Genomic DNA, 72,089 nt, shown 5'->3' on the forward strand with positions numbered 1-72,089 from the left:
GTCCTGGTGGTGGTAGCTCGTCTTCCCTTCCCTTCACTATTTTCTTTCACCCAACTTTTTCCGTGTCACCCTTTTCCCCTCACTCCTATCCATCCAAACAACAGGCAGCCGACGACACTACCCTGTACGAAGAGCTTCACTCTCTAACACAAGGCAAAGAAGCAATAATAACTGGTGACTTTAATTGCCCTAACATTGACTGGGGATAATTGACTGGAGATCAAGAGGGTAACAGGCTTATATAAATGGTGGAGGATTCGTTCCTCACTCAAGTTGTAACTCAACCGACAATAGAAAGCAATCTGCTGGATCTGGTACTAGCAAGTAACCCCGACCTCATTCGCGACTGTGAAGTTGGTGAGAAAATTACTGGTTGCGATCACCACTTAATCCGTTTTAATATCAACATAAGTCACAAACTCGTAGACAATCCCTCAGTGATACCAGACTACAAAATAGCAAATTTCAACCTACCCCGTGAGCTGCTTCCCCCTGCGACCTGGGACCAACTTTACCTCACCGACAATACAATCGACAACGTGTGGAACGACTTCAAAGATAAGCTTTTGGGGGTAGAGAAGGCTACAGTGCCTACGAAATTCAGGCGAGTAAATGGTGCCATAGACCCACCATGGATGACCAGATAAATGAAAAGGGCAATAAACTTAAAAAAAGGGAATTATAACCTAATGAAAGAGAATGGCACCGAAGCCCGTACGCAGTACCACACCAGCCTCAGAGCTAGTCGCACCCTTATTCGCAGTAGTAAACGCAACTATGAAAACAAATAGCGCGCGACATCAAGATCAACTCCAAAATATTATTCACATACATCAGATCCCCTGACAGACGAGACTGCATCTGTAACTCAGGACAGTAAACATATGGCCAGAATCCTCAACAGTAACTTCGCATCCGTATTCACAGTCGAGGACATCGAAACCATTCCAGAGGGTCCTGACCCGCCGAGGGGGATCACGCCCCTGGATATTGACTCAATATGCGACCAAAAAGTGAAAAAGTATTTGGACAAACTCGACACGAACAAGTCAACGGGACCTGACAGAGTGTTCCAGCGGTTATTAAAAGAGCTTAAACAACAAATAATTCAGCCACTCACTAACATATTCAACCGCTAAGTTCAACTGAACAAGGTCCCAGAAGACTGGAAGATGTCGAACGTAACACCGCTTTTCAAAATAGGAGACAAAACCGTGGCATTAAACTACAGGCCCATAAGTTTGACATCAGTGGCAGGAAAAATACTCGAAAAGATGATTAGAAACAAACTTGTTAAGTTTCTAGAAGACAATACAGTAATCTCCGACACCCTTTAATGTTGACAATGCAAAGTCATGCACATTGCGTCCCGAAATAATAACCACACATACATCATGAATGGGAAACCTCTGCAGGCGATGCAGGAGGAAAAGAATCTTGGAGTCACTATCAGCAGTGACCTGAAACACGCGAATCACTGTAAAAAAAAAGCTCGGGTTCATAGCGAGGAATTTCGAGTGATGCTATCCTTGTACAACTCCATGGTAAGACCGCACTTCGAGTATCCAGTACAGTTCTGGTCTCCTAATTACAAAAAGGACATTGGTTTACTGGAAAAGATTCAACGACGCGCCACAAAGATGATTTCAACCTTAAGGGTTCAACCGTACGAAGAACGACTCAAGCGACTCAATCTCTTTACATTGGAGAAAAGACGCCTACGAGGGGATATGATTCATATATTCAAGTACCTGAAAAAAATCAACGACGTCGATTACTCTAAATTCTTTGAACTGCAAACTGACTCAAGAACTAGAAATAACGGTTTACCCATTCAGTCGAGTCGATGTAACATAGATATTGGAAGGAGCTTCTTTTCAAACCGAGGCATCCGCCTCTGGAACAATCTTCCCTCAGAAGTAGTAAATGCAAATACCATCAAATCCTTCAAACACAGAATCGGCCATCGTTTCGCTGCGTCTTGAGTAAACTGAATATCGAGGTGCTTTCATCATCTTTCATCATTCATTAGAAGAACTAGCTGGTAACGGGGTACATAGGAATGAAGCTGGTCGAATGAGAGTCGAAGCAAAATTGAAAAAGGCTATCAAAGGACTCATTGGAGAAGGCGACTCTGATGAATGAGGTGTGGGAACAGTAAGGTTCACAGGATACTGGAAGCGTACACCCGTACCGAAGGTAAACGAGGATCAAGCCTCTACCTGTAACCCCTGAAACTACATCTCACCCCATCGTGAGGAGTCCAATTAAAAGGATTTTTACCCGTTTAGAATCTAGTAACTAGACTTACGAAGCCGATGTAAAGAAACTAGCTATTAGAATACTAGCTTCATAAAAAAAAATTATAAGAATTTCAACAATAGATTCGTCGATCACTGGAATAGACTCCCACCGTCAGTAGTTAGCGCACAGAGTATTAATAGCTTCAAGTCTTTATGCAATAGACCGCCAGGTCTTCTGGTGTCTGTTCTTCCTATGTATTCCTATGTATCTGCTCCTCAATATCGAGGTGCTTTCATCTTCTAATCACGCCCCAAGTGACTGTCGAGCAGATTAAATCACCAAAGCGGACGACCTCGTAATGAGCCAATAGGCTTTCTGTTGCCTGCACTTCCATGTTTCCATGTTTCATCTCTAGCTCTCTCCGTACTTCTCCCCTACCCCGTTCCTTCCACAGCCCTTCCCCTTTTCTCTCTCTCTCTCTCTCAACAACTCCGTCAACACAAACAGCTGCTCCCCGTTGTCCTGACCTAATTAGCCTTCTTCTCTTTACCTTCATCCTCCATGTTGTTCGGCTACGCATTTTTTTTTTTTTTTTTTACTTGGAGAGGGCAACATTTGGGCTACAAATTATTTACTTCTCCCCCCCCCCCTCTCTCTCTCTCTCTCTCTCTCTCTCTCTCTCTCTCCCCCCCCCCCCTGCCTCTCCCCTCTGAGGAGACATATTCCCCTGACCACAGCTGGGCGTTATCGCGATAAGTTATCGCGATACTTTATCGCTGATAACAAAATCGGGTTATCGGCCTTCCGCTACTTATTTAAATATACATCGGTATCTTCATTACTTTTGTAACCAAACCAGCGATAATCGCTACTTTTTCCGCCTCTCAGAAAAAAAAAAAACGTTGTCTCCTCCCTACTGCGCATGCGTGGCCAAGGACCACGAAGTTTTTTCAAACAACACCGGGCGCCCGGCCCGGTGTTGTTTGAAAAAACTTCGTGGTATGAAATATCTTCGATGAAGAGATTTCATAATTAGATCATCAGCATTAACACACTAGTAGGTTTATTTTTTATGTTAAAAATCATTTAACTTTGCCCAAAATATGATTATTCACTGCTTCGAATTTGATATTCCATATTCGTTTGTGAGCATGTCATGGTGTTGAAGGCACCCGGTGTTGTGTTATTTGGTGTCCCATCTTCAACAGCTGGCGCTTTTGTTTACAAACACTGGTCTTTCGCGAACTGCGCATGTTCAGACCAGTAAGAGTAGCCCTGTACAGTCTCACAAAGCTTTTTAACACATTAAAAGTTGCTGGAAGGCTTAATCAGACATACAGTACCACCATCCTCGCTGTTTCTAGAACGACACTCTGTACATATAAATACAACTCGTATAGAGTATCGTTCTAGCAATAGCGGGGATGGTGGTAGTGGTACTGTATGTCTGATTCAGCCTTCCAGCAGCTCTTAATTACGGTTAAAAAGCTTTGTGAGACTGTACAGGTCTACGCTTGCTGGTCTGAGCATGCACGAGAGACCAGTGTTTGTAAACAAATCGCCAGCTTTTGACGGTGGGGACGCCAAATAACACCACGCCGGTTCAGGCGTTTCTAGTATCACCTTCCATAGGTACGTGTCAAGGTGTGGTTTTCAGGTTTTATAAGTTTTTTTTTAAATACAGATAATGAAGATTTGAATTCATCTATGTTTTTTATTTGAAATATCAATATAGTATCGTTTTCGCCAATCGGAGTTATCGCTAGCTAGTATGGGAATTGTGGATTTATATCGGGTATCGGTTATCGGTTATCGCCTATATTTGTGTCTCCAGTTAACGAATATCGGTTTTCACCGATAAGGTTTTCCATTACCAGTTATCGGTTATTGGGAATAAGGTTTCCTGTTATCGTACCCAGCTATGCCCCTGACCTGAGGAAGAGGACGTAGGGGAGGATGGAAAGGATAAGTAAGGCAGTGGCCGTAAAAAGTGACGTGATGGAGAGAGAGAGAGAGAGAGAGAGAGAGAGAGAGAGAGAGAGAGAGTACCAGTATCAGCGTTTACACACCTCAAAAGAGATCACAAGTAATTGACATTATATCTATAAAACACAATAAGGTTAAGGGCGTGTACCTGGCGTGTAGGTCGGGGGATGAGGTGAGGAGGTGTACCTGGCGTGTTGGTCGGGGAATGAATGAGGTGAGGGGTGTGCCTGTTGTGTATAGGCCTGGGGATAGGGTGAGGGGTGTACCTGTTGTGTAGGTCAGGGATGGGTTGAGGGGGTGTACCTGTTGTGTAGGTCGGGGGAGGGGGTGAGGGGTGTACCTGTTGTGTAGGTCGGGGGATGGGGTGAGGGGTGTACCTGGGGTGTAGCTCAGGTGAGGGGTGAGGTTTTAGCTCAGGGAGGGGTGAGGAGGTGTACCTGTTGTGTAGGTCAGGGGATGGGTTGAGGGTGTACCTGTTGTGTCGGTCAGGAGATGGGTGTACCGTTGTGTCAGTCAGGGGAGGGTGAGGAGGTGTACCTGTTGTGTAGGTCGGGAGATGGGTTGAGGGGGTGTACCTGTTGTGTCGGTCGGGGGATGGGTTGAGGGGGTGTACCTGTTGTGTAGGTCGGGGGAGGGGGTGAGGAGGTGTACCTGTTGTGTAGGTCGGGGGATGGGTTGAGGGGGTGTACCTGTTGTGTCGGTCGGGAGATGGGTTGAGGGGGTGTACCTGTTGTGTAGGTCGGGGGAGGGGGTGAGGGGGTGTACCTGTTGTGTAGGTCGGGGGAGGGGGTGAGGGGGTGTATCTCAGGGGCCGATACGTCGAACTATCTAGATTAGTTAAGAAAAACACCAGGATAGCAAAAAAGAACTATGAGATCAAAGTAGCAAATGAGGCGAAAAGTAATCCTAAGGGCTTCTTTCAGATGTATAGAACAAAAACACGGGAGAAAAGTGGACCGCTGAAATCAAACACAGGGGAGCTAGTAGAAAATTACGAAAATATGAGCACATTGTTGAACGACTACTTCCTTTCAGTATTCACACAGGAGGATCGAACGACTATACCGGAAAGAGTTCAGGTGTACGAGGGCGGGGATGGCGATAAATTGAGGGATATAATCATTACCAGGCAAGTAGTTCAGGATGAGATAGATAAGCTTAAGAAGAACAAGTCGCCAGGTCCTGACGGGATATTTCCGAGGGTATTAAAGGAGCTAGGTGATATAATCAGTGACCCACTAACCGACATCTTTAAGATGTCGGTAAATACTGGCTATGTGCCGAGCCTATGGAAAGTAGCTAATGTGACGCCGATTTTTAAAAGGGGGGACAGGTCAGTTGCTTCAAACTATCGCCCAATTAGCTTAACATCGGTTATAGGGAAGATGCTGGAGTCCATAATAGCCAGGAACATTCGGAGCATTTAGAAACAGCTTAATTCACGACTCGCAGCATGGGTTCATAAAAGGTAGGTCATGCCTCACCAATCTCTTGTCCTTCTACAATAAAGTATTTGAGGCGGTTGACAGAGATGAAAATTATGATGTAATCTATCTTGATTTTAGTAAAGCGTTTGACAAAGTTCCTCACCAACGACTGTTGCTTAAATTACAGGCTCACGGAGTAGAGGGTAAAGTTTTGAACTGGGTCAAGGCGTGGCTTAGCAATAGGAAGCAAAGAGTGCAAATCAATGGTAAAAGATCTGACTGGGGATGTGTTACGAGTGGGGTCCCACAAGGTTCGGTATTAGGTCCACTTTTGTTTATTATTTATATCAATGACTTAGACACAGGAATTAGTAGTGATGTTAGTAAATTTGCAGATGATACCAAGATCGGTAGAGTAATTGAGTCGGATCAGGACGCTAGTATTCTCAAGGTGAACTCAACAGATTATATGACTGGGCGGATAAATGGCAGATGGAGTTCAATGGGAAGTGCAGTATTCTGAGTGTAGTGAACAACCTCACATAACTATTGCTTAAATGACACTCTCATAAGTAGGTCTGGGTGCGAGAGGATTTAGGGTCTTAGTGAGCTCTGATCTCCGTCCAAGGGCACAATGCATTCAAGCTAGAAATCGAGCTAATAGGGTACTGGGATTTATTTCAAGGAGCGTAAGCAACAGAAGCCTCGAAGTCTTCCTCAAACTATCTTTAGCATTAGTTAGACCTCATCTTGACTATGCGGTTCAGTTCTGGTCACCCTACTATAGAATGGATATCAAAATGTTAGAATCGGTGCAGAGGAGGATGACTAAGATGATTCAGGGGTTGAGAAACTTGCCATACGAGGAAAGACTCAAACAGTTAAACTTGCATTCTCTAGAAAGGCGAAGGGTGCGTGGAGACATGATCGAGGTTTATAAATGGATGAAGGGCTTTAATAAGGGAGACATTCATAAGGTTTTGTTGGTAAGAGAACCGGGTAGGACACGAAGTAACGGGTTTAAACTGGATAAATTCAGATTCAACAGGGACATAGGCAAAAATAGGTTTACTAATAGGGTGGTGGATGAGTGGAATAGGCTTAGCAGTCATGTGGTGAGTGCCAATACAATTGTCACATTAAAAAATAGACTAGATAAATTCATGGACAGCGATATTAGGTGGGGTTAGATACACGGGAGCTTAGGGTCAAAGGAGCTGCCTCGTACAGGCCTACCGGCCTCTTGCAGACTCCTGCGTTCTTATGTTCTTATGTTCTTATCTGTTGTGTAGGTCGGGGGATAGGGTGAGGGGGTGTACCTGTTGTGTAGCTCGGGTGAGGGGGTGAGGGGGTGTACCTGTTGTGTAGCTCAGGGGGATGGGTTGAGGGGTGTACCTGTTGTGTAGGTCGGGTGAGGGGTGAGGGGTGTACCTGTTGTGTAGCTCGGGGAGGGGGAGGGGTGTACCTGGGGTGTAGCTCAGGGGGAGGTTGGAGGGTGTACCTGGGGTGTAGGTCAGGGGATGGGGTGAGGGTGTACCTCGCGTGTTGGTCAGGGGGGGGTGAGGGGTGTACCTGGCGTGTAGGTCGGGGAGGGGGTGAGGGTGTACCTCGCGTGTTGGTCGGGGAGGGGTGAGGGATGTACTTGGCGTGTAGGTCAGGGGGAGGGGTGTACCTCGCGTGTTGGTCGGTGAATCGGGTGAGGGGGTGTACCTGGGGTGTAGCTCGGGGGAGGGGGTGAGGTGGTGTACCTGGCGTGTAGGTCAGGGGATGGGGTGAGGGGGTGTACCTGGGGTGTAGCTCGGGTGAGGGGTGTACCTGGGGTAGCTCAGGTGAGGGTGAGGGGTGTACCTGGGGTGTAGGTCAGGTGAGGGGGTGAGGGCGTGTACTTGGGGTGTAGGTCGGGGGAGGGGCCGAGGGCGTGTACCTGGGGAGTAGGTCGGGGAATGGGGTGAGGGGGTGTACCTGGGGTGTAGGTCGGGGGAGGGGAGAGAAGGTGTACCTGGGGAGTAGCTCGGGGGAGGGGGGGAGGGGGTGTTCCTGGAGTGAAGGTCGGGGGAGGGGTGAACACAAAGAACACAAATAAAGAACAAACAACAGCAGACCTGTTGGTCCTTACGAGGCTGTTTGTGACAAGTTACACTAACTATCTAATCAGCAAAGGCGAAGGCACCTACCCACCCCCCCATCCCTCCACCCAAAGCTGGCAGGAAAGGAAAAAGAACCATGCAGCATGGAAAAACTGCATGGAAATTATGTAGGAAAGAGGAAAGAACCACCATTACTGCTACCACTAACCGGGCGATAAAAGCGGCCAAGGACACCCGTATTCGAAAGAACTTAAGTTATTACGACGATGAGTAACATTTTAGTTGCAGGTTGGATTTAAAATACTTGTCTAATCTATTCTTGAAGGCCGTAACTGTTGTACTATCAACGACATCACAGGGTAGAGAGTTCCAAACATTAACAACTCGATTGAAGAAGTGTTTAGCTTCGTGCAGGTGAGAGGTGTACCTGGGGAGTAGCTCTGGGGAGGGTGTACCTGGGGTGTAGGTTGGGGGAGAGGGTAAGGATGTATACCTGGGGACTGTGGGGAGTAGCTCGGAGGAGGGGGGGAGGGGGTGTAGGTAGGGGGAGGGGGTGAGGGGGTGTACCTGGAGTGTATGTCGGGGGAGGGGTGGAGGGGGTGTACCTAGGGACTGTGGGGAGTAGGTCGGGTGAGGTGGTGAGGGGTGCACCTGGGGTGTAGGTCAGGGGAGGGGGAGGTGGTGTACCTGGGGTGTAGGTCAGGGGAGGGTGTACCTGGGGTGTAGGTCAGGGAGAGGGTGATGGGGTGTACCTGGGGTGTAGGTCAGGGAGGGGAGAGGGGTACCAGGGGTGTAGGTCAGGGGAGGGGGAGGGTGTACCTGGGGTGAAGGTCAGGGGAGGGGGTAAGGGTGTACCTGGGGACTGTGGGGAGTAGGATGGGGAGGGGTGAGGGGGTACCTGGAGTGTAGGTCGGGGGAGGGGAGGGGTATACCTGTGGTGTAGGTCGGGGAGGGGTAAGTGTGTACCTGAGGAATGTGGGGAGTAGGTTGGGGAGGGGTGAGGGGTGTACCTGGGGTGTAGGTCAGGGGATGGGGTGAGGGGTGTACCTGGGGTGTAGATCGAGGGAGTGGTGAGGAGGTGTACCTAGGGAGTAGCTGGGGGAGGGGGGGGGTGTACCTGGGGTGACGGTCGGGGGAGGGGTGAGCAGGTGTACCTGGGGAGTAGCTCGGGGAGGGGGGGTGGGGGTGTACCTGGGGTGTAGGTTGGGGAGGCAAGGATGTATACCTGGGGACTGTGGGGAGTAGCCTGGGGAGAGGGGGAGGTACCTGGGTGTAGGTCGGGGACGGGGAGGGGTACCTGGGGTGTAGGTCGGGGAGGGGGGAGGGGTGTACCTGGGATGTAGGTCGGGGGAGCGGGTGAGGGGGGAGGGGTGTACCTGAGGTGTAGGTCGGGGAGGGGGAGGGGTATACCTGGAGTGTAGGTCGGGGAGGGTAAGGTGTACCTGGGGACTGTGGGGAGTAGATCGGCAGGGGTGAGGGGGTGTACCTGGGGTGTAAGAACATAAGAACATAAGAACATAGGAGTCTGCAAGAGGCCCGTAGGCCTGTACGAGGCAGCTCCTCTGAACCTAAGCTCCCATGTAGCTCCCGTGTATCTAACCCCACCTAATATCACTGTCCATGAATTTATCTAATCTATTTTTGAATGTGACAACTGTATTGGCACTCACCACATGACTACTAAGCCTATTCCACTCATCCACCACCCTGTTTGTAAACCAATTTTTGCCTATGTCCCTGTTGAATCTCAATTAATCCAGTTTAAACCCATTACTGCGTGTCCTACCCGGTTCTCTTACCAACAAAACCTTATGAATGTCTCCCTTATTAAAGCCCTTCATCCATTTATAAACCCCGATCATGTCTCCACGATCATGTTTTAACTGTTTGAGTCTTTCCTCGTATGGCAAGTTTCTCAACCCCTGAATCATCTTAGTCATCCTCCTCTGCACTGATTCTAACATTTTGATATCCATACTATGTATAGTAAGGTGACCAGAACTGAACCGCATAGTCAAAATGAGGTCTAACTAATGCTAAATATAGGTTGAGGAAGACTTCGGCGCTTCTGTTGCTTACGCTCCTTGAAATAAATCCCAGTACCCTATTTGCTCGATTTCTAGCTTGAATGCATTGTGCCCTTGGACGGAGATCAGAGCTCACAAAGACCCCTAAATCCCTCTCGCACCCAGACCTGCTTATGAGAGTGTCATTTAAGCAATAGTTATGAGAGGGGTTGCTCCTTCCTACGCTCAGAATACTGCACCTCCGTACATTGAACTCCATCTGCCATTTATCCGCCCAGTCATAGAATCTGTTTAGTTCACCCTGGAGAATACTAGCGTCCTGATCCGACTCAATTACTCAACCGATCTTGGTATCATCTGCAAACTTACTAACATCACTACTAATTCCTGTATCTAAGTCATTGATATAAATAATAAACAAAAGTGAACCTAATACCGAACCTTGTGGGACCCCACTCGTAATACATCCCCAGTCAGACCTTTCACCATTGATTTGCACTCTTTGCTTCCTATTGCTAAGCCACGCCTTGACCCAGTTCAAAACTTTACCCTCTACTCCGTGAGCCTGTAATTTAAGCAACAGTCGTTGGTGAGGAACTTTGTCAAACGCTTTACTAAAATTAAGATAGATTACATCATAATTTTCATCTCTGTCTATCGCCTCAAATACTTTATTGAAGAAGGACAAGAGATTGGTGAGGCATGACCTACATTTCGTGAACCCATGCTGCGAGTCGTGAATTAAGCTATGTTTCTCTAGATGCTCCCGAATGTTCCTGGCTATTTTTGGACTCCAGCATCTTGCCTATAACCGATGTTAAGCTAATTGGGCGATAGTTTGAAGCAAATGACCTATCCCCCTTTTTGAAAATCGGCGTCACATTAGCTACCTTCCATAGGCTTGGCACATAGCCAGTATTTACCGACATCTTAAAGATGTCGGTTAGTAGGTCACTGAGTACATCACCTAATTCCTTTAATAGATAGTATAGATAGTAATAGATAGTATAGATAATAGTAGATCGGGGGAGGGGTGTACATGGGGTGTAGGTCAGGGGAGGGGTAAGGCTGTGTACCTGGGGACTGTGGGGAGTAGGTCGAGGAGGGGTGTACCTGGGGTGTAGGTCGGGGAGGGGGAGGTGTACCTGGGGTGTAGGTCAGGGGAGGGGTAAGGTGTGTACCTGGGGACTGTGGGGAGTAGGTCGGGGAGGGGGGAGGTGTATTCCTGGGGACTGTGGGGAGTACCTCAGGGGAGGCAGGAGGGTGTACATGGGGTGTAGGTCGGGGAGGGGTAACGGTGTGTACCTGGGGACTGTGGGGATTAGGTCAGGGGGGGGTAAGGGAGTGTTCCTGGGGACTGTGGGGAGTACCTCGAGGGAGGCGGGAGGGGTGTACCTGGGGTGTAGGTCGGGGAGGGGTAAGGGTGTGTGCTTGGGGAGTGTGGGGAGTAGGTCGGGGGAGGGGGTAAGGGTGTGTGTTCCTGGTGACTGTAGGGAGTACCTCGGGGGAGGGGGGGAGGGGATGTACCTGGGGTGTAGGTCGGGGGAGGGGATAAGGGTGTGTACCTGGGGACTGTGGGGAGTAGGTCGGGGGAGGGGGTAAGGGTGTGTTCCTGGGGACTGTGCGGAATTCCTCGGGGGAGGGAGGGAGGGGATGTACCTGGGGTGTAGGTCGAGGAAAGGGGTTAGGGTGTGTTCCTGGGGTGAAGGTCGGGTGAGGGGTGAGGGGGTGTACCTGGGGAGTAGCTCGGGGGAGGGGGGAAGGGGTTGTACCTGGGGTGTAGCTCGGGGTAGGAGGTAACTGATCGAGACTCGTAATTACTATTATTATGGATGCTCCTTTAATAATACTGCTGAGGCGAAAGTTTTAAACACCCCAGGGGGTTTTGAGTGGTTTTTTTTTTTTTTTTTGACAGTAAATCATCGTTTTATACTGAAGCGCCAGCGAACCATTACATCATAATTATTGACACCGAACGTTTTATATTTACACTTTAAAGGGGAACCTTTGAATGAGCGTTTTATCGGTAAAGTTTATCTTTGCAGAAGTATCTCTGAAAACCTTTACTTGAGTTTTATTGGCTGTAAATAAAGTGCAGGAAAATTTTTTTTTTAAAAACAAGCGTATCAACCCACACTCCCTCTTATGTAGAAAAAGGAAACAAATAAGTAACGAAGAAATTAACACGAGTAAAAGTAATATCAATATGAATGTCGAGACAGGAGCAAAACTAAGATTTGAAAGGAAGAGCACAAGGAGGAAAAAAATGTAACAAAAAGCGTAGCATGGAGAAGTAACAATTGTGGCGCAGATAACGAAGGAAAGGAGGCGCCTGGAAAATATAAACTTATTGACGACGAGAAAGTAACTACGAAGTGTGTTCAAGGAATGAGAAAAGTGAGACTGAGCAAGTAGCAACAAAGGAGCGTGTAGAAAGTAAAACTGATGAGTCGAGGGGAGGATATGAGGCAAAGACGTGGACGAGAGAAAGGAGAAGTAGAGGAAAAGGTAGAAAATACGAGGGGAATCGGAGGACGAGGAGTAAGAGAAGCGGAAGGGAGTAGGAAGCTATGTAAAGGAGAAGGAGAGGCTTGAAGGAAGTGAGGAGGAATAAGTATAAGAAGGAAAACGGGAGAAGCATGGAGAGGGAAGAAAGAGATAAAGAGGGATCGTGGATGGAAGAAGAAATAAGAGGGGCAAGGAAAGGTATAGGAGGTAGGAGGTAGAAAAGAAGGGGAGAACAGTGAAAAAAGGATGATGAAGGGAGTAGATGGAAAGAGAAGGACGCAAAGGAAAACAAACAAACGTGGAAGGCGAGGAGGAACACGAAAGGCACCGTGGCAATATTTCAACTCCATGCATCATTTCATCTCCATGTTCCTTTCTCCTCTTTCGTCCTCTTCTTCCTCTTCTTGCTTTTCTTCTTGCTTTGTTTTTTTTTCACCTCTCCGTCCGCCACTTCCTCTCCCTTTTTCCTTTGATCTGCCTCAAGTCACAGTGAGTTTCAAAGGTTTTAACATAAAACAAAACACAAGATTATGCTCTAACGAAAGCTTTGAAGAAAATGCAAACTTTCAAGATTTCCCATTCTCATTCAGATTTTATCCCTCCTTCCCTGCCTTCCTTTCATCTTGCAACCACAAATAAGAACCACTATAAAGACACAAAAGTGATGGTGATTCGTGAAAACCCTCAAGCTGATCATCCACCTGATATTCATGTTTCCTTCTACTTCTTCCTTCCTTCCCTCCGTCCCTCCAACTATGACTGTACTCGTTCATTTATTTCATATCTTCATCCTTAACATCTTTCCCTTCTTCCATTACACTTCAAAAATGTAACTTCAAAAGTGTTCCATCAAAGCGATTAATCTACAATTTGAGTGGAACAATAGCGTACTATTTCATCTTTCTCCTTTAATCAATCTGGCTATCTGTCTAAGTATATATCCATCCATCTATATTTTCAGTGATCTATATATGTATAAGCTCTCCGTGGAGCGGTGGTCAGCGTGCCTGGCAACGACTCTCCCGCCCCGTGTTCAAATCCCGGCCCGGGATATCGGCGGGCAACTCACCTAGTTGTTCATCCTCCCTTTCGGGTTAGTCGATTAATTGGTACCTAGGGAAACCTAGGGAAGATAGACTGTGGCAATCCCGGACTTATTGGCTCGTATCTCGGAGTAATGAGTTGTTTTCGATTCACCACAGGCTTTAAGGGCCAACAGTTCGGAGATGATTACCGCAGCCACGCACAACCGTAGCGTACGCATCCGACTTTACCTTCATATATTCATCATTCTCAATATTTTTGCCGGTGGCTGAGTAGTTAGCGTGCGGACCCCGCATTCACCGCGTGATGGACGATGCGGGTTCGAATCCGCCGCTACCACCTGGAATTTTTCAGTCACCGCCGAGTGGCTTAAGATTTCCCACATGTTGTCCTGAAGATCACCCATCAACCCGGACTCTAGAGGAAACCGTCCAAGTGAATCAAGGACGAGCTCCGGGGGGCAGCATGAGCCAAGAAAAGATGGCGCCACAATAAAAAAACACTTGCCTGCTGGGGCCGACTACCATCCAGACCCCTCAAGAAAGCCAACCGGCGCTATAGGCTGGCACGTAAAAAAAAAGAATAAAGATGGTGGTAGTTTGGGGATTAAAGAAAAGAATACCTTTCTGCCTTTCTGCCTTGTGAAGAAGGTAAAAGGGAAAGGTAATAAAATTACCTGACTAATGAAGCTCAGGTGTTCCGCGGTGTTGCTCAGGTATGGCGTGGCCAGGAAGATGACGGCAAGCAGGGAGAGGAAAGGCGTGTGTGAGAGGGAAGAAGATAAATGGAGAACAGGAATGAAAAGGTAAGGAAAAGGGGAGAGAAGTGAAAGAGATTGGTGGTGAGAGAAGAGGAGGGAAAAGTAAATGAAAAGGAAAAAAAAATAAGCGTAAATAGAATTTTATGATAAAATAAGATAAATGGTGTGGATTAATAGTGAGCGAATAAAGGGGGAAAGAAGAAAAGAGAACGAAAGCAGAGAAGAGAGAAGAACAGATAAGATAAGGTTAGGAAAGAGAATATAAAAAAAAAAAGAGGAAAGTAGAGGAAGTGATATATCAGTGAGCAATGAGGAGGAAAGAGGAATTGGTGAGACGAGAAGGGGTAGAAAAAGAGTAAAGATGAAAGAGAGGAGAGGAGAAAGAAACCGAGACAGAATGAAGTAAAAAGAGAGAACGTGATAAAGTCGCAGTAAGATGTAAAGGGGAAAAGAGTGGAAAACGTGAGAAGTTAGAGAAAATAAACATTCTTAAATCTTTTATCTATTAAATATTTAGTCTTTTATCTACTAAAATATTCTGGAATCTCTTCTCAAATTCTGGTGCCGAGTAGCGATATGTGGCGCCAGTTAGGAGGAGGAGGAAACACGGAAACATGGAAACATGGAAATGCAGGCAACATAAAGCCTATTGGCTCATTACGAGGTTGCCCGCTTTGGTGATTTAATCTGCTCGACAGCCACTTGGGGCCTGGGGAGCAGATGAAAGCACCTTGATCATCATTTTATTCCTGACGCAACGAAATGACGGTCGATTTGATTTTTGAACGAGTTGATGGTATTCGCATTTACTACTTCTGAGGGAGGATTGTTGCAGTGGCGGATGACTCGGTTTGAAAAGAAACTCCTTCCGATGTCTGTGTTGCATCAACTCGACTGAATGGGTAAACCGTTGTTTCTAGTTCTTGAGCTGGTTTGTAGTTGAAAGAATTTTGGAGTAGTTGACGCTAATGAACTTTTTGAGGTACTTGAAGACTTGAATCATGTCCCTCGTAGGCGTCTTTTCTCCAATGTAAAGAGATTGAGTCGTTTGAGTCGTTCCTCGTACGGTTGGGCACTTAAGGTCGGAATCATTTTCGTGGCGCGTCGTTGAATCCTTTCCAGTAAATCAATGTCCTTTCTGTAGTTAAGAACGAAGAACATAACATAAGCACGTAAGGAGTCTGGAAGAGGCCGGTTGGCCTATACAAGGCAGCTCCTGTACACTCAACCCTACCTTACCTCACCATCCATGGCTTTATCTAACCTCTTCTTGAATGTATCTATGATATTGGCACCCACAACATGGCTCCCAAGCCTGTTCCATTCGTCCACCACTCTATTGATGAACCAATTCTTGCCTGTGTCTTTGTTGAATCTGAATTTGTCTAACTTAAAACCATTGCCATGCGTCCTACCTGGCTCTTTTACTATCAAAATCTTATTGACATCCCTTTATTAAAGCCCTTCATCCATTTATAGACTTCGTTCAAGTCTCCTCGCAACCTTCGCCTTTCTAGAGAGTGTATATTTAAATGCTACAGCCTCTCTTCATAAGGCAAGTTTCTCACCCCCTGAATCATCTTTGTCATCCTCCTTTGTACAGATTCTAACATCCTGATATCCATTCTATAGTAGGGAACCAGAACTGAACTTCATAATCGAGATGAGGTCTAACTAGTGGTAAGTAAAGTTTAAGGATGACTTCAGCGCTCCTATTGCTTACGCTCCTTGATATTTTTAGCCTGAATGCATTGAGGCCTAGGACGGATGTTAGCACTCACTAGGACTCCTAAGTTTCTCTCACGCCCAGACCTGCTTAGATGAGTGTCATTTAAGGAGTATTTGTGTGAGGGATTATTCCTACCTACACTCAAAATGCTACACTTCTAGACATTGAATTCCATCTGCCACTTCCCCGCCCAATCATATAGTCTGTCAAGCTCATCATGGAAAACGGTAGCGTCCCTGTCTGATCTTGGTATCATCTGCAAACTTACTGACATCACTACTAATTCCTGTGTCCAAGTCATTGATGTAAATAATAAAAAGCAGAGGACCCAGCACTGACCCTTGAGGGACTCCATTCGTAACACTGCCCCATTCAGATATTTTACCATTGATTTGCACTCTCTGCTTCCTGCCACTAAGCCAAGCCCTGATCCAGTTCAAAACTTTCCCTTCTACGCCGTGAGCCTGTAATTTTAGTATTAGCCGGTGATGAGAGACTTTGTCGAACGCTTTACTGTAATCTAGATATAATATGTCATAGTTTTCATCTCGGTCAACCGCCTCGATTACTTTAGTGTAGAAGGACAGCAGGTTAGTAAGGCAAGACCTACCCTTTGTGAACCCATGCTGTGAATCATGAATTAAATTATGTTTTTCTAGATGGTCCCGAATGCTCCCGGCTATAATTGACTCCAACATCTTTCCTACAACTAATGTTAAGCTAATTGGCGCCATAATTTGAGGTGGCTGACTTGTCTCCTTTTTTGAAAATCGGCGTCACATTAGCTACTTTCCTTTGATTGGGCACATACTCAGAATTTACCGACATCTTGAAGATATCGGTAAGAGGTCCACTAAGGACCTCCTTGCACTCTTTCAGAACCCTTGGGAATACTTCGTCTGGGCCCGGCGATTTGTTTTTCTTCAACCTACTAATCTCATCCTGGACTACTTGCCTAGTGATGATCACATCCCTTAACTTGTCGTTCTCTTCTCCCTCATATACCTGAACTCTCTCCGGAATGGTTGTTAGATTTTCCTGCGTGAAAACTGAGAGGAAATAGTCATTCATCATTTGACTCATATCTTCTCCATTCTCAACGAGTTCACCCGTGTTTATTTTCAGAGGTCCAATTCTGTTCCTTGTTTTCGTTCGTATAATTTGAAGAAGCCCTTGGGATCGCTCTTGGCCTCGTTGGCTACCCTAGTCTCATAATTTATTTTTGCTAGGCGGGTGTTCTTCTTCACCGACCTGGCTAGCTCAACATACCTACCCCTGAGGTGGGTTTCTTCGTTCTGTATTTTCCTATAAATTCCTCTCTTCAAGCCAATCTCATGCTTGAGTCTGCGGGTCATCCGTTTGGGGTCGTTATTTTTCTTCCTACGTGTTTGGTAAGGGATATGCTGTCTCTGACCCTCTGCTATTACTCTAACTAAATTATTGTAGGTCATTTCTACATGGTTCCCCTGTCTTTCCGGTTCCAGCCCTGAGCTCTGGCATTCATCCAGCCCTAAAGTTCCCCAATTTACCTCCTCAAGGTGTCTTCTGAGCCCCTCATAATCAGTTCTTCTAAAGTCAGGCACCAACACACGGTTGAGTTCATAGGTCACCGCCCAGTCTAATTTAAATCTAATTTCCTTGTGATCACTACCACCTAATTATCCCCCAACATCTAGCTCGCTGATTATATTCTCGGTGTTAGTTAAGACCAAGTCTAGAATGTTGTTACCCCTGGTGGGCTCAGTTACTGTCTGCTTGAGAAAATTATCTTGTATTACTTTCAGAAAATCCTCAGATTCTAGATCACCCACCACGCCTTCCCACTCTATATTTCTATAGTTAAAATCCCCCATTATGCAGACATTTTTGCCCCTGCTAGCCCTGCCTACCTCTTGGAGCAATATATCAGTGTCCTGCCTGCTAAGGTTGGGTGGCCTGTAAAGAAACCCTAGAATTAGTTTATATTTCCCTTTGTGGACGTCCACCCAAACTGATTTTGAGTCGTCATTTGTTTGAACAGAGTTGTTAGCGGAACATGTAAGTGTGTCTTTAACATAAAGTGCCACCCCCCTCCCCTTCTTCCCTTTTCTATCTTTGTGAAACATCTGATAACCATCTATTTCATACTCCGACATGAAGTTTTTGTTTGCAGTATCCACCCATGTTTCCGTGATAGCTATAATGTCGAATTTCTCGACACATGCTTTCCCCCTGAGACTCCTACTGTTGGTGTAATAAGCCGTTAGCCCATCCTTTCTTATATCCTTTCGATCACTTCTGCGCCCCCTAGTCCCAGGCTGCGATGCATAGCCACTGATGACAGGCCTTCCCCCCTCGCCTACTCGAAAAATCCTGTAGGGTGCTAAGTGATCACTGAGGAGTCTGCGAGAACCTCCACCCCCTGGAGTGACAGGTGCACACCATCCTTGGCATACAAGGTGCCTTTATCGTAGAAAAGGTCGCAATTATCAAGGAAAAGCCAACCATTTCCCTTATAGTGGGCCGCCAGCCTGTTCTTTACTGCTAAGGCTCTGGAAAGCCATCCCGCACCTCCCCCCCCCCCCCGCCACGGTAACACCACCCAAACGGCGGGCACCCCACCCACGTCGCTCACTTTAGCGAACGCGTCCCTGAAGCGCCGAAATATCTCTTCGCTACACACTCTACCGATGTCATTACCACCGAAATTGCAAAAGACGATAGGTTGTGTCCCCTCCTCTGCTAAAAGTTCCTCAATCCTGTCAGATACGTGCTGTATGCCTGCCCCGGGAAAGCACACTCGAAGCCTATTTTCCTTATCCCTTGAACAAAAGTACCTGTCAATGAACCTGACTTGACTGTCACCAACCACCAGTACTTTCCTCTTTGAAACTGCATCAGTTGACGGAAGGGAAGCCGCTACAGGAGGAGAGGGAGGGGAGGCAACAGGGGAGGAGGAGGAGGAGGAGGAGGAGGAGGAGGAGGAGGAGTGGGTGAAGGAGAAAAAGGAGGGTGATGACGTCGAAGGGGAAGGGGGAGAGGAGGAGGTGACTGAGGTGGTGGCGGAGATGGCGGAGGAGGTGGTGGGGGAGGCGAGGGAGAAGGGGAAAGAGGGGGGGGAAGAGGAGGGGACAGGGAGGGAGGCGGGGGAGGAGGAGGAGGAGGAGGAGGAGGAGGAGAAGGAGTAGGAGGAGGCGGGAGCGGTAGCGGTAGTAAAGGAGGGGGGAGGTGATGTGGTGGAGGACAAGGAGAGAGAATGCGAGGAAGAGCAGGAAGAGACGGAAGGGGGGGAAGAGGTGGAGGAAAGGGGAAAGGGGGATGATGAATGAGAGTGAGCGGCGGCAGAAGGAAAGGGAAGTATGGCGGGTGAGTAGAGGGGAGAAGCGGCGGAAGGAGTGGAGGGGAAGGGGGAGATAAAGGGGGAGGGAGAAGTGAAGGGAGAAGGCACTCGCGAGGAGGGGCAGACAGGCGGGAGAAGGGAGGCGTTTTCTGCTGCTGTATGGGGAGAAGCAGGGGTGGAAGGAAAGGGGGGGGGTGAGGTCCCCCCGCGAGTAGATGAGCAAGAACACCTGCGACACGCTGTGACTCTCTCCGCCAGATATGTAATGTCCAGTGTTAACGAGTGGATCGTAGATTCCAGGTGCTTGATTTTTCTTTCATCATGCCCTGCCTTGACGCAGAAACGGCAAGTCTCGCTTGTCCCGGTACTTGTCCTAAAGTATTGCGGAGCTTGGCGTAGGCCACAATTAAAACAACGTTTCAAATTTGAGGGCATAGTGGCTGATCCTTCCGCGGAGCGTATAGTGAAACAAAGGGTCCCAGGTGAAACAACGGCTCCCAGGGGAATACGGCCGGCGAGGGGGAGGTGACTGGTGGCCTGGAAATTTCCGTTTATCAAGGAAAATTACAGCCTGAAACAGTCTTTAATATAAACACTCTCTGGAAATTAAATAGGAAAAAATACGTGTAGAACGTTTAGAAGGAGCTTGCGTGCACCACAGTGAAGTTGTGAGAGGTATGGGGTTAGTACAGCGAGGGAAAGCAAGTGTGTTATGGTGAGGGTGATGGAATGTAATGTATCAGAAATAACACTTAGCAGAGCAGAGTGTTGGGTAGTAGTAGTTGTTGTTCAGTCACAGCAGCAGCACTACAGGAACAAAACAGCCTCAGGAACCGCTGGATAGTAGATAAGGAGATTCAAAGTGCCGAAGCACTGAGAGCAAGCTGACACGTGTACCCCCGAGGCTGGAGCAGGGTCAACTGAGACCAGAACTGCACTGCATACTCGAGGTGCGGTCTTGCCATGGAATTATACAAGGATATCATCACGTCTGGCGTTTTACACTCGAAGTTCCTCGCTATGAACCCGAACATAGTGTGTGGCTTTGTTATATGCTTTTTTACAGTGATTCGAGTGTTTCAGGTCACTGCTGATAGTGACCCCAAGATCCTTTTCTTCCTGCATCGCTTGCAGAGGTTTCCCATTCATGATGTATGTCTGGCTTCTATTTCTGGACCCAATGTGCATGACTTTGCATTTGTCAACACTAAAGGACATTTGCCATTTTTCCGACCATTCGATAATGTGATCGAGGTCTTTCTGGATGATTTCGCAGTCGGTCTTTGTGAGGGCCTTGCCACCCACCTTGGTGTCATCAGCAAAGGAGGAGAAGGAGGAGGAGGAGGAGGAGGAGGAGGAGGAGGAGGCTAAGACGAGTAAGAGGAGAATGGAAATAAACATGCGTGCGAGCATATGTGAGTGCGTATGCGTTAGTGCGTATGCTTGTATGTGATTGGGATGGAGGGGCACAAATTAGACAGGAACAGATCAGTGAGTTCCTATTACTCTTTTTCGTAACCATCCGCCTCAGCACCGTCCAATTAACTGATTGGCCGGATATAACTAGCCACGAGCACCTAAGCGGCAGGTGAACATCCGGAGGTGGACTGATAACACGGTCACGAGGGAGGCAGGGGAAAGCGGTGAAGGGAACTCCTCGTGAATATTCTGGCTGTGCAAGGAGGAAAAAAAAAAAAAAAACGTGTGACGATTTTTAGTGACCATTGTCTTCATAACAGCCAGATGGCTATGGGGAGAGACAAGAAGTAAACAGTATGTGCGATAGTGAATATCTTATGGCTATTGTAAGAGTGAGCAAAATATATTGTGATACCTAACTTTTCATTACGTCAATAGTAAACATTTTTTTTCCGGGGACACAAATGGGCGGTAAAGAATTCGTGGCTGTTAAATACCGAATATGTGTAATGTGAAGATTCAAGTTTTGCCAAAGGACTGAGTAGAGAAACGAAGAGCTTTGAGTGACTGACCTTGTACTGAGTGGCAATTAGTGAACTGCTCCATTTCAGCTTCACGCATGCGCAGGACTAATTGATGTTGGACAGATAAAAGTCTTGTATATAGATACACAAGTGCGTAACTAATTGCTAATGCTGAGCAAGAAAAACAGGTAACTGATCACGTGCGTAAGACTGATTTACAGCCGAATAGGTGACAAGCATGAACTCAATGCGACGGTAATCATAACCAGGACGAAATATGTCAATAACGCTCCAAAGTGGAAGACTTGCCCGGTTCGCCACGGCTTCACATCCAGAGCGTCTATTTTTTTCTCTCTTTCCGTGTGCAGTCCTCCTGTGTCCGAGGTCTTTCCTAAGGGTACTTGTGATCTGCCGCATTACCTGATGGCGCGGACGGATCCTACAGTCATGACGTTTATCATTCTGCAGGAAGACAACATGAAGGATCAATACCAAGGAATGCAGAAGCTTATACACATTAGACGACTCTGCAGGTAATAACACAATGTAATAATTGGCCCATGTCGCCCCTGTTGTTGGTGTCCGCTGGTCTTCCCGTCGTAGGCAGGTGGAAGGAGTGTAATTAGCTTAGCCTCTGTGCACCGCCAGGTATAAGCTACATCTGCCCCGTGTAATGAGACGAATCAACCTAATAAAAAGTTAAATGAATTAGCCCACTTCTCAAGTATGAGAGGTGGAACACGTGGCTGTAGAGGGGTAGGGGAATGGGAGGTGGAGAGGAGGAGAGGGTGGGAGGGGGAAGTGAGGGGAGGTGTGGAGTAAGGGGAAAGGAATGAGTGAGGGCAGGGTGTAATGTGAGGGAAGAGTGTGGCGTAAAGGGAGGGTGGGGAGGATGGAGGGGTGTGGGAGGGGAGAGGGAGGAGGGGAGAGTGTGGAGGGGAGGGTGGAGAGATGGGAGGGTGTGGAGGAGGGGAGGTGTGGGAGGGGTGGGTGTGGAGTGAGGGGAAGATGTGGAGTGAGGGTTGGGTGTGGAGTGGGGAGAGAGCGTGGAGTGAAGGGGAGGTGTGTGTGAGGGAGAGCAGAGGAGGGGAAAGTGTGGGAGGAGGAGGGTGTGGGAGAGAGGGAGGATGTGGCGTGAGGGAGGGTGTCGGAGGAGGGGAGGTGTCGAGTGGGGAGGCGTGGAGTGAGGGGAGGGTGTGGAATGAGGAGAAGGTGGGGAGTGAAGGGAGGGTGTGGAATGAAGGGAGGGTGTGGAATGAGGAGAAGGTGGGGAGTGAAGGGAGGGTGTGGAATGAAGGGAAGGTGTCGAGGAGGGAGAGTGGAGGAGGGGAGGTGGAGGAGGGGAGGGTGGAGGATGGCAGGGTGTGGAGTGAAGGGAGGGTGTTGAGAGTGGGGAAGGTGGGGAGTGAAGGGAGGGTGTGGAGTGTGGGGAAGGTGGGGAGTGAAGGGAGGGTGTGGAGTGTGGGGAGGGTGTGGAGTGAAGGGAGGGTGTGGAGTGAAGGGAGGGTGTGGAGTGAGGGGACGGTGGGGAGTGAGGGGAGGGTGTGGAGTGAGGGGAGGGTGTGGAGTGATGGGAGAGCGTGGAGTGAGGGGAGAGCGTGGAGTGAGGGGAGGGTGTGGAGTGAGGGGAGGGTGTGGAGTGAGGGGAGGGTATGGAGTGATGGGAGGGTGTCGAGTGAGGGGATAGCGTGGACTGAGGGGAAGGTGTGGAGTGAGGGGGGGTGTTGAGTGAGGGGAGGGTGAAATTAAAGTAAATGGAAGGATTAATTTTTCACCTGGCTTATATCGCCGGTAGGCTTTCGTTATGGGGCCCGTTGATCGGCTCCATCCCGTTAGTGACACAGGCAAGTTTTTTTTGTTTTAAGGGGCGCCATCTTGCTTAGCTCATGCTGTCCCCTGGAACTCCGCTTGATCCTCTTCAAAGAGTTTCACTAGAGTCCGGATTGATAAATGATCTTCAGGAGAGCATGTGGGTAGTCTTAGGCCACTCAGCGATGGCTGAAACTTGTCAACTTGTGAAGCGGCGGACGGGACTTAACCCGTGTCCTCCAGGACGCATTTGCACGCTGCCCGCGAATGGTTTATTACGGAGGAGGGTGTATGGAGGAAAACTCTCTCTCTTCTCTCTCTCTCCGACCGAAAATTCCCGGATAATTACAGGTCAATCAGCTTAACTTAAATTATAGGTAAATTATTTGAGACAATTATTCGAGATGAAGTAGTTAACTATCTAGTGTGTAATTCGCTAATCCTGGACTCGCAACATGGTTTCCGTAACAACATATCTTATTTGTCGAATCTATTAACGTTCTATGACGAGCTTTTTCCAGTCTATGATGTTTCTAAATCACTTGATATTATTTATTTGGACTTCCAGAAGGCGTTTGATAAAGTCCTACACTACAAGTTGCTTAATAAAATCAAGGAAATAGGTATCGGGTGTAAGCTTCACGAATGGATCAAGCACTGGCTAAACAATAGAAAGCAAAGAGTTGTAATAAATGGAGTCCTGGGACCCGTTCTCTTCGTCATTTACATCAACGACATTGACCTTGGTTTCAATAATTTCATTAGTAAATTTGCGGACGACACGAAAATCGGCAATGTGGTACTTACGGAATGTGACAAGCGGAGCCTACAAGAAGATTTGCGTAAAATATCAGATTGGTCAGTAAAATGGGAAATGCCTTTTAATATACACAAGTTCTGCAGGTTGGATCTAGAAATATAAAGAAGGAATATGAAATATGAGGCGTTAAAGTTAAAGGCGTTCACTCGGTCAAAGATCTTGGCGTCACAGTCGCGTCTAACCTCAAGTTCTCCCAGCAGTGCAACGAGTCCGTTAAAAAAGCAAACAGGATGATCGGTTTGATTATGATAAATTTTTCATTCAAAAATAAAGATGTTATACTACCTTTATATAATAGTTTCGTTAGACCTCATTTGGAGTATGCCGTGCAGTTTTGGTATCCCCACCATGCGAAAGACATTGATAAATTAGAAGGTGTTCAGCGTAGAGCAACCAGGATGATTCCTTCATTACGAAACAAACCCTACGAGGAAAGGTTGTCCCATCTAAACTTGTTTTCTCTTGAAAAACGCCGCCTCAGAGGAAAACTAATCAAGTGGTTTAAAATACTTAACGGTTTTACCAACGTGGATCCGACCAAATTGTTTGTGATGGATGATTCGACGCGAACGAGAAAATTTAATAATGGCGCTAAACTCAAATGTAGACAAGTTCATTCAGATTGCACAAAATTCTTCTTCACTAATGCTGTCGTTCGAGATTGGAACAGATTATCACCATCAGTGGTGCAGTGTAACTCGATTGCATCGTTTAAGAATAATCTTGACCGCTATCTCCTCCATCTAAATGTTCACTAGGTCAGTTTCAACGCCATGGTGGCCGCATAACAACTGTCACATATGTTTAGGACAGACCACCTAGTTTGGGCCTTAGGGCCTGTGTGGTCTGGTTATCTGTAATTCTATGTAATTTATCTCTCTCTCTCTCTCTCTCTCTCTCTCTCTCTCTCTCTATCTATCTATCTATCTATATATCTATATCTATCTATCTATCTATCTATCTATCTATCTATATATATATATATATATATATATATATATATATATATATATATATATATATATATATATATATATATATATAGATATATATTTCTCTCTCAGCAATTCCCTAGAGCAATTTTCCATGTCAATTGCTTTTCATTCTTTCAATTTATTTTCGGTTTCCTGCTCGATATTTTTTCCACATGTTTCCCTTCATTCCTTCTATCTCTACACTTTCATTCCTTTCCCTTTTTGCGTCCTTCTTTTCCTCTTTCCTTCCTCCCCTTCCCTTCCTCTCTTCTCTCCCTACGTTCACTCTTTCCTTTCGTTCGTTCCTTCCTATCATCCTTCCTTCCCATAATTCCTTTTTTCCCTTATTTCATGTTCTCACCGCAGGAATGACACAGCAACAAGACGGATTTTAACAAGCACCGAATGTCCTTCCTAAGAAAGAGTAAAAGAGATAAAAAAAAAGTATCTGCAAGAATGAAATAAAGATTAAAGCTTCGGACGACTAGGGATGATGTGGAACTGTTTACTTCATAAGACATAAAAATAAAAATAAGATAAAAACGGTCGCTGAGTGGTCGGCGTGCAGGCGCGGGGTTTAGATGACGCAGGGTCACCCCCCGCAGCTACCAACAATCTGTCAATTTTGTAGTCATCGCCGAGTGGTCCAAGACTTTCCATTTGCTGTCCTGAAGATCATCTATGAAGCTGAACTCTAGATTCTCTCTAAAAGACGATCAAAGATGAGCTCCGCAGGGCATCATGAGCTAAGCAACATGGCGCCACTGTAAACACTATCTTGCGCCTTAACGGGGTGGGGTCGACCACCAGGCCCAAGCAAGAAAGCCTACCGGCGCCATAGGCGAAACGTAAAAAACAATAAAAAAGTAGGTAGAAAATGAATAACAATTCTGACATACAGGTAAAACACAATCGTTAAAAGCAGGCGTAATGAAACTGTTATGTTCGTCTTGTTCCCCGTTGAACAAATGGACGTAAAGTAAATGAAGCAATTAATGAGAAATATATTCTGCCGGACATTTTAAAGCTAAGTCCTGAAGACACGCCGTCGAACTATCTGCGTTTTATAGGCTTGGCCTGAGAAAAATACGTAAAAGGCGAGAGAGCAGAGAAACAAAACGTAATGTCTTGCACAGCAGAATAAATTTGAGCGACAGAAATGTGTCAGGTGAAAAACACTTATTACTGAGAAATGCGAAAAAGTAACAAAAGATATCTTTAAAGAAACACTTTGAACTGGTACATATGTTCTTGATCAAACCTATAATATGCAACATACGTTTGAATACTGACCCAGTCATTTGCTTAGTAGCCCAGACATATATCATTGCATTCAAACAAATGTGCGTGGGGGCTACACAAGTGTTGTGCGTCGTTTTGTACGCACCAATAACATATACACGAACCCTCAGTTTAATCCAAAACATGATAGAAACACTTTCCTTCCATATCTTGACTTCAACAGTCTTTATCCCACTGTAATGCAAGAGAAGTTACCATGTGGATATATGAGAAAACTAGATTAGACAGAAATGCACTTGTTTTTGAGCGGGAGGGGGGCTAGGTCAATCAAAAGATTTTGGATATCTCATTATGTGCGATACTGAGGCTGTCTCACGTGAAGTCATTGAGAAAACGGATGACCTCCCACTGACCATCAGAAGACACAATATCATCAATAGAGATATATCGTCAGCCGCACACGAATGGTATGAAGAAGAAAACCGTCCAGTACCGTGTAAGAACATAAAACATACTGGAACACATGTTGCTCAGGAGAAAATGCTGTTTGCTCTGTCCCTCCTTAAACTGCTTATTCAACTAGGCCGGGTTGTTAAAAAGTGCATGCTATTAAATGTTTAAGCAAAAGCACTTTCTTGCGGACTTCATTCAGGATAACATAGAAGCCCGCAAAAGTACTACTTGCCCTATCAAGAAAACTGCAATCAAGTGTATTTCAAACAGCATTTTTGGTCGATTCCTGATGAACGCGGCCAAATATAGTGAAGACATAGATATTGTCACCAACCGCGAAAAGTTTTTGAAGCTGGTCCGAAGTCCTTACTTTAAACGTGTTGTACCCCTCAATGACCCACGCACATTTGTTTGAATGCAATGACAAAGTCTTCATCGGCATCACAGTCAGACTTATCATGGTTGGGTGGTTCACGGATTTCCTGCAGGGGGATATCTTGAAGAAGATATCCCCCTGCAGGAAATCCGTCTTGAAGAAGATATCCCCCTGCAGGAAATCCGTGAACCACCCAACCATGATGAGTCTGACTGTGATGCCGATGAAGACTTTGTCGACGCCATAGCCACTTCTGCTGTCTCGCATGATTTTGTTCCAAAATGGAGATAGAAGATGTATGACATAAACTTCCCAGTATTCAGTGAAAAGGTTGGACCATCTAGCATATTCCCTGAAAATGAGCTTAGCCCAGTAAGTCATATATACACTGAAAAAGATCAAAATTAGTGTGATTCATGGGCTAGCAGGCGCAGCTAGCATGAAGTCCGAAGCTTGCAATAGAACATCAGGTGAATCTTCCATAGTGGTTAGCCTACCCTCTAAAAATATCAAAACAAAAATACCACAAGAAATAAGACTCTCCTCCTCGTCCTGTGATCCAATAGGAAAATCAGTGGCAACGTCTGCATCGAGTATATCCCTGATTTCATCGTCTGTCAGTCTCGTTCTTGAGTTTGGTTTCTGAAACAAAATAAAAATACATGAGATAGGTTTTGAAAATGGTTTATTTTCTGATTGCTCGAATAGTCTTACTGTAAGCATCAAACGTCTTTTCTTTCCATCTTCGAAACACGATAATAATTTGAAAAAAAATGTTATATATATATATATATATATATATATATATATATATATATATAGATATATATAGATATATATATATATATATATATATATATATATATATATATATATATACTTATTTATTGACATAAACAATATTTGAAAACCCTAATTAGAACTTGTACATACAACATCGTATGATATAGTAGGCTAAACTTCTTTCAGTTTGTTTCGTAAATATTGACTATTTATTTTTATAAAAATATGTATCCCCATATACCCAGTGAGGAATGGCGGTAGTGATTCTATATAAATATATTTATATTTATTTATTTATTTATTTATTTATTATATATTGACAAACAAAAATTGTATAGTCTATTTAGACCTTGTAAAATACGATGCAGTGGCTACATTTAGTTAGTTCTTCATTGTAATGGTTGTTTATTCTGAGCCAAAGAAGTATTACTCCCTCTGGCGCATGGTGGTAGTGGTCATTATATTAACCACCATACTAGGCTATATAAATACTACGACATGAGGTTTATGTCATAATACACATTTTTATCACAAAGAACAGGTATAATTTCAATAATAGAAACATCTAAAACATTCATGATATAATTACACATCAAAACAAAAAAATACAAAGGAAAACACTTACCGGAAGCGCCATCTTCACCTCTCCACATCAAGGTGTAGGCTGATAATGCATGCTCTGGGGCAGCACAGCGCGGGAACGTGAAGAGACGGTCACTGAGCACTCACGAGGGTGGTCAGTTTTGAAGCGCACTGCTACAGTAGTCTAGGGGATTCGTTAGAACAAGTGGTTAATATTCTAACCACTCCAGCCGAAAGGGTTAAGTACAGAGTTTTTTGACTTGGATGATACATTTAAAGATTTGGAAAAGATACATGAAAGCTATGTTGAGGCATTATTAGTGAAGCTGAGTGAAGAGCAATATGATTGCAAAGTGCAGGAGGAAAGTGCTTATTTAACTGAAATTGAGGAACTGAGATTGGAGGTCCATGAATCTATTTAAAAAATTAAAGACAGGGAAAGGAATTCAACTGAATTCCAACCTGAAGCAGAAAGGTTTAAGGTCAAAGTGAAACCAGTTGATGGACCCAAATTTTCGGGTAACATACGTCACTATGCTACATTCTGTAATGACTATAAGAGGATTATGATGCCAGTGGCTGGTCGGGAAGCGTTTCATCTCAGAGCAAGTTTAGAAGGTGACGCTGTTAAGGTAGTCGTAGGAGTGGAAGACGATTTCGATGAAATGATGAAGCGTATAGATTATGTCTATGGGGACCCTGCAAAGCTAACTGATCATATAATAGGGGAGATTAAGAGTTTGAAACCTATGCCAGAAGGGGACTATGATAAATTCATAACACAGTAAACAGAGTAGAGGCTTGTTGGTTGGATATAAAGAGGGCAAAGTTTGAAAGAGAAATGTCCAACATTTATGTGCTCAGTATCATTGAAACGCTACTACCTAGAGAACAGAAAAAGGATTGGATGAAAATTTATCATGAAGTAGCGGATAAATATAATGCCTTTAAAGATCTAATGAAATATTTGCTTACTGAGAAACAATTTTTTGAGCGTATGAACACTGCCCTAAGCAGAAAGACATACAGTGAGAGGGTCGTTGTTAACGTCAGCACTGCAGAAGTTAACCCCAGAGACGATGTCTTGAATGTATTACAAAGTATCAAAGAAAAGCAGGAGAAACAACAAGCGAACCTAGACAGTTTACTGAATCAGATGAGTACGGTGATGACTACTAGTCAGAATTTCAATAGCAGTAGGAATTATCAAAATGGTCCCTACAATTACTGTTGGTTGCACAACACCAACAGCCATGATATACTACGCTGTATTACTTTCATGAACATGGATAAGACTAAGAAATTGGACGCTATCAAGAAATATGGTGTATGCTTCAAGTGTTTGCAGTCAGGACACACAACCCGGGTATGCAGAGGCAGAAGAACTTGTGACGAAACAGTAAGCAATGGGCAGTTATGTGGCAAATTACATCACCCTAAACTGCATGACATCTTTATCCAGCCCGAGTCTTTAGATGTTTCAGTGCATTTTAGTGAGAAGAATTGTAAAAGAAATGGCGTCCTGTTATTGATAAGCCAAATAATAGGAAGGGATCAACCAATAACTGTATTGTATGATGGTGGAAGTAATATGAATCTCATACTAAGGCCAGGCAACTTGGCCTGAAGGGTGTGGATAAGGATACCACTATTACAAAGGTTGGGGCACTGTTGAACACCTGCCAACTAAACAGTATGCAGTTCCTCTAACACAGTGCTGTCCAAACTTTTTCGCCTATTGTACCCTTTATTACATTCTCCCACTGTTACGAACCCCCTATGGCTGACTAAAGTCAATTATATATATCATATTTGCATTACATTACATTATATTTACGTACACGTACAAAACGCGTCCTTCCTAGGTAACCAACCGTCCCTCCCTCTCTCTTTTCCTTCATAGAACATGGGAAGTTTCTGCTGTGTGTGTGTGTGTGTGTGTGTGTGTGTGTGTTCATCGTCTTTTCACGTACCCCTTTGATCTATGCTGCGTACCCCGAGGGGTACGCGGACCCCAGTTTGGACAACACTGCTCTAACAGATGAGCTGGGTCATGAATGGATTGTTTATGCATATGGCATGGAAGAAATTACGACAGAGGCAAACAAGGTGAACATTTGTGATTTGGGAAGAATCTTTGGGTTATCACCGGAAGTTCCTCTGCTTCGTCCTCACGGTAAAGTCGACATGCTCATTGGTGCAGACTGTTGCTGTATATTGCCACAGGTTGTAATAACATTGGATAACTTACAATTAATGAAAAATCAATTTGGATTCTGCGTACGTGGGTACCACCCCAGCTTAAGAGTTGAATGCGCTGATTCATATACTGTTCAGGTCCATAATCTATCATTATTAACTGATATCAATGATGTCAAATTTGAGCACATGAAAGGCGTTAAAGAGGAACTGGATAATTACTTCGTGATTGATCATTTGGGCACGGACTGCAAACCTAATTGTTATAATCGTAAAATGTGCAGGGAATGCAATAAAGAAAAAAACAATGAATATGAAGGAGGAAAGAGAGATTAACATGATTCTATCGGGATTAGTTCACGATACAGAAAATAAATGCTGGACAATCAATTATCCATGGACTGATAACCCTAACAAACTTCCCAACAACTATGGAATATCAGTGATGCGACTGAAGGGAACTGAAAGACGTTTGATGAAACTAGGTGATGAGTATTCAGAACTGTACAGTAACCAAATACATGATATGATTGAAAGACAGGTTGCCAGAAAATTAAGCAAGGATGAAGTTGAAGAGTACAGTGGGCCAATTCATTATATATCACATCATGAGGTACATAAACCAGGATCCACATCTACACCCATTCGTATTGTGTTCAACTCCTCTGCGCCCTACAATGGGCATATACTGAATGATTACTGGGCGAAAGGACCAGACACGTTAAATGATTTGTTTAGAGTATTGATCAGATTGTGTATGGGACGCATTGCATTTGTTGGTGATATCCCAAAGATGTTCAACTCTGTGAGGTTATCTGAAGTTGATCAACATGTTCATAGATTCCTCTGGCGTAACATGCGTTGTGATAAACCTGTAGAACATTATGCCTTGACCGCAGTTCCCTTTGGAGATAGACCCAGTGGAGCTATAGACAGACGACAGAAATGATGCGTGAAAAAAGTCTTGAGGCTGCTGATGTTATACTAAATAACAGCTATGTGGATGACATTTGCCATAGTGTAAATGACACTGGTAGAGTATCCCCGCTAATGAAGAAAATTGAAAGTTGTTTAAAGGAAGGTGGTTACAAAATAAAGAACTGAATTATGTATGGTAGTTCAGGAGGGGATAAGGACATGAAGATCCTGTGTTCGGATTATGAAAAGGTTTTAGGCCTAGTATGGAAACCTAAGGAAGATGAACTTAAATTCAAAGTTAAAATATTTTTTTCTCCGAAAGTGAGAAAACTTAGATCTGGACCTGACTTAAAGGAGGAGGAAATGCGTGAGAAACTAACAAAGCGAGAAGCCTTAAGTCAAATATCATGTATTTATGACCCTTTAGGATTAATTACTCCAGCATTAATGAAAGGGAAATTACTGATGCGTGAACTGATCTCGTATGAGAATCCAGTTCAAGGAAAATTAAGTTGGGATGATCCCATGCCAAGCGATTTGAGAGATAAATGGTACAGATTTTTCCAGCACTGCAAGATCTATCATTCACGAGAAACCTAAGGCCAGTTTCTGAACACAGTGCATTTGTTAATCCATCGTTAGTAATATTCTCGGATGGTTCCATGCAAGCTTTTGGTGCTGTTGCATATATTCGCTGGCAAATAGGAGAGGACAGGTATGAATCCAGGTTGATGACAGCGAAGAGTCGCTTAGCTCCCATCAGAGCACAGACTATACCCAGGCTTGAATTATGTGGTGCACTCTTAGCAGCTAGGCTACGCGCAACCATTGTGAAGGAATCGAAGGTAGCATTTGAAAAAAAAATTACCATCTGACAGATTCAGAAATAGTTAAGTCACAAATTAGTAAAGATAATTTAAAAGTTGGCACATATGTTGCAAACAGGGTCTGTGAAATAAGATAAAAAAACAACCCGGAGGAATGGATCTGGATCCCTATTGAAGTAAATATTGCCGACTATGTAACTAAACCTATGGATGCATCACTCCTTGGGCCCTCTTCAATGTGGCAGATTGGTCCCACACTCTTAACGCTACCTGACAATAGATGGCCAAGTAAAGGAATTGACACCATCAATGAAGACAGTGAAGACCATAGTGGATATATCTTATTAAATAATGTTATGTATAATATACCTAATCTAAATATCTATATATATATGTCCTAAGTATAGCTCACAAGACAAACTTATCAGAGTTACTGCCAGGATCATGAGTGTTTTCAAAGACAAATTATTTAAAGGTGTACACAGACTTCCAGAGCAAAGTGATTTACTTGAAGCAGAAAAAAGTATGGGTGAAGTATGCACAAGTGTCGCTGCAACATAATTGGAGACAGAGATTTAAGCGAATAGGCCCGTTTATGCAAGAGGGAATATTTTTTGTTGGTTCCAGAATCGCCAATTGGATGAAAGATAACTGGAACAAGGAGACATTCATTCTTCTTCCACATGACCATGAATTCACAAAACTGTGTGTAAGGACTTTTAATGAAAAGGATCATGCTGGGGTGGAAAGTACGTTGTGTAAATTACAATTTGTTTATTGGGTACCTAGAGCAAGAAAAATGATCAAAGAAATAAAAGCAAGATGTATCATGTGTAGAAAGCTTGAAAAGATAATTATAGGACAAAGTATGGGTCCACTTCCAGAAAAGAGATTAAAACCAAGCCCTCCATTCCATCACTCTGCTTTAGACATGTTTGGCCCTTTCCTGATAAAGGACACTGTGAAGAGAAGAACTACGAAGAAAGTATACGGACTAGTTATTAATTGCTTGGTAACACGAGCTGTATACTTGGATTTGGCTGAAGGATATGATGCAGATAGTGTTCTCACCTGTTTACGTAGGTTCACATCGATAAGGGGCTTCCCAAAAACTATGTATTCAGATTCTGGTTCTCAACTTGTGCTAGCAAACAAAGAAGGTGGATGGTGAATAACTGGGATAAATCAAGAATTACTAGATTTGTCATTTCCAAAGGTATGTCATGGTCATTTTGCAAAGCTGCAGATGCCCCTTGTAAAAATGGGTGTTCAGAGGCCATGGTAAAACAAGTAAAAAGGGCTACGGTAAGGTGTGTGGGTGAAAATATCTTGACTTTCCGTGAACTTCAGACTGCATTCTTTGAAATAGCAAATATGTTAAATGAACGGCCAATTGGTGTAAAACCTGGGAACGACATTAACATGGGATCTTACTTATGTCCAAATGACTTGCTGTTGGGGCGCTCTGCGGTGAGGGCCCCTGTGGGTTCGTACTCCGCTGTGACTAATTTCAAGGCTAGGCAAAATTTCATTAATCTTTTAACTGAATCATTTTGGAAAAGATGGACTAGATATTATTTTCCTATTTTGATTGTGAAGCAAAAATGACATGTTGATAAGATATATTTACGTGTAGGAGATTGTGTTCTTGTACAGGACACCCATACCTTAAAAAATTCTTGGAAGTTAGCTCAAGTGTCGAAAGTAAAACCAAGTTCAGATGGGAAAGTGAGAAACGTTGAGTTAAGATATAAGACAAAGGGAGACAATCTTTCCCACACAGGTGAGTTTGATACCATAATTAACAGGTCTGTACATAGACTTGTGCTGTTGGTGCCAATGGAAGAACAAAGAAGTCATTAGCTCAGCCCCGGGGAATGTAACACAATTGTGTTTGTATATGTATTAATCGTTTGAAACTACTCTTTATAAGTGGTGTGCTGAGTCTTCAGGTCTGTCATTGTTGCATTTTGCTTATATACATGTGACGGGTATTTCCCTTGTGGGGGGGTTCTGAGTTGTGAGCGGGCATCAAATGGGAGTGTTGTTTGACTTGTTAATTGTCAAATTATTATCTAAATCAACTTAGTCTTGTGTCCGTAATTATTTCGCATAAGTGTATCATACACTGTGTGTCTCGAACGAACGTGTTAGTTCGAGACACACAATGTTTCGGTACGCAATTATTCGATATTCAGGGATTCGGATTGATGGTTGCCTGTTGAGGGTGGAGCAGGATTTGAGGTAGTTCCCTTTCAACTTGGCCCAATGACGGCGGCTTGATCTGTTAATGCTGCCCGGGGATTGCCCCTGGACTCTGAACTGATGTGTTGTGGCAATAACGGTGAGAAATTCCGCTTTATTATGTCGCTTTAGTAGACCAACTATGTGTGCCTTGTGTGCCTTTGAGTTAACTTCTATGCTCAATAGTTACATGTGATAAATGCTTGCAGGAGTGTTCGAGTTGATAACTGCCCGTACGTACTATGGTAACGGTCGATGCAGTGCCCTCTCTTGATGTCCACTGATATTGTACATAACCAATTTCCGCTCATCATCCGGGGACTGGCAGCGTTGTGAGTTTTGTATAGTTTGTGGTAATATATTGTGGTATTGTGATTGGGCTATAACTAGTCAGGTCTCATGGGTTGTTGTAAAGGCGTGAACCAAGGGCATGTGGTCGGTCTGGATAGTGAAGGTTGCACCCTCCAGGAAGTGACGGAAATGGCGGACGGCTTGGTGGACGGCAAGAAGTTCTCTGTTGTAGGCGGAGTAGTTCCTTTCAGCCTTAAGAGTTTGCGGTTGAAGAAACTCAAAGGGATTGGCTGTCAGTGGGTGATTTGTTCCAAAACAGCGCCAATGGTGATGTTGCTGGCGTCCGTGGTGACGATGAGAGGCTTCCCGGGAACTGGAAAAGCAAGGAGGGCTGCTGCGGCGAGGGCGTCTTCCGCTTTCTGGAAAGCATCTGCTTGAGAGGGTCCCCAAGTTAGGTTCTTGGGTTTGCCTGTTAGTACTGCGTATAGTGGCGCCATGGTGGAAGCGATCCTTGGTAGGAACCAGTGGTAATAGTTAACCATTCCCACGAATTCCTGGAGGGCCGTGACTGTGGGGGGCGTGGGAAATCCTTGGATGGTGGTCACCTTGTCTGGTAGGGGGTGAAACGCCTGCAGGAGTGAGATGGTGCCCTAAGAAGTAGACCTCTCTGGCGCCGAACACACACTTGCCGTAGTGTACCACCAGTCAGTTCTGAAGGCGCCCCAGTACTTCGGAGAGGTGTCGTAGGTGTTCTTCCTTTGATGATGAAAATATAGGATGTCGTCGATGTAGCAGGCGCAGAAGGGTAAGTCACCGAGGATTCCGTCCAGCATCCGTTGAAAGGTGGCGCTAGAGTTTCGCAGGCCAAAACAGTAAATGTGAATGTTGTAACCCGTAATCCGGGCACACAGGGTAGACGACACACTGTTTGTATTAGTGACACTTGACTTAAAATTCTGGTACTTTAGGAGTATTTAAAGGAGTTCGTAAATGGGGTGATGAAACGGTGTCGCCTTTCTTATATGTATTTTATTCTACCTTAATACTACTTAATATTACAGAGGGTAAAAATATTGTTTAAACCAGCGACTGGCTTACTAGACTCAATGAGTCCTCAGGTTTTCTTTCACTATTGGTTACTGACGTTAACACTGGTATAATATTGAGTAAAAACTCACACAATAAAGTATCATAGAAATATAATCCTAAGTAAAACTAAGATAATAGAACACAATAGATATGTTAGATACGCTTTCCTCTATGGTACCACATTACTCCATACTCACAGTAGCAAAGATGAATGTTCTACCCATGTTGTCTAGGGAAGGACAACTGAGTGTCCAGCAACGAACAGAGTGCTGGTTGATCTGAGGTCAAGCCTGAATAAATGCTTCTTATATAGGCAGACATACATACAGACATCGCGAGGGTAATACGTCAGGCGTGTGAGTCATACATCAAACTCACACCGAGCTCATACAATAATCTACCTAACCGACATGCTTAATTCACGCGGTGACGCAGCTTTGTTTTCATAACATTTTGTTCCGCGGTTGATCGTGTTTTGGCCGCGGTTGATTGTGTTTTGGCCGCGGTTGATTGTGTTTTGGCTTAGAGAGATAAGCGGGTGCGTTAATGGGCAATTGCAATTGTGTATAGGTTGGTAAATGAACAGTGTGTGTGGGGACAATCATGTCTTGGAGTCCGTGTTGTTTTTTAGCGGTCGATACCGCTGTTGTCATCGGAAAATAATGATGATGACACGAGTGGTGTCGCGGCTCGCGGGGCACCACATACCCCCCCCCCGTCAAAATCACGCCACGTCCTCGTGGCACGAAGCGTTCCGCCCGGCGGACGACCATGGAGGGCCAAGACGGGGATGGCGGGACCGTGGGGGAGGAGTCCAGCGAGAGACGGGACCTGAAGAGACAGAAGAAGGCCACCCCACCGGCGACGAAGACGACGCCGAGGAGGAGCAGCCACCCCCACCAAGGGAGGAAGGGGTCGAAGGCGGGGACCGGAGAGACGGATTCCTGGAGCGCGTGAAGTGCTGGAGGGAGGTCCAGCGGGGGGGCCAGAGACGATCCGGGCGACGGCGGCGGGGAGGGGAAAGGGCCAAGGGGAGTCTTGGCCAGGAGCGATGAGACCACGTCACGTCCGATGTGGAAGGGGGCGCGATGAACCGTCAGCGGGGCGTCACCGTCCATAGTAGCAGAGGCAGGGAGGCTGAAGGCGTCGGAGTGGGCACTACAGCCCATACCGAGGCTGAGGAGACCCGTCCCGTTGATGGTCTGCTTGTATAAGGAGACCGGGCTGTCCGGGCAGACCATGGTGACCACCTGGGGAGTATCGGTAGCGAAGACCCAGCCCGCAGGAGACGGGATGAAGACCGGGGGGAAGACTCTGAGGAGAGACTTAGAACACAGCGAGAGGGCGTCTGGGCGATCGAGAAAGAGAGCGATCTCGCAGCGCTGGACAGAAGTCGAGTAGACAGGGGCGACAGGGGGACATACATAGAGCAGGTGGTGTTTAGTACAGCGGTCCAAGGAGTCCAAGAGCATATAGTGAGTGCGGTCTTCAGAAACCGCAAGGTAAGTGGAAAGCGTGTCGGTGTGCAGAAAATATGGCGTGCCATCAAGATGAAAAGGCAACGCGTCCATTTTAAACACATCGAACACGTCAGAGGGATCCCCTTTCATGGGATTTGTAAGTAGAAGTGAAGGGTTCCTGAGGAAAGCGTACCTTTAGAAATAACCCTAGAGACATCTCTATACAATGCTAAATATTCATGTGCTGCAGGGAAAAGTAAGCCTGGGTAATGGAGTGACGCATTGCTGAGCACACGAAATAGTACATCATTTGGAAGGAGGAGAGGGGAAACCTGCGTTTGGGACAGCTGCTGAAGGCCAAGCTTGAGATTCAGAGTATCATGATTCAGGTCACTAAATGCCAACTGAATGAGAAGGATAGTGTCCAAAATACGCATTTCCCCTTCAATTTGCAAGGTTTTTAGTGAGAACTGACGGATAATAGCTGAGGCCAAAGCCGAGGCGGACTCTAGACGGGAGATGGCAGAATGAACATGACGGAGGTCCCGAACTGTGGCGTTGAGGACTTCCTGATGGAGGTTAAGTTGACGTCTCTCTTCTGTGGACAGAGTGTAGATCTGGGAGAGCTTCCCGTGTATCACATCTATTTGGGCCTGAGTGGCCGTACCGAAAAGGAGGTTTGCTACCGAGCCAAAAAAATCCACGGCCCCTCGCTTCTGGCGAGTCCGAAACGGGCTTCCATCTCTACCACTCATAGCCGACAGAAAGCTGTTAAGATCTTTGAATAACTTCGCAAACTCAATGTGAAAAGAGTCTAGAGTGCGCCTGAGTAGACCAACAGTAGGGAACGATTGATTCATATGTTCAATCGACCATGAAACTTCCGCTGTTAGATTTGCCACGTTGATGAGAGGACGTTGGATGTCGTCCGTCTTGATGACGACGGGGACAACATAGTACCGTCCTGTCAACAGCATCTTAAAGACTGGGGAGAAGACGAGGCCGGGACGAATGGGTTGCTCCCGGGAGGGATCAAGGGAAGACAAGGAGAGGGCAACACCCAGGATCAGGGAGAGGGTATGCACGCCTGACATTAGAGAGAGTCATGGCCAAGAGAGTCCTCGTGAACGACCTGAACATTATTTGTGTGAACTGTCTTGATCTTACCTCTAACATGACGCAGTCGTAAGACTACAGCTTATTTTTCTAGCACCCTAAAAGGTCCATTGAACAAGGGCTGGAGCTTCTTTGGTTCGCCCTTTGTACATACATGCCTTAAGTAGACCCGATCTCCTACTACCACCTGTTTGGGTTTGGATTTCCTAAACATTCTTTCTGACTCCTGCCATCCTATATCTATATTGGTCTGACATAGTTTATAGGTCCGCTGCGCGACACTAGAAGTAAATGCTTTATAGCTGTCAACAGCATAACAAGGTTGGAGTTTATTCTCAAGCACTTCAAAAGGAACATTTGGGTCCCGAGAGAAAAGCAAGAAAAATGGTGAATCTTTCAGAACACGATGGTAGGCAGTGTTGTATGCGTGTGTTGCAACCGGAAGCATTTGGTCCCAGATACCGCGATTGTCCTCGCACAAAGTTCTCAAGATATTTATTAAGGTGCCATTAGGCCTTTCTATCACACCATTGGCAGACGGGTGATAAGGAGTTGTCCTTAGATGATCAATCTGTAACAACTGAGTCAACTCTCGTAAGAGAGTGTTGACGAACTCCTTTCCTTGATCCGTGACTAGAATCGGCGGGATGCTGTGTACACAGACTACGTTCTTGAAGAACGCAGCTGCCAATTCCTTGGCTGCCTTCGTACGAAGGGGGGTTGCTACCAAGAAGCGTGACAGGACGTCTATCACTGTCAGTACATACCTATAGCCTTCGTCTGAAACAGACAAAGGTCCGACAATATCCATATGGATTCTGTCAAACGGTTGGCCAACCTCTGGATACCTCATAAGTGGAGCTGGCGGGGATCCCCTCTTCTTAAACCGACAACAGACAGGACAAGATCTGACATATTGCTCCACGTCCGCCTTCATTCCCGGCCAGTACGCAAACTTGCGACAGCGTGCCAACGTAACCTTAGTGCCTCCATGCCCTGCAGGTAGCATGGAATGCGCCAAAGCTAACGCGTTAGGAATGTAGCTTGGTGGAACGATAACCAGTCTTTTCTGCTTGTTGTATTCATCGCAAACATCGCGGTAGAGAATGCCGTTCTCTACACACACTTCACTAAGAGGCAGTTTTTTGAAGTGCCTCTTAGCTGCATTTAACGTTACATTGCTCCTCTCTGCAACCTTTCTCTCATCTCTCTCATGTACGTTACCACCGGTGGTTTGTTCAAAAGCATGCTTCAATTCTCTCAGTTCAGGATCGCGATCCTGGTGCTCCATGAGTCCAGCAAGACTCAATGGAGAAACTTATCCTGTTTGTCATGTCCCTCCGGAGAGGCGACAGACGTCCTGTCCACCCGTAAGGGTGACAGACATAATTCGAGCATCCAATTCGCCTTCTATCACGTCACTCTCCTGATTCCTAATCCTTGACAAAAAATCTGCTACCATGTTGCTGGAGCCTGGGAGATAATCAATACTAAAGTCAAATTCTCCTAGAAGTGTCTGCCAGCGTGCAATCCTGCTGCTAGGTACTGTGCTTTTTAACAGCCAAGTCAGTGGTCTATGGTCCGACAGGATGTGTATCCTATAACCCAAGATAAGGGGTCGATTAGTACTGAGGCCATAGATGACTGCTAAAGCTTCTCTACCGCTGAGTAGTTACGTTCTGCTCCATTCAGGGTTCTACTAAAATATGCTATGGGACGTAAACTACCATTTTCATCCTTTGTTGCAACACACCACCTATTGCCTTATCTGACGCATCTGTGGTGAGATTGAAGGGCTTCCGGAAATCCGGAAAGGCTAAAACAATGTCAGTCGTTAGACTGTTCTTTAGTGTGCTAAATGCATGCAATGCCTCTTCATTCCACTCCAGATGTGTCTTATCATTCTTGGTTACTTTCCTCCCTTTGAGTAAATTATTAAGTGGGGATGCTATCTTGGCAAAGTCTTTAATGAATTTCCTATAAAGTTAACCAATCCCAGGAAACCTTGAAGTTCTTTGACTGTTTTCGGAGGAGTGAGTTGTTGCACCGCCTGTACCTTTGAGGGCTGAGGCTTCAAGCCAGAAGCACTAACAATGTGACCCAGATAATCTACTTGCTCTTTGAAAAGGAACACTTATCTAGTCTTAAGGACAGGTGAGCCTTCTGCAGTCCAAGACGGCATGGAGGTTCTTTAGGTGATGGTCCATGTCTTTCCCTTGTACTATCAAATCATCAAGGTATACATGTACAATTCTTCCTGTCAGACCTATGAGAACTTGATTCATGATCCGTTGATAGGCTGCAGGTGCTGTTTTTAATCCAAAGGGGACTGTAGTGAATTCATAGAGGCCATAAGGTGTCGTGAAGGCTGTCAAGTGTTTAGATTCCTCTGCCAATGGGACTTGGTGGTCCTGGCGCAAATCAAGGGAGGTGAATACTTTACTTTCCCTAACTGTTGCAAAATGAGGTTAATGTTAGGGAGGGATGTTTGTCATCAATCAATTCATCGTTCAGAGCGGAAGTCGAGACAAAGTCTGACTCCACCATCCTTTTAGCAACAGGGACTAGAGGTGCGCTGTAGGGTGACGCACTAGGGCGTATAATACCCTGGGCCTCAAGGTCCTTGAGCTGAATCTCTATTTCTTTATGATATTTTACTGGTATTGGGTATGGCTTTTTATATATAGGCTTGTCATTTTTTAGCCTTAAAGTGTGAACATAATAGGGGGTAATAGTGAGTGGCTCGTTTTTTAGAGCAAACACATCAGGATACTTGTGGGTTAAGCCTTCAGACAGCAATTTTCCTGTTGTGAGGGTAAAATAGCTCGTCTATCAGCTTATCGAGTACCATCTGCTTACTTGACTGGGTGACAGGCGGCTTTGTAGCTGTTTTTGTGACAGCCGCTACACATTCATTAGTCGATGATTGATAGTATTCTGAGTGACAAGAATAAATGTGTCCCATCACTTCACCTGTTGGCATCTCAATAGTTTCTTCAGTTGGGTTAGCATAGGGAATGATGAATTTACCTTTGGTTTGTTTGACGTTAGGAGTTAAGGTTACTAACCCGGGAAAAAATGAAGAAGGGATATCATTGGACCTTGGGAGAAATAAGGCTTCCTGGGCTCTGCCAATCTCTGCCTCCAGAGTGACATACCCTGCCGTGCCTGGGAGCAAGGACGCCACGTTAATAGCGTATGCTTTCACTGGTACTTCCTCCATCTCGTCTAAAGTAGGTTTTATGATCTTCTGGGTACGGGCTCATATCGTCCGCAGCCAGGGAATGTACTTCCACTGGGTAGGCGCCCACCATTACACTAAACTGCCCAGGTGTGGCCAGCGGTGCAGCTACCACATTTTGTCTCCACATAAATTCTAGGCCCAACAAAACTGCTGTTGGTAACACTATACCTTGTGATATTACTACAAACTTTTCTATAATTTCTCCGTGCCCAAAGTCTACTACTACTTCGGCTATTCCTTTATTAGGATTGAGTCCGATCTACCCTTGTATGGAGAGAGGTTCTGTAACTATCATCTTCCCGCCTACCTTCCTAAATAAATCTTCTTCTATTAGGGACACTCCTGCTCCTGTGTCTAGCATTGCGTAAACCATCTCCTTTTGTGCATTAGCGCCTACGCACAATCTCAACGTGAGGGCGTTGGTAGGGCCGTGGACTGCCGCAGCTACTCTGGGGTCGTGTGTTTTTTGTGGTTGGCGTGGTGAGGGTTGTCCCAGGGGCTACAGGGGTGAGGGACCGGCCCTGTAATCCGGGCGCCAGGCAGCGCAGGCGAGACAGGCTGACGCCTGTTTCGAGTGGGCTGGTACTGAGGGTACCGAGAGCCCGTTGGTGGGTGGTAGGCACCCTATACTGCCTTCCATATGTGCAATCGCGAGCCATGTGTCCTACATACCCACAAGCATAACATGTGGGTGGCGTGGGCGCGTTCCCATATGGGCGTGTAGGTGGCGCGGCGTGCCGTCCTCCCCTTTGGGTTATCGGGTAACGTGACTGGCCTGGAGGGCGTGGAGGACGGGCTTGTGAGAGACATGTTTGGGTCCGATGCCTGGGTGGAACAGACGTTCAGCACTTTTATTTCTTTGGCGATATCGGCATCGGATAGCTTCGACTCTGGATAAGCTTTAATATACTCATACCCTTTCTTTAATACCTTCTGTGGGTCCCCCTTTTCTTCCTCCGTTAGGATGAGTAAGAGGGCCGGAGGGAAAGCCTCTCTGAGCCGTAAAGCGGTTATCTCAGTTAGCAAACTGGCATTGTCAGGCTTGAGAGCGATCAACTCGTCTCTCAATGTCTCCAGGCGGATGAGGAAGGTGCGGATGTTTTCTCCTGTCCGCCGTTTTGCCTCTCCCAATTCTTTCTGGAGGACCGAAAAGGTCCTTACTGTGGGAGACACACGTAGGAAGTCTTCCTTTCTTTTTCCCAATCCTGTCCACATCTAGTGATACAACCGAGGAGATGATCGCGCGCTGCTCCCAGGGCATATTGTTTGGCTAACTCAATCTTTCCGGTAGTGTCCCAATTTGCCTGTGTCCGGCTTTCAATATCCTCTATCCATTTCTTTGCTAGCTTATGGCATGGGAGGTTTGGTGCTTTGCTACTTTTTTCTTCTCCACCACAAAAATATAAGAGTCCCTGCACTCTACTAAAATCATTCAAGGTATGACGGCTAAGTAGCGTGACAAGATCATCATGGGCAAGGGTGATCGATTTTCCATCTCCTTTGGTGGGGGGAGGGTTCTTGCCTTCGTCTGGCATTTTTAACTCTAAAGTCTTATTCCCGTAATTCCAAGAATAACTGTCTTCTCCCTCGCTTTCGGATGTGGACATACACCAGTACAATACCAATATAAACCAATATAAATCGCAAGTTTCACCACAAGTTTTACCACAAGTTTCACCACCCCACACCTGACACCAATGTTGTAACCCGTAATCCGGGCACACAGGGTAGACGACACACTGTTTGTATTAGTGACACTTGACTTAAAATTCTGGTACTTTAGGAGTATTTAAAGGAGTTCGTAAATGGGGTGATGAAACGGTGTCGCCTTTCTTATATGTATTTTATTCTACCTTAATACTACTTAATATTACAGAGGGTAAAAATATTGTTTAAACCAGCGACTGGCTTACTAGACTCAATGAGTCTTCAGGTTTTCTTTCACTATTGGTTACTGACGTTAACCCTTTCTTGCCCGAATTATTATCAGCATTAAAGAAAAATGTTTTGTAACGTAAATAAACGAAAAATGAGCCATTGAAACCATTTATTGCAAAAAAATGTTTTTTTAAATCCCCTAGGGCATTTAAACCAAAAGGTGACCAATAGGACCTATTGGGCACTTGACCATTTTGAATGCAAAAAAAGAAATAAGTCAATTGATTGAATTATATTGAAATTTCACATGAACAAAGTAGATGAGTGACAACATAAAAATATAATATTAATGATGTAAAGTTTTCCTAATAGGTAAATACATTATTTTTCCTCACTGAAACTTGTAACTGATGCTTTTACTTCACTAATTTCCATTATTACTGGTGAAATTCTAGGAAGCAATTCTTCTTTTGGTCGCAGCACAAGTGCACACTGCATTTCAGACAGTGCATACGCACTTTGCTTTTGCACCCTGGGAGTTTGCATGTCTCTCGGTTTGCTGAGACAGCAGGAAAGTGACCTATGCCATCCTTGCGGACGTCATCTTCAGGGATGGGTTTTGTTGCTCTCCCACATTTCTTCTTTTTCTCAAAGTTCACCTTTACAACATCAGTTGATGGTCTTCCTCTTTTCTTTCTCAAATCCTTGCCACTATTTGTGAGTGAGTAAGCCAGTTTTAATTTGAAATCACAAAGAGCATGTTGTTTTTTATCAGGTATTCCAAGTGAGGTAGCGGAACGCCTGTAAACTAGCCAACTATTGACTACTGCCATGTCAAAGAGATGAAAAACAAGCCTCAGATAGTATTTCCTAGACCGAAAAGACATTCTATAGTATGCAAGGAGTTGGTCTTGGAGATCTACACCTCCCATATGCTCATTATACATTTTGACAATACTGGGTACAGGAACTTCAACTTGTTCTTTTCTTTTCCTATCATATCTAACACATGTCTGTAGTGGCTGAGAAGTAGCAAATGTTGAAGTTAGGCACACCTTTATTATCGTACCATTTGATTGCATTTGTAGTAACTCCCTTCATTTGTTGTCACCCATTCATCATAACTTCCTCTGCCTTTGGAGGCTAGCTGTTTATCAGACTGGAATGATAAACCTGGAAGTCTTCTACTTTGAACTGTACCACAGGACCAAATTCCTTTAGTTGCCAAGTATTCTACTAATGGGAGAGAATTGAACCAATTGTCAAAGTACAATTTATGGTTCTTGTGATAAGGTATCACTTCTGCTAAATGTAAAACTGCATTGGCACTTGGACCAAGGTCAGGCACATCATTCTTATCTACAGGATCAATTTTACCTGTGTATGGCCTGAAATCATACACATAACCCTTATCATCTGCTAGTACAAATATCTTATATCCCCATTTAGAGGGTTTCTTAGGGTTGTACTGCTTCATGCTTGAAGCCCCCTTGAATGGAACAATTTGTTCGTCTATACTCAGATGTTCTATCATGGGAACTTTCCTAAACTCTTGTCTCAAATGGTCAACCAACATTCTTACTTTGCATAATTTGTCAGTCTTGTCAATGGTATTATTATTCACTAGGTGCAAATGGGACTTGATCTCTTCCCACCTATTCCTACTCATAACTGATGATACAGCGTCACTCATTGTGTAAGAAGACCAATGAAGACGTGTATTGGGTATCTTACTAACTGACATGAAGAAGGAACATCCTAGCCATTGTTCAAATTCACTACATGTAAGACTTAGTGGCTTATTTGGATTTTGCTGCAGAGCATACAAATTGCATTGCTCAACAATGTCTTTGAGAAAATCATCAGACAAAAACTTCTTGAAATACTGCAAAGGTGTCAGCAAAACCTCATCTTCTGACTGCTCTTCACTATCAAAAACAGGAATGGAAGGTGGTCCTCTTGTTTGAGTAATTTGTTTCCAGATGATGCGTCTCTTTCTTTTACGTTTAGCTGGAGGATGAGGAGCTTCAATAATTTCTGCATCATCCAATACCAAAACAACTGTATCTTCATCCTCTTCTTCCTCACTACTGCTGCCAATATCTGTTGAAAATGTTATTTTACACATTAGTGAATCATGGATAATTGAAAACATTTCTCTCACTACCCTTGTTGCTGTTTGCTTCTCTTATAATGATTTAAATTATAACCTCATAAGAAAACTATATAAACAGTTCCTTCCCTATTATTTTTCTAGTTACTCGTTAGATTATATATTATTTGTAATTTTAGCCTAATAAGGCGTAAAAAAAAAATATATATATATATATATATATATATATATATATATATATATAATCATCATCATCATCATGTATATATGATATCACACATGCACAAACAGAATAGACCGTCATCGTCAGGTAAAGTGTGCGTCCATTACCTGGTATTTCGGGATCGCCGATGTCATCAATTTCATTGTCATCATATTCACCCATATTTTCAGTGTCACTACAGGTGAGGCTCTCTGCTATTTCTTCACTGGTCAATGTTTTCTTCCTCTTCTTGTAAAACTGCTTCGGGGTCATTTTTACTCCAGAAGGTCCTGAAAGGGAGAAGTTTACCATTGCGTTATTTGTTATGTTGCTATTCAAGTATTGACCTTACAAAATAATTACAGTACACTTTTATCAATGAAACACCTCATATATATGCCATATGTTATGATACCGTTGACATGTAAGGTATATGCTTGTCATATTCATAGAAAAACGCAGAGGTAAATGCTTGCTATTGTTGAAAATATAACTGAGCAATAACCTACGAGCGTGCCCAATGGGACCATTCGGTCACTTTTACTGAAAGCCTAGTAACACCTCTACGTATACTTATAAACTGACAGATACTACTATATTTTATTTGTCTATACATTGAGATATATACTGTATTTTATTTGTACAAATGAAATTACCTGCGACAGCATCCATTGTGGCTAAAGTGGCTGGAGTGGAGCTACGTCAGACACGCGTCCACCCCCCTCAGCTTCGAGCTTCATACTGGCGGGAAATCTTCTGCTGCTGGAAACTAATGGTATCACGTGGCTCACAAAATAGGACCAAACGGTCCTGATGAGCGTACGGCGTTAAAAGACGTGCACACTTACCATTGAGTTAATGCAAATAAAAGAGGACCGAAAAGTCCTATTGGGCAGGATAGGGTTAACACTGGTATAATATTGAGTAAAAACTCACACAATAAAGTATCATAGAAATATAATCCTAAGTAAAACTAAGATAATAGAACACAATAGATATGTTAGATACGCTTTCCTCTATGGTACCACATTACTCCATACTCACAGTAGCAAAGATGAATGTTCTACCCATGTTGTCTAGGGAAGGACAACTGAGTGTCCAGCAACGAACAGAGTGCTGGTTGATCTGAGGTCAAGCCTGAATAAATGCTTCTTATATAGGCAGACATACATACAGACATCGCGAGGGTAATACGTCAGGCGTGTGAGTCATACATCAAACTCACACCGAGCTCATACAATAATCTACCTAACCGACATGCTTAATTCACGCGGTGACGCAGCTTTGTTTTCATAACATTTTGTTCCGCGGTTGATCGTGTTTTGGCCGCGGTTGATTGTGTTTTGGCCGCGGTTGATTGTGTTTTGGCTTAGAGAGATAAGCGGGTGCGTTAATGGGCAATTGCAATTGTGTATAGGTTGGTAAATGAACAGTGTGTGTGGGGACAATCATGTCTTGGAGTCCGTGTTGTTTTTTAGCGGTCGATACCGCTGTTGTCATCGGAAAATAATGATGATGACACGAGTGGTGTCGCGGCTCGCGGGGCACCACATGAAGGTGGCGTAGGGCGTGGTGATGGGGGTCTTTGGGATGTCGTCCGGGTGCATGGGGACCTGTAGTAGCCCTTCAGTAGGTCCAATTTTGAGAAGATTTTGGCGCCATGGAGGAAGGAGGTGATGTCGGCGATGTGGGGCAGTGGGTAGTGGTTTGGCTCTGTTCTAGTGTTGAGGCGCCTATAGACCCCGCAGAGGGGGAGGGAGCCGTCCTTCTTCGTAACGATATGAAGTGGTGACGCTCCACACAAGATCGTAGAATAGCGTTTTGACAATTCCAAGTCGATATTCTAAAAACATCTTCAAATGGGTATCCACCTGCATCAACAGCTTTCACTGTACAATAACGGCAATGCGTAGCATACTGGAAGGCAGGCTTTTTCGGTCTTAATGATGGTGAAGGAAGTGTACTTTCTTCTGCCTTTCTATTTGTAGCGGCTGCTGTCTTTCTTGTTTGTATGTTTATGCCTGCAACGAGAGTGGACCGGCTGGCCTTCTTGAACAATAACGGAATAACCTCTTTCCTTGCTTGCATTGTTAATTGTAGATGCTGCCTTTTCACCAATTCGCACTGTTCCATCCTCAGCATCCACTGCAACACCACACATGACACAAGTATCCCAAGTTTTACCTCCTGGTTCATGCATCACTACCTGTCAAAGAAAGAGTTATGGTTTATAACAGCAAGATATGCAAATGGGCAAAATAGATTGTTGCGTTCGTTGTAATTAGTAAACAAACTATTACGAAATTGATTAGATATTAATATCTGAATGATTTCCTCTAAACAATTTTGCTCAATTATGTGATTTTAGTGCGAATTTCGTAAACGAAAATCAAAGTTTTGAGCACGGACCTTTGACCCAGGAGCTTAGTGAAGTCAAGGATCAAATTTGATGCCTGATATAAATTCCCTGGTCATGTTCCTATTAGTAATCAATATATTTATATATTTTGAGAAAATATTTGTTAAATCAATGAGAACAGCCGCCATTTTGAATATTTAATTTCGCAAATTTACCAAGGCCGCATTTGTCCCAATGTTTAATGGTATTCCAAAGGGTCCAAATGGCACGTTCATGCAATAAAACAAACCATTACATTATGTTTAAATACATCCTGTGAGGGCAACTACCAACTTAGTGGGAGAGCGACCGGGGCACTCCTGCCGCCCGCCTGCATCTTGCCGTTCGAAGCTGTTCAATTACCGAGGCACAGCGAACCACCTGCTTCACTCCCGCTGCTCGTTCGCCTGACGCCGTTCGACGCCTCGGTCGACTGAACCACCGAGGTTTCTCAACCCGTTATGGGAGGCGACTTGGTGGCCGCCAGCTCCTTCATCGTCAGACAGCGGCCGGGCCTCGCTCTGAACACTTGATTCTACTAAGGCTTCAGCACTGCTCTCACTCGGGTTAACTCAGATACCATGGGCTCGTTCTGGGTGCCATACCTCTCCCCTCTCCACGCCTTGGACTCCCGTTACTGTCGTAAACCTGACGCCCCTTTTTATCCCTGCGCCTCCCTCGTCTACCATGTCTACACCACTTCAAGGACGAAGCTGTGCTGCCTCGTCATTACCACTCAAAGGACGAGACGCCCAGAAGAGGAAGAAGCCGTGCAACGGGTCATTGCGGAGTTCGGCGTGCTGAAGCCTTCGTGTTGGAGACCTCAGATTGTGAGGCTGTTTTGGGGTTTCTACTTTATTTTATTTTATTTTTTTTTTTTTACAGCAAAGGAGACAGTTCAAGGGCACACAAAAAGCAAACATTAATGAAAAAAAAGCCCGCTACTCACTGCTCCTAAAAAGAATCCAAAGAGGTGGCCGAAAGATAGGTCAGTTTTGGGAGGAGAGGTGTCCTGATACCCTCCTCTTGAAAGAGTTTAAGTCGTAGGCAGGAGGAAATACAGATGAAGGAAGATTGTTCCAGAGTTTACCAGCGTGAGGGATGAAAGAGTGAAGATGCTGGTTAACTCTTGCATAAGGGGTTTGGACAGTATAGGGATGAGCATGAGTAGAAAGTCGCGTGCAGCAGGGGCCCGCGGGAGGGGGGAGGCATGCAGTTAGCAAGTTCAGAAGAGCAGTCAGCGTGGAAATATCGATAGAAGATAGAAGAGAGGCAACATTGCGGCGGAATTTAAGAGGTAGAAGACTATCACTATGAGGAGGAGAGCTGATGAGACGAAGAGCCTTAGCCTCCACTCTGTCCAGAAGAGCTGTGTGAGGGAGCCCCCACACATGAGATGCATACTCCATACGAGGGCGGACAAGGCCCTGTATATGGACAGCAACTGTGCAGGGAGAAGAACTGGCGGAGACGGTACAAAACGCCCAGCCTCGAGGAAGCTGATTTAGTAAGAGATGAGATATGAAGTTTCCAGTTGAGATTTTGAGTTAAGGATAGACCGAGAATGTTTAGTGTTGAGGAAGGTGATAGCTGGGTGTTGTCAAAGAATCGGGGAGAGTTGTTTGGAAGATTGTGTCGAGTGGATAGGTGGAGAAACTGTGTTTTTGAGGCGTTGAAGGACACCAGGTTCTTCTTGCCCCAATCGGAAATAATAGTAAGGTCTGAGGCTAAGCGTTCTGCAGTCTCCAGCCTTGAGTCGTTAAGTTCCTGAAGGGTGGGTCTTCTATTAAAAGAAGTTGAATAATGCAGAGTGGAATCATCGGCGTAGGAATGGATAGGACAGTTCGTTTTGGAAAGAAGATCATCAATGAACAACAGAAAAAGAGTGGGAGATAGGACAGAACCATATGGGACACCACTGTTAATAGATTTAGGAGAAGTACAGTGACCGTCTACCACGGCAGAAATAGAACGGTCAGAAAGGAAACTGGAGATAAAGGTACAGAGAGAAGGATAGAAACCGTAGGAGGGTAGTTTTGAAAGCAAAGATTTGTGCCAGACCCTATCAAAAGCTTTTGATATGTCCAACGCAATAGCAAAAGTTTCACCGAAACGGCTAAGAGAGGATGACCAAGAGTCAGTTAAGAAGGCTAGGAGATCACCAGTAGAACGCCCCTTGCGGAACCCATACTGGCGATCAGATAGAAGGTCAGAAGTGGAAAGGTGCTTTTGAATCTTCCGGTTAAGGATTGATTCAAAAGCTTTAGATAGACAAGAAAGTAAAGCAATAGGACGGTAGTTTGAGGGATTGGAGCGGTCACCCTTCTTAGGTACAGGCTGTATGAAGGCATACTTCCAGCAAGAAGGAAAGGTAGATGTTGACAGGCAGAGGCGAAAGAGTTTGACCAGGCAGGGTGACAGCACGGAGGCACAGTTTTTAAGGACAATAGGAGGCACCCCATCAGGTCCATAAGCCTTCTGAGGATTGAGGCCAGAGAGGGCATAGAAAACATCATTTTGAAGAATCTTTATAACAGGCATAAAGGAGTCAGAGGGGGGATGAGTAGGAGGAATATGCCCAGAATCGTCCAGAGTGGAGTTTTAGAAAAGTTTGAGAGTCGAGTTCAGCCTTAGAGATAGATGAGACGGCTGTGTTGCCGTCAGGACTGAGGAGTGGAGGGAAAGATGAAGAATTGAAGTTTGAGGAGATGTTATTGGCTAGATGCCAGAAGTCACGGGAAGAGTTAGAGAAAGCAAGGTTTTGACATTTTCTATTAATGAAAGAATTTTTGGTTAGTCGGAGAATAGATTTGGCACGATTTCGGGCAGAAATGTAAAGTTCATAATTAGCATTAGTTTGAAGGCTCTGGTACCTTTTGTGAGCTACCTCTCTATCATTGACAGCACGAGAACAAGCGTGATTAAACCAAGGCTTTTTAGCGTGAGGAGTAGATAAAGAACGAGGAATGTATGCCTCCATTCCAGAGACAATCACCTCTGTGATGCTCTGAGCACACAGAGGGTCTCTATCCTGGAAGCAATAATCATTCCACGGGAATCGGAAAAGTACATCCTCAGGTCGTCCCACCGAGCTGAAGCAAAATGCCAGAAGCATCGCCTCTTCGGTGGGTCCAGAGGGTGTACAGGAGCGATAGGACAGGATGCAGAAATAAGATTGTGATCGGAGGAGCCCAACGGAGAGAACAGTTTGACAGAATAAGCAGAAGGGTTTGAGGTAAGGAAGAGGTCTAGAATGTTGGGCCGATCTCCAAGACGGTCGGGAATACGTGTAGGGTGCTGGACCAACTGCTCTAGGTCGTTGAGGATAGCAAAGTTGTAGGCTTGTTCACCAGGATGGTCAGTGAAAGAGGATGAAAGCCAAAGCTGGTGGTGAACATTGAAATCTCCTAGGATGGAGATTTCAGCGAAGGGAGAGTGGGTCAAGATGTGCTCCACTTTAGAATTCAAATAGTCAAAGAATTTTACATAGTTGGTAGAGTTAGGTGAGAGATAAACAGCACAGATGTATTTAGTAATAGAATGACAGTGAAGTCTTAACCAGATGGTGGAAAATTCAGAAGAGTCAAGGTCGTGGGCACGAGAGCAAGTGATGTCGTTGCGCACGTAGGCGCAACATCCAGCTTTGGATTGAAATTTAGGATAGAGATAGTAGGAGGGAACAGAGTAGAGATTGCTGTCAGTAGCCTCAGAAACCTGTGTTTCGGTAAGGAAGAGAAGGTGAGGTTTAGAGGAGGAGAGATGATGTTCCACAGAATGAAAATTAGAGCGAAGACCGCGAATGTTGCAGAAATTGAGAAGAAAGAGGTTCGAGGAGTTATCAAGACACCTCTCGGGTCGGCAGGCAGAAGGGGAGTCCTCCCTGGGGGAATTTGTGGTCCCCCCCCCCCAGTCGGGGACTCCGAGGCTTGGTGTATGCGCGCCATTTTGAAATTTTGATTTTGGGAAAAGGTGTATATGTTGTGTGAATGTAGTGTGGTGTGGATAAAGAGAGGATCTGTCTTTAGAGAGCATGCTGAACTACTCTCCGGTGTTGGTGAGACAATAAAGTAAACTGGTGTCTAACCATTTATCTTTTTGTTTGTTATCCCTTCCGATTACAGCACCCAACTCTGGAACCTTGACACGCCCCCCGTTTTCATCTATTTGACATGGACATAAAATTGGCTATTAGTTTGTATTTCGTGTGCACAATATTATAATTAAGAGGAAACCAAATACTAAAATAAAGAGACATCTTCACTCTAAAAGATCATTTATATGATATTTTATCGTGAAATTAGCAGTTTGAGAGATATTGAAGGAAATTTGAGCTCAAAGTAGATTTTTTAAGGTTTTTTGAAAAATACGCATTCCACTTCTGGGCGTGTTTACCCCAAAAAACTAAGTTTTAGAGCAAACATTTGTGAAGACAAACTAGATCAGGATTAAGTCCCCTATTCTTTCGTTGCCTATACCTCTTAGCCGTGAGATGCACCGTTTTGGAGAAAAAAAAACGTGAAAATGTGGGAATATGTACCTACTGAAAGGGTTAAGTGTGAATTTATCAGGTTCAAAATGGCCGAACCTGTCCCATTTTGGATAGGGTGTTCTTAAGGGACCATATAACCAGTTCATGCAATAAAGCAAACTATTAAAATTTGTTTCACTTAAAAAGCTATTTCCCGTGGATTATATGTCCGGAATGGCATTGCTTGCTCTTGATCCCAGGATCTTGAATATTTAGAATTTTCCACCATTAGGCTAAGTATGAACTCCCATTCTGTTACTAAAAAATAGGCAGAAAATTACTGAAAATGAAGTAGGTGACTGGTGAGTGGTTTATCGTTCTCTTCTCCTCTCCTTCATATCTCTATCTTGGCCACAACAACTGCGCAAAGATTCCGCGGAACTTTATTAATTAGCAGCACGAGTCTTCTTTCCTCCCTCCCTCGTGCTGCTTGGTGGTGATGGCTGCCCAGGGAAGCCATTACAAGGGGGGCGGGTGGTGACGGTAGTGAGAGGGTGGTTGTGGTGAGGGTGACGATGGTGAGAGGGTGGTGGTGATGGTGGAGTGAATGGTGATGAGGGTGACGGTGGTGAGAGGGGTGGAAGTGGTGGTAGAGTGGGTGGTGGTGGGGGTGAGTGTAGTGAGAGGATGATGGTGGTGGACTGGGTGGTGGTGAGGGTGACGGTAATGAGAGGGGTGATATCACTGTGGTGGTGGAGTTGGTGATGGTGAGGGTGAAGGTATTAAGAGGATGGCGGTGGGGGTGAGGGTGGTGAGAGGGTGGTGGTGGTGGTGTGGGTGGTGGTAAGGGTGACAGTAATGAGAGGGGTGATATCACTGTGGTGGTGGAGTGGGTGGTGGTGAGGGTGAGGGTAGTAAGAGAGAGGTGGTGATGGTGAAGTGGGTGGTGGTGAGAGTGACGGTAATGAGAGGGGTGATGTCACTGTGGCGGTGAAGTGGACGGTGGTGAGGGTGATGGTAGTGAGAGGGTGGTGGTGGTGGTGATGGTGAAGTGGGTGGTGGTGTGACGGTAATGAGAAGGGTGATATCACTGTGGTGGTGGAGTGGACGGTGGTGAGGGTGATGGTAGTGAGAGGGTGGTGGTGAAGGTGAGTAGTGTGAGAAATAGGTGGTAGTGTTGATGTTTAGTAGTGGTGGTGGTGGTTGTGGGGATTATATGTCTTATTGGAGAAGTAGATGTAATAGTTGTAGACACTAGTAGCAGTGCAGTAACTAGTAGTAGTAGTAGTAGTAGTAGTAGTAGTAGTAGTAGTAGTAGTAGTAGTGGTGGTGGTAGTAGTAGTAGTAGTAGTAGTAGTAGCAACGGTAGAAGTAGTAGAAGCAGCAGCAGTAGTAGTAGTAGTAGTAGTAGTAGTAGTAGTAGTAGTAGTAGTAGCAGTAGTAGTATTTTCCTTCCGTCGTATCTGGTGCAGGGGAGCGAAGCCAAGCAGAGCCGATTCAGTTGACTGGTCATGCGTTTTTACCATAACATTTTAGTCTTTTGATCCCTCTAACATCCTTTTTCTCTGTCTATTTATCTATTTATCTATGTAGCTAGCTAGCTAGCTATGTCTATTTATCTAAAACTATTCTCTATATATTTATCAATCTATATATGTCTGTCCAATATTTACTTCAGCGACATTAAAGCTGCTTTTTTTTTTAACTTTTTATTCGTATGTATTCCTCCGTAGGAGCGCAGGGGAAATTTTCGCTAAAAAAAAAACACGGTTTGATCTTTTATTTTCGTGTCACAGACTGTAAACAAAACCTGGGAGACAAGAGAAGGAAGTATTATCTTTTTTGAATGCAGTTACCAAGGAGATGGAGACGGGAAGGAGGAGGAGGATGAGGAGGAAGAGGCGAATTATGCTGACGAGGATAAGAGAGAATAGCACATGGAGTGGTGAAAAAAAGAAAGTTGATGATGTTGGTGACAAACAAATAGGGGAGGAAGAAAGGACGAATGTTAAGAAGAAAAATAAGAATTACAAGACGAGATAATTAGAAACAAAGAGAAGTAGGAAAGGTATGAGGAGGAAAGGAAGGAGGAGGAGGAGGAGGAGGAGGAGGAGGAGGTCGAAAAACGCGTGAGGAGTGAGTGTTGTTGAGTTTCCAGGCGGGTTCGTGAGGTCGAGAAAGCTGTGCAAGAAGGAAGGTGGTGGGTCGATCCCTCTATCTTCTCCTCTCGTCTGTTCTGTTATATTCGTATGCACTGTGGAAACGACGTAAAAAATATATGCGCTTGCATTAATTTTATATTTTCTTTCTCTTCCATCATTTCGAGACAATAACATGATTTTTTTTTAATAGTAAATAATTTTAATAGATAAATAAAGTTTATTTTGTTATATTTGCATTTGCTGATTACTCGCTTCCGTTTTTAACTTTTGTTTCCTTCAGTATTACATTAAGAGAAAAAAAAAACGTATGAGCACTTTGTTATGTGCATGAAAAAGTTAAAACATATTAGAAAAGCGAATAAAAATAAGATAATATGCCATATGGCCAGAACAATACACACACACACACACACACACACACACACACACACACACACACACACACACACACACACACATATATATACACACACACACATCTACACACACCCATACACACACACGAACGTACGTCAGTGGACTAAAAACACTATTTTTTTCCACCCTGAACAAAAGCAGGGGCTGTGCCAAGAGGTGGCCTTCCTTCCCATCTTATGCTCTAAGGCTGATTCACACTATACGTAAAGTGACAAGCACGGAACGTACCTTCCCGGCCCATGACAGTCCCGTGCAGGTCCGGGCCGTTTATGTGCTGGTGTAGTGTGAAAACACATGCTGTTGCCGGTCCGTTACGGTCTCGTTCAGGTACGGTCACGCCCCGTAAACGTGCTGGTGTAGTGTGAATCGGCCTTGATTGGTCAGAGTGCGGGCACTGTATCCCTGGTTTAACTCCCGCCCACCGGTACAAGGCAGGGATGGAGTATTCGTGTTCGGTATTCGTATTTGAATACATTCGAATACCGTACATAGGTGTATTCGTATTCGTATAAGTAAGTATTGATATAAATCAAAGTATTCAGATTCGTATTCGAATACAATGAAAAATTACTCGTATTCTGCGATTTATCTGACGAATACTTCAAAATTTGTTATCAGAAATAACAGCCGTTGTTCTTAAAAACTCGAGCCTCCTGAGTGGACGTGTAATTGCATGTATAGTACAGGTTGATGAGCTCATTTTATTGTTGAATGAATTTAAAACAGTGCTATAACCAATTACGTCAATATTTTTTTAATGAAAAGTATTCATGAATGTATTCATAATACTTTTAAGAAGTATTCTTATTTGTTTTCGAATCAAAACCATTTCAGTGTATTCGAATTAGTATTCGTATTCGTTAGAATCTGAAGTATTCGTATTCGAATACAGGTTTTGTATTCACTCCATCCTTGGTATTACAAGCTGACAATTTTCAGTAATTTTCGTGTGGCCTATGGCTACCCACATGCAGTCTTGATTACCACCTATAAGCCCGGACTCTAGCAAACTCTCTAAAGAGGATCAAGTGGAGCTCCGGGGTGGGAGCATGAACCAAGAAAGAAGGCGCCACTATAAAATACTCATATTTCTTAATCTCTCTCTCTCTCTCTCTCTCTCTCTCTCTCTCTCTCTCTCTCTCTCTCTCTCTCTCTCTCTCTCTCTCTCTCTCTCTCTCTCTCTCTCTCTCTCTCTCTCTCTCTCTCTCTCTCTCTCTCTCTCGACACTCCTGACTTCTCCTGAGAGACGGACGTGACCTCCCCGCTACGGCCACCACAGCCTATCTTACCCGCGCTACACACCTTGTCAACCCTGCGTTTTCGTTATGCTCTTTGGATTTGCGTATGCATTCACGTGTGTTTGTGTGTTCTTGCTTGTGAACTTTGTGTGTTGCCTGTGATTTCCCGACACGTATTTTGTGTGTGTTCGTTTGTGGTTTCTGTAAGTGTGTTTGCCTGTGGTTGCCTCTGTTTATCTCGTCTCGTCGGCGGGGGCGGACGTGCTTTGCTGTGTCGCGCTTCTGGGTGCTTTGTTGTGCCGCCGAGTGTTTTTACGTGTGATTTGGGTGTGTTTGGGTATTTTCGAGTGTTTTTGCTTGAGTCTCTGGGTGTTTTTCGTGTTTCGAGTGTGTTGTGTTTCCGAGTGTTTTTGCGTGTGAATTGGGTGTGTCGGGTATATCGGGGTGTTTTTGCGTGAGTTTCTGAGTATTTCTCGTGTGTTTCGAGTGTGTTGTTGTATTTCCGAGTTTTTTTTGCGTGTGATTTGGGTGTGTTAGGTGTTTCCTAGTGTTTTTGCGTGAGTTTCTGAGTGTTTCTCGTGTGTTGTTGCGTTTCCGAGTGTGTTTGCTTGTGATTTGGGTGTGTTAGGTGTTGCCGAATGTTTTTGCGTGAGTTTCTGAGTGTTTCTCGTGTGTTGTTGTGTTTCCGAGTGTGTTTGCGTGTGATTTAGGTGTGTTAGGTATTTCTGAGTATTTTTGCGTTAGTTTCTGAGTGTATCTCGTGTGTTTCTCGTGTGTTGTTGTGTTTCCGCGTGTTTTTGCTTGTGATTTCGGTGTGTTAGGTATTTCCGAGTGTTTTTGCGAGAGTTTCTGAGTGTTTTCGTGTGTTTCGAGTGTGTTGTTTGCAAGTGTTTTTGCGTTGTGCTTCCCGACACCTCACCCTTTGAATTCCCCTAAGGATTCACTCTGCTCCTCCTTCCCCAGCCTTCCTCTCACCTCAATACACTCTCTTTAAATCCATAAGAAGATTAACCCTTCTTAGCCACCCTTTCACTCACCTCACCTCACATGTTTTCTTAACACCCCCCTCGCTCACTTCACCTCACATCCTATTCTACCCACTCCTTCACCCACCTCACCTCACCTCCTTTCCTAACCCTCCTCTCACTCACCTCACCTCACCTCCTTTCCTAATCCCCCTCTTCACTCACCTCACCTTCCTTTCCTAAACCCCCTCTTCACTCACCTCACCTCCTTTCCTAATCCTCGTCACTCTGTTTTTCTCTTTCATTTCAGACAATCAATACTCACTTTCAGCTAAGGTGGCGCTAAATAAGTGCAGTACTTGTAGCGGAAGTTTCTCAGCTCACTTTTTTACCGGGCGTACGGTCGCCTGTCGACGGTGTCTCACCCGGCAGCATACCGAGACAAGACAGAAGGAGCAAGAAGAGAAGATGGAAGTAGGTCAAAATAAAATAATAGAGCTTTTTCGCACTGTTGCCTTCTTGCAGGAATTCATCCAGGCTAACGTTGCTGTGGTGCCGAACCCTTCTCCCACCGCCCCCTTGCCTTCAGCAGTACCGTCGACACCAGCGGACAACACCACGCAGCGGGAGGGTGGTAGTGGCACTGCCCATGATTGCTTCACCGTCGTGAAAGGAGGAGCCAAACCAGCCAGACAAGCAATTTATCCTGTTCATTGCTTCAACAGGTTTGTCATTCTGGAGGAGGAGGACGAGCAGGAGAGCACCTTCCTGTTGAGTGACTCCATGCTTCGCCAGCAGGTCGTTGAGTTCTGCGGCATTTCCTCGTCGATGACGGAACTATTGCTATCCTGGTGCTGGGATCGACGATGTAACAGCTGCTCTTGAGGAGATCTCTCCCCAGGCTACTAATGATTCACTGTTTGTTATTCACACAGGTACCAATGATGTCTGCAATGTCCGATTTGAGGAACTGCTGGATAAGTATCGTAGACTTATCCAGCAGTACAAGACGAAATCAAATAATGTTCTCATTTCAGGTGTTATCCCCAGAATGTCGGCTGCTTAGGTCTTTTACAGTAAGGCCTTTAGCCTAAATAACATACAGTACTTCAAACTCTTTGCAGGGAAATGGACGCCGGCAACGTAAACTTTTAGGATTAATTTTATGACACGAGGAGTCTATTTCAGAAAGATGGACTCCAAATGTCTGCAGTCGGTGCGTCAAAATTTGGGAGGCTGCTTCACGGCGCTGTTCGAGACTTTAGAGCAAAAAACGAGTCGTGCGTTCACACCCGTCCACTTAAATATAGATAGTTGTCATGCGGCCACCACTTCACTAAATCGTAAAATAACTAACAACTCCGTTTCTCGAGTTATAACAAAAGACAATTTAAGGCTTCTTAGCTTTAACGCTCGAAGCTTAAGAAATAAGATCGATGGATTGCAGTGGCTAACTAAATCAGAAGACTTTGATGTAATTGCCGTAACTGAAATATTTATTGACACCGCTAATGACTTAATTTCTGAATATAATATAGATAACTTTATATTTTTCAATAAAGACCGAGTTAATCGTAGAGGTGGAGGAGTGGCTCTTTACGTCAAAAGTAACTTACAGCCCGTTGATAAAACACCAGAGGACAGTACTGTAGAACACTTGAGCGTGAGTACAAATACCGATCAATTAAAACTCAACATATCCGTCACTTATTGGCCTCCAGGCCAATTTCGCGAGGATGGTGAAATAATGTATAGCCTTTTGCAAAGAACTCTCCGAGACAATGATGCATTGATTTTGGACGATTTTAATCTACCGCATATAGACTGGCAGACCCTCACGGGATCCGAGGGGGAATCGCACAGGATGTTAGACTTCGTTGAAAATAACTCCCTTAGCCAAATGGTTAGTGAACCAACGCGCGATAATAATATTCATGATCTTGTATTAGTAACTCAAGAGAACTTAGTTGACAATGTTAGCGTTGGCGAACACCTCGGATCATGCAATCATAGACTGGTGCGTCTCGACATAAGAGCTCAAACAAGGATTGCAGAGAATATGGTATTGGTTCCCAATTTTAAAAGAGCGGATTTTGAAAGAATAAGACAGTCATTAACGAACTTTCAATTAGTATCCAACATCGACGTCGAAGAATCTTGACAAGACTTTAAAGCTCGATTACTAACCGAACAAAATAAATCCGTGCAATCTTGTGAAAAGCGCCGAAAAGCTAAAAATCCTCCGTGATATAATAATGAAATCAAACTTGCTCTCCAAAAGAGGAACGTGTTATATAGGCAAAAGATAACCGATAACTCTACCGAAAATAGTACACGGTACTACGAAGCAAGACGACAAGTCAAAAGTTTAATCAAATAAGTGAAACGGAGGTACGAAGTAAACATTGCTGTAAATTGTTAGTCAGATCCTAATTTTTTTTTTTAGATATATAAACAACAAAAAAAAGAGATTCGAAGTGGGATTGGTCCATTAACAGATAATTCGGGCAATATCGTGACAGACAGCCAATGCATAGCGAACACGTTAAATTCTTATTTCGCCTCGGTTTTTAATAGTAATTCTACCGATACTGCTGCTGTTCCTAACACTACTGAAAATCCCAGTCATACCCTCCCTGACTTTAATATCAGTACAGATGGGGTTCTCAAAGCGCTGCAGTCACTTAAAACTTACAAAAGTCCAGGACCTGATAAAATATATCCAAAATTACTTAAAGAAATATCGAGAGATACTCAGACCTTTAACAATGCTGTTTAATATGTCTTTACACCATGGTATCGTTCCTAGTGACTGGAAAATGGCTAACGTAACACCCATTTTCAAAAACGGCGACCGAAAACTACTGGTTAATTGCAGGCCAATCAGCTTAACTTCAATTATTGGTAAATTATTTGAGACAATTATTCGAGATAAAGTATTTAACTACCTAGAGTGTAATTCGCTAATCCTGGACTCGCAACATAGTTTCCGTAACAACAGATCTTGTTTGTCGAATCTATTAACGTTCTATAACGAGCTTTTTGCAGTCTATGATGTGTCTAAATCACTTGATATTATTTAATTGGACTTCCAGAAGGCGTTTGATAAAGTACCACACTACAAGCTGCTTCATGAAATCAAGGAAATAGGTATCGGGGGTAAGCTTCACGAATGGATCAAGCACTGGTTAAGCAATAGAAAGCAAAGAGTTGTAATAAATGGAGTGACCTCTGCATGGATGCCAGTCACTAGTGGTGTCCCCCAAGGCTCTGTCCTGAGACCCGTTCTCTTCGTCATTTACATTAACGACATTGACCTTGGTCTCAATAATTCCATTAGTAAATTTGAGAACGACACGAAAATAGGCAATGCGGTACTTACGGAATGTGACAGGCGGAGCCTACAAGAAGATTTGCGTAAAATGTCAGATTGGTCAGTAAAATGGGAAATGCCTTTTAATATAAACAAGTGCCAGATTATGCAGGTTGGATCTAGAATTATAAAGAAGGACTATGAAATGTGCGGCGATAAAGTTAAAGGCGTTCACTCGGTCAAAGCTCTTGGCGTCACAGTCGCGTCTAACCTCAAGTTTTCCCAGCAGTGCAACGAGTCTGAAAAACAAAAAAACAAAAAAAAACAGGATGATCGGTTTGATTAAGTCAAATTTTTCACTCAAGAATAGAGATTTTATACTACCTTTGTATAATAGGTTCGTCAGACCTCATTTGTAGTATATCGTGCAGTTTTGGTCTCCCCATCATGCGAAAGACATTGTTAAATTAGAAGGTGTTCAGCGTAGAGCAACCAAGATGATTCCTTCATTACGAAACAAACCCTACGAGGAAAGGCTGTCACATCTAAATCTGTTTTCTCTTGAAAAACGCCGCCTCAGAGGAAAACTGATCGAGTGTTTTAAAATACTTGACGGGTTTACCAACGTGGATCCGACCAAGCTGTTTGTGATGGATGATTAGACGCGAACGAGAAATAATGACGCTAAACTCAAATGTAGACAAGTTCATTCAGATTGCACAAAATTCTTCTTCACGAATGCTGTCGTTCGAGATTGGAACAGATTACCACCATCAGTGGTGCAGTGTGACTCGATTGCATCGTTTAAGAATAATCTTGACCGCTATCTCCTCCATCTAAATGTTCAGTGGCTTAAAACTACCCACATGCTGTCCAGAAGACCACCTATCAACCCGGACTCTAGATTCTAGGATTAAAAATGAGCTCCGGGAGGGCAGCATGAGCCAACGCAAGATGGCGCCACTATAAACACTCGCCTGCGCCAGAACGGGCTGGGCTGACCATCAGGCCCCACCGGGAAGAAGCCTTGGACCGACCATCATGAATCCAGGATCCACCGGGAAGAAGCCTACCGGGGTAATAGGCCAAGACGTAAAAAAAATAAAAAAAATAAAAAAAATTATATACAGGCATATACATACAGACAGGGAGACACACAGACAGAGGCAGACACACAGACAGACACACACACAGACAGGAAAGGGAAAGATGCTGGAATATATTAAATATTAGGCGAAAGCATCATGGTTGGAAATATGTTGATGCGGTGGAAAACTTTTGAGTAAGAAGTAAATCTTATATATTTAATTAAGCACTACTTAAACGTAATTATTTTATTACCGATATTGTTAATGAATGCTCGTCGTTCATATATTTATTTTTGTTTTAATATGACGTTGAGATTTTTCGTGTGTGTGTGTGTGTGTGTGTGTGTGTGTGTGTGTGTGTGTGTGTGTGTGTGTTTCGTCTCCACCAATATGTATTTCTTTGGCATCACAGAGTGTGATGGCAGCTGCCCCGACCTTTCCGCAGGCTGCTGTGACGTGCATCTCTTAGGGTGTGTGTATGAATATGTGCGTGTGTGTGTCAAAGGAAATTTATTATTCTATATTATTTTTACAAAGAAGGGCCCATCACGGGTCCGTTGCCGGCACCGTGATGGCGGCAGCGTTGCCGCGTACAACAGCAAGGCTAACACGTTGTCTGAGACAGCAGGTGTCCCGTTTATCTCCCGTCTGTGCTGTGATACGACGTCCAAGCTGTGTAAGGAACTTGGAGACCGCGGGTCCCAGCACGCCGGTCGTCTCCACTGCGAGGGGTTCGAATCAGTATCGCTGGACAAGTGCGGAGTAGCGTGCATGCTTCCGTTGCTCAGCAGCGCGGGCGGCGGCTCCAGGGGTTACGGCGCAGGCGGTGACTTGAGTGGAACTGAAGGTGTTTGAGCAGGTGGCGTCCCAGACCAGCGACCTTCCGCTGCTGAGCGGTGTGATGGTGACGCCGTCTGGCCGCCGACCGTCACCGCGGTCGAGGCCTCGTGGCTCGAGGAGCGCCGGCACTCCTGCAGCTGCCAGGCCGCGTCTTATGATATCGTTGATGGCTGTGTGTCTTGGGAGGCGGCCTGGGTCTCGGGGGCAGGATAGCTGATGGTGACCTAGGCTGTCCGCCATAGCACCACATTTGCATCTGTGTGGTAAGCACACGGGAATGCCGAGCCTTAGGGCAACGCCTACCCGAACAGGGAGGGGAAAGCCGAGCTTCTCCACGGGGAGACCATCTAGCCATGCTCCGCTGTGTGGTTCGGCAGCAGCAAGCAGGCGGGCGCGATGAACCTGGTTGCATTCCTCATGGAGAGTGTCAAGGCGTTTGCGAGAGGCGGCTTCGTCCAGCTGGCGTTGCTGGAGTGGCGACTCTGCGGAGAAATCCTGGGCGTCTTGTGGTCGGATGAGATCGGTGAAGGCTGTGAGGGCTGGGGCAAGGAGCGTCCGGCCGTCGTCGTTTGAGCGACAGGTTATTCGTCCAACAAGCTCCTGCGTAGCACTCATGGAGGAGATGAAGGCGGGTAGGGCAACGTCTTCCATACGCCTGATGCCGATCCCGCCCAGGCGATTGAGCAGAGACGCTTGTTTCCGGCTGTCTTCAGGAGATCGATGTTGCAAATGCTGGAGATGGCCGTGCGTTTGATGTCGTCTATACGGCGGAGGTTTTCAGGGGCACGTGAGGTGGGGGCCGCGCGCATGAGGTAGGTGAAGTGAGGGACATCGGAGTATCGGGAGAGGTGTGTGTGCAGGACATGAGTATATTACTACAGGAGATTATCAGGGCGAGTAGGAGTAGAAATGTCTGCGTAATGGGGGACTTTAATCATAGGAATATAGACTGGGAAGACCTAATGGGTGACCTGGAAGCCGAGGATTTTCTTGAAGTTATACAAGATAATTTCCTTAAGCAGGTAGTTACTGAGCCTACCAGAGGAGATAACATATTAGACTTAGTCCTAACCAATAATGGGAACTTGCTACGAACGTTAGAGGTGGGCGGAGAGTTAGTAAATAGTGACCACAGAACAGTTCGTTTTATCTTAGACTGGGCGGTAACCCGCGAACCAAACCCAGTGTTAGTGCCAGATTTTAGAAGAGCAAATTACGAGGGGCTTCGAAGACATCTTGAAGGGGTAAACTGAGATAATTTAGGGATTCATGAGGGCCAGAACTGCGGATTGGAGAGCCAGGAGAACCAGGTAGAAATGTCTTACAATAATTTTGTTAGAGTAATAGTAGAGGGGCAAGGACAGCATATACCACAGCGAACACTTAGAAAAGAATACAATGGTCCTAAGTGGATGACTCGTGGACTAAAACACGAGATCGGGTTAAAGAAGGGAATTTATCAGAAAATAAAGAGTGGTGAAACACATTTCAGGGACCGGTACGTCGAACTATTTAGATTAGTTAAGAAGAACACCAGGATAGCAAAAAGGAACTATGAGATCAAAGTAGCAAATGAGGCGAAATGTTTTTTTTTTTTTTTTTTTTTTTTACAGCAGAGACAGCTCAAGGGCACAAAAAAGTAAACATTAATAAAAAAAAAAAAGCCCGCTACTCGCTGCTCCTAAAAAGAATCCAAAGAGGTGGCCGAAAGATAAGTCAGTTTCGGGAGGAGAGGTGTCCTGATACCCTCCTCTTGAAAGAGTTCAAGTCGTAGGCAGGAGGAAATACAGATGAAGGAAGATTGTTCCAGAGTTTACCAGCGTGAGGGATGAAAGAGTGAAGATGCTGGTTAACTCTTGCATAAGGGGTTTGGACAGTATAGGGATGAGCATGAGTAGAAAGTCGAGTGCAGCGGGGCCGCGGGAGGGGGGGAGGCATGCAGTTAGCAAGCTCAGAAGAGCAGTCAGCGTGGAAATATCGATAGAAGATAGAAAGAGAGGCAACATTGCGGCGGAATTTAAGTGGTAGAAGACTATCAGTTTGAGGAGGAGAGCTGATGAGACGAAGAGCCTTTGCCTCCACTCTGTCCAGAAGAGCTGTGTGAGTGGAGCCCCCCCACACATGAGATGCATACTCCATACGAGGGCGGACAAGGCCCCTGTATATGGACAGCAACTGTGCAGGGGAGAAGAACTGGCGGAGACGGTACAGAACGCCCAGCCTCGAGGAAGCTGATTTAGTAAGAGATGAGACATGAAGTTTCCAGTTGAGATTTTGAGTTAAGGATAGACCGAGGATGTTTAGTGTTGAGGAAGGTGATAGCTGGGTGTTGTCAAAGAATAGGGGATAGTTGTTTGGAAGATTGTGTCGAGTGGATAGGTGGAGAAACTGTGTTTTGAAGCGTTGAAGGACACCAGGTTCTTCTTGCCCAAATCGGAAATAATAGTAAGGTCTGAGGCTAAGCGTTCTGCAGCCTCCAGCCTTGATTCGTTAAGTTCCTGAAGGTGGGTCTTCTATTAAAAGAAGTTGAATAATGCAGAGTGGAATCATCGGCGTAGGAATGGATAGGACAGTTCGTTTTGGGAAGAAGATCATCAATGAACAACAGAAAAAGAGTGGGAGATAGGACAGAACCCTGTGGGACACCACTGTTAATAGATTTAAGGGAAGAACAGTGACCGTCTACCACGGCAGAAATAGAACAGTCAGAAAGGAAACTGGAGATAAAGGTACAGAGAGAAGGATAGAAACCGTAGGAGGGTAGTTTAGAAAGCAAAGATTTGTGCCAGACCCTATCAAAAGCTTTTGATATGTCCAGCGCAATAGCAAAAGTTTCACCGAAACGGCTAAGAGAGGATGACCAAGAGTCAGTTAAGAAGGCTAGGAGATCACCAGTAGAACGCCCCTTGCGGAACCCATACTGGCGATCAGATAGAAGGTCAGAAGTGGAAAGGTGCTTTTGAATCTTACGGTTAAGGATTGATTCAAAAGCTTTAGATAGACAAGAAAGTAAAGCAATAGGACGGTAGTTTGAGGGATTGGAGCGGTCACCCTTCTTAGGTACAGGCTGTGTGAAGGCATACTTCCAGCAAGAAGGAAGGATAGATGTTGACAGGCAGAGGCGAAAGAGTTTGACCAGGCAGGGTGACAGCACGGAGGCACAGTTTTTAAGGACAATAGGAGGCACTCCATCAGGTCCATAAGCCTTCTGAGGATTAAGGCCAGATAGGGAATAGAAAACATCATTTTGAAGAATCTTTATAACAGGCATAAAGGAGTCAGAGGGGGGATGAGTAGGAGGAATATGCCCAGAATCGTCCAGAGTGGAGTTTTTAGAAAAAGTTTGAGAGAAGAGTTCAGCCTTAGAGATAGATGAGACGGCAGTGTTGCCGTCAGGACTGAGAGTGGAGGGAAAGATGAAGAAGTGAAGTTGGAGGAGATGTTTTGGCTAGATGCCAGAAGTCACAGGAAGAGTTAGAGAAAGCAAGGTTTTGACATTTTCTATTAATGAAAGAATTTTTGGTTAGTCGGAGAATAGATTTGGCACGATTTCGGGCAGAAATGTAAAGTTCATAATTAGCATTAGTTTGAAGGCTCTGGTATCTTGTGTGCGTTACCTCTCTATCATTGACAGCACGAGAACAAGCGTGATTAAACCAAGGCTTTTTAGCGTGAGGAGTAGAGAAAGAACGAGGAATGTATGCCTCCATTCCAGAGACAATCACCTCTGTGATGCGCTGAGCACACACAGAGGTCTCTATCCTGGAAGCAATAATCATTCCACGGGAAATCGGAAAATACATCCTCAGGTCGTCCCACCGAGCTGAAGCAAAATGCCAGAAGCATCGCCTCTTCGGTGGGTCCAGAGGATGTACAGGAGCGATAGGACAGGATGCAGAAATAAGATTGTGATCGGAAGAGCCCAACGGAGAGAACAGTTTGACAGAATAAGCAGAAGGGTTTGAGGTAAGGAAGAGGTCTAGAATGTTGGGCCGATCTCCAAGACGGTCAGGAATACGTGTAGGGTGCTGGACCAACTGCTCTAGGTCGTTGAGGATAGCAAAGTTGTAGGCTTGTTCACCAGGATGGTCAGTGAAAGAGGATGAAAGCCAAAGCTGGTGGTGAACATTGAAATCTCCTAGGATGGAGATTTCAGCGAAGTGAGAGTGGGTCAAGATGTGCTCCACTTTAGAATTCAAATAGTCAAAGAATTTTACATAGTTGGTAGAGTTAGGTGAGAGATAAACAGCACAGATGTATTTAGTAATAGAATGACAGTGAAGTCTTAACCAGATGGTGGAAAATTCAGAAGAGTCAAGGTCGTGGGCACGAGAGCAAGTGATGTCGTTGCGCACGTAGGCGCAACATCCAGCTTTGGATTGAAATTTAGGATAGAGATAGTAGGAGGGAACAGAGTAGAGATTGCTGTCAGTAGCCTCAGAAACCTGTGTTTCGGTAAGGAAGAGAAGGTGAGGTTTAGAGGAGGAGAGATGATGTTCCACAGAATGAAAATTAGAGCGAAGACCGCGAATGTTGCAGAAATTGAGAAGAAAGAGGTTCGAGGAGTTATCAAGACACCTCTCAGGTCGGCAGCCAGAAGGGAGTCCTCCTGGGGAATTTGTGGTCCCCCAGGCAGGGACTCTGAGACATTGCTTAATTGAGCCATTTTGAATTTTGAATTTTGGAAAAAGGTGTATATGTTATGTGAATGTAGTGTGGTGTGGATAAAGAGAGGATCTGTCTTTAGAGAGCATGCTGAACTACTCTCCGGTGTTGGTGAGACAATAGAGAAACGGTTAGTGAGGACATGGGAAGGGTCTTTGGAGGGCTTCAGCTCCCTTCTCACCTCCCATATATACCTCACCGGGAGTGGCTTGCGCCCGTTCGGTAGGTGTCTTCCTACCTACTCCTACTCCTAAAGGCTTCTTTCAGATGTATAGAACAAAAACGCGGGAGAAAATTGGACCGCTGAAAACAAACACAGGGGAGCTAGTAGAAAATTACGAAAATATGAGCACATTGTTGAACGACTACTTCCTTTCAGTATTCACACAGGAGGATCGAACGACTATAGCGGAAAGGGTTCAGGTGTACGAGGGCGGGGATGGCGATAAATTGAGGGATATAATCATTACCAGGCAAGTAGTTCAGGATGAGATATATATGCTTTAGAAGAACAAGTCGCCAGGTCCTGACGGGATATTTCCGAGGGTATTAAAGGAATTAGATGATGTACTCAATGACCAACTAACCGACATCCTTAAGATGTCGGTAAATAATGGCTATGTGCCGAGCCTATGGGAAGTAGCTAATGTGACGCCGATTTACAAAAAGGGGGACAGGTCAGTTGCTTCAAACTATCGCACAATTAGCTTAACATCGTTTATAGGCAAGATGCTGGAGTCCGTAATAGCCAGGAACATTCGGGAGCATTTAGAGAAACATAGCTTAAATCACAACTCGCAGCATGGGTTCACAAAAGGTAGGTCATGCCTCACCAATCTCTTGTCCTTCTACAATAAAGTATTTGAGGCGGTTGACATATGGAAATTATGATGTAATCTATCTTGATTTTAGTAAAGCGTTTGACAAAGTTCCTCACCAACGACTGTTGCTTAAATTACAGGCTCACGGAGTAGATGGTAAAGTTTTGAACTGGGTCAAGGCGTGGCTTAGCAATAGGAAGCAAAGAATGCAGATCAATGGTAAAAAATCTGACTGGGGATGTGTTACGAATGGGGTCCCACAAGGTTCGGTATTAGGTCCACTTTTGTTTATTATTTATATCAATGACTTAGATAAAGGAAATAGTAGTGATGTTAGTAAGTTTGCAGATGATACCAAGATCGGTTGAGTAATTGAGTCGGATCAGGACGCTAGCATTCTCCAGGGTGAACTAAATAGATTGTATGACTGGGCGGATAAATGTCAGATGCAGTTCAATGTAGGGAAGTGCAGTATTCAGAGTGTAGGTAGGAACAACCCATCACATAACTATTGCTTAAATGACACTCTCATAAGCAGGTTTAGGTGCGAGAGGGATTTAGGGGTCTTTGTGAGCTCTGATCTCCGTCCAAGGGCACAATGCATTCAAGCTAGAAATCGAGCAAATAGGGTACTGAGATTTATTTCAAGGAGCGTAAGCAACAGAAGCGCCGAAGTCTTCTTCAAACTATATTTAGCATTAGTTAGACCTCATCTTGACTATGCGGTTCAGTTCTGGTCACCTTACTATAGAATGGATATCAAAATGTTAGAATCGGTGCAGAGGAGGATGACTAAGATGATTCAGGGTTTGAGAAACTTGCCATACGAGGAAATATTCAAACAGTTAAACTTGCATTCTCTAGAAAGGCGAAGGGTGCGTGGAGACATGATCGATGTTTATAAATGGATGGAGGGCTTTAATAAGGGAGACATTCATAAGGTTTTATTGGTAAGAGAACCGGGTAGGACACGAAGTAATGGGTTTAAACTGAATAAATTCAGATTCAACAGGGACATAGGCAAAAATTGGTTTACAAACAGGGTGGTGGGTGAGTGGAATAGGCTTAGCAGTCATGTGGTGAGTGCCAATACAATTGTCACATTCAAAAATAGATTAGATAAATTCATGGACAGCGATACTAGGTGGGATTAGAAACGCGGGAGCTACACGGGAGCTTAGGTTCAGAGGAGCTGCCTGGTACAGGCCTACCGGCCTCTTGCAGACTCCTGTGTTCTTATGTTCTTATGTGTTTGTGTGTGTGTGTGTGTGTGTGTGTGTGTGTGTGTGTGTGTGTGTTTAATTCACCACGGCCTGATCACGAGTTGGACTCGTAATCGCTAGCAGGTACCCTCCCGACACAAGCAAGTGCTCTTTTATAGTCGATCTATCGGTACTGCCAGGACCTCACCCCCCCACCCCATGCTCAAGGGGGGACAGTAACAACTCCTAGGCAACGGAAAGAATCCAGCCTGAGCAGGCTCGAACCGCCTCCCTGTCAGGCTGTGAAGCCTGGCAGCACAGCGCTCTAACCAGTTGCGCCACGAAGTGGTGTGTGTGTGTGTGTGTGTGTGTGTGTGTGTGTGTGTGTGTGTGTGTGTAATGAGTAAAGCGGCGTGCTTTTAGAATGATATGTAACCTCCATTGTCAGTTAAAAATGTTATCATTTTACTCACAAAGCTTTATAGATTTGGTAACTGCGTTTATTTCGTTGTTTTGTTCTGCTCTGGAAGCCATGGTGTCATTAAATTGCTGAAGCTGCACAGTATGAAAGAAATGTGTTTGTGAAAAATTATTTGTTAGGGCATAATATACTCTCTCTTCCTATTTATATATCTACCTACCTATCTGTTCGTCTCTGTTATCCCATCTCTTTTCTTCATGTATCATTATCAAGGGAAGTGAAACATGAACTATTATTTGGCCCACCAGGCATGAGGATTCTCATGGTGTGCCTGTCTGCCCCTCACACCTAAAAAATATGTCCGCAGTATTCAGCATTTTCTTTTCCAAGTGATTTTTTTTTCCTACTACCTCTTCCTGTTTTGATTAGCTCCTCTTCTTATTCCAATCTACATCATCCTCTGCTCCCCCTTTTATTTCCTCCCGTGTCCAATCCTCCCTTTCTTCACTTCCTCAATATCCCTCCCCCTTTGGAACTCCTCCCCTTCCCTACACTATCATCTCCTTCCCGTATTTTCTCTCTCAACCATAAGGTCCTCCATCTTCTTACAACTTCTTATGTTCTAAACTCACTTCACCTTCTTTCCCCGCCAGAGTGACTCGTGGCGGAACTCCTCATCCTGCAGCGCCTCTCCTCCACACCCGCCGTGCGTACTGATCCTGCACGCCCTGATGGTGTGTACGTAACGGGAAAGGACAGATATTTAGCTAAAAGAACAATCAAGGCTTAAGTACTATAAAACAAAATAGTAACTACACGGAAAGGGAATGGTACGTGAAAGGAAAGAACAGGAAGGAGGAAGAGGGAGGATAGGGAGTGGGATAAGAAGGAAAAGAGTAAGGACAAGCTTAAGAATATTCAATCAAAAAAGTAGACTGGAAGAAAAGGAAAGGCAAAAATGAAGTTGAAAGGGAGCGGAATATGGTGTAAATTATAAAACTTACAAAAGGTAATGTTGAAGAGAGGAAGAAAAAAAGGGAACAAAGGGTTGGAGAAAGAAAATAAAACAAAAGAAAGGAAAGAAAAGGAATAGGCTGGGCAGTAAAAAAAAAAATGATATAGTGCGCCAGCCGCCAGGTAAGATGAAATACAGGTGTACTACGTGTGCGATGAGGAGGCGTAGTGAGGGTATGGTAATACACGTAATGAGCTGAAAGAAGAGTGGCTTGGAAACGTATAAAAAATAAAATGAAGGAAAGGGACCAGAAGGAAACATAATGGATGGCAATATAAAGTAAAGGCAAGACTGTAGATCAATTCCGAAAACAAAGAAAAGACGAGAAAAAAGGAAAATATAGAAACGTACAGGGCCTGGCGTGGGCAAGCCGACTCTTGCCCCGGCGTATGCCCCATTGATTGATTGATTGAATGATAGAGAGTATACATAACGGTAAGGAGAGGGTAGGAAAGCTAAGTTTGGCGAAAAAATGGAGAATGTAGTGAAGAACAGGAATGAATAAATAAGGGAGAAGGTAGGAAGAAACGAATGGATGGACTAAGAAGGAAGATTAGGAGAAGAGGAAAAGAAGGGAAGGAAAGCAGAAAAATGGAATTATATAAAAATAAAAAGAAAGGAAGGTAGAATGGTAGGAAAGATGGTATTATTATTATTATTATTATTATTATTATTATTATTATTATTATTATGACCATCACTCTTGCACCAGTCACTTTGTGGTAGTTATCCCGTTCTTATTATCATTATCATCATTACTCCTGCTTCAGTGAACACAGCGCCGTGTGCTCTCCCTTGCACACGTACGACCTCAAGACCAGCGGGCTCGAGGGGCGCCAGTAAACAATAAATAGCAATACCGTCGAGAGAGAGAGAGAGAAATATATATATATATATATATAGAGAGAGAGAGAGAGAGAGAGAGAGAGAGACGAACGGGCAGGCAGACAGCCAGATAATGGAAGAAAGCCAAGGCACAAAACCTGAGGAAGAGGAAAAGGAAGAGGAAGGGGAGGACGAAAGAGAAACGCAATGTATAGGTGAATGTTATGGAAGATAATATTGATGCTCTCTCTCTCTCTCTCTCTCTCTCTCTCTCTCTCTCTCTCTCTCTCTCTCTCTCTCTCTCTCTCTCTCTCTGTGTATGTATGTATGTATGTATGTATGTATGTATGTGTGTGTGTGTGTATGTGTGTGCGTGTGCATGTGCGTGTGTGTTTGGATTGGTGGGTGGGTGGGTGTGTATGTACGTACGTATGTATGCGAACTGTATAATTTTGTAAAAATAAGATAGTCATTTATTTTGTATAGATTAGGATAGTGTCTTTAGTGCCATGATAAAGTCTTCACTTTTTAAAGATTAGACCTAACTGCAGCGACTT

The 72,089-nt window shown here is 44.7% G+C and overlaps 1 protein-coding gene and 1 long non-coding RNA gene across 2 annotated transcripts; both read right to left on the reverse strand.

Annotated features, from left to right (window-relative positions):
- Nucleotides 1–7,482: 7,482 nt before the first annotated feature.
- Nucleotides 7,483–27,015, reverse strand: LOC127003108 (uncharacterized). Its single transcript, XM_050869522.1, has 10 exons — nucleotides 26,826–27,015; nucleotides 11,167–11,343; nucleotides 10,885–11,016; nucleotides 9,077–9,193; nucleotides 8,862–8,990; nucleotides 8,711–8,754; nucleotides 8,497–8,563; nucleotides 8,312–8,431; nucleotides 7,657–7,694; nucleotides 7,483–7,581 (listed from the first exon to the last, which is right to left on the reverse strand). Exons 1-10 carry the CDS (start codon nucleotides 27,013–27,015, stop codon nucleotides 7,483–7,485), a joined length of 1,113 nt encoding a protein of 370 aa, XP_050725479.1.
- Nucleotides 27,016–44,948: 17,933 nt separating this feature from the next.
- On the reverse strand, nucleotides 44,949–46,439 carry LOC127003125 (uncharacterized). The gene is made up of 3 exons (XR_007756977.1): nucleotides 46,351–46,439; nucleotides 45,823–45,984; nucleotides 44,949–45,482 (listed from the first exon to the last, which is right to left on the reverse strand). It is a non-coding gene; the product is annotated as an uncharacterized LOC127003125 (long non-coding RNA).
- Nucleotides 46,440–72,089: the final 25,650 nt, after the last annotated feature.

The sequence above is a fragment of the Eriocheir sinensis genome, chromosome 24 (genome assembly GCF_024679095.1).
Source record: "Eriocheir sinensis breed Jianghai 21 chromosome 24, ASM2467909v1, whole genome shotgun sequence".
Lineage (NCBI taxonomy): Eukaryota > Metazoa > Arthropoda > Malacostraca > Decapoda > Varunidae > Eriocheir > Eriocheir sinensis.

Bases quoted from the DNA above. Each gene is read 5' to 3' on its own strand.
- LOC127003108 (XM_050869522.1), bottom strand. From the start codon at position 27,015: ATGCGAGACAGCAGAAGTGGCTATGGCGTCGACAAAGTCTTCATCGGC. The intron at 8,432-8,496 runs GTACACCCCATC...CCTACACCCCAG, and splicing joins CTCCCTGACCTACACCCCAG to GTACACCACCTCCCCCTCCC. The intron at 7,582-7,656 runs GTACACCTTCTC...CCTACTCCCCAG, and splicing joins TCCCCCGAGCTACTCCCCAG to GTACACGCCCTCGGCCCCTC.